This window comes from Canis lupus, chromosome 18 (genome assembly GCF_011100685.1).
Source record: "Canis lupus familiaris isolate Mischka breed German Shepherd chromosome 18, alternate assembly UU_Cfam_GSD_1.0, whole genome shotgun sequence".
In the NCBI taxonomy this organism is placed as follows: domain Eukaryota; kingdom Metazoa; phylum Chordata; class Mammalia; order Carnivora; family Canidae; genus Canis; species Canis lupus.
In genome coordinates, this window is record NC_049239.1 from 37,959,064 (window position 1) to 38,029,985 (window position 70,922).

The 70,922-nt window shown below is 48.3% G+C and overlaps 3 protein-coding genes and 1 long non-coding RNA gene across 6 annotated transcripts in view; 1 reads left to right on the top strand and 3 right to left on the bottom strand.

Moving 5' to 3' along the window:
- Window positions 1-1,559: 1,559 nt before the first annotated feature.
- Window positions 1,560-7,710, bottom strand: LOC102153348. Of its 2 annotated transcripts, none has more exons than XR_005372952.1 (3): window positions 7,634-7,710; window positions 3,636-3,877; window positions 1,560-1,772 (listed from the first exon to the last, which is right to left on the bottom strand). It is a non-coding gene; the product is annotated as an uncharacterized LOC102153348 (long non-coding RNA). The 2 variants fall into 2 exon arrangements; XR_005372951.1 differs by having other exon boundaries at window positions 3,524-3,877.
- A 7,054-nt stretch (window positions 7,711-14,764) lies between these two features.
- MPEG1 (macrophage expressed 1) lies at window positions 14,765-19,195 on the top strand. The gene has a single exon (XM_038563168.1). It carries the CDS (start codon window positions 14,896-14,898, stop codon window positions 17,041-17,043), a length of 2,148 nt encoding a protein of 715 aa, XP_038419096.1. The 5' UTR covers window positions 14,765-14,895; the 3' UTR covers window positions 17,044-19,195.
- Window positions 19,196-19,819: 624 nt separating this feature from the next.
- On the bottom strand, window positions 19,820-54,966 carry DTX4 (deltex E3 ubiquitin ligase 4). The gene is made up of 9 exons (XM_038563169.1): window positions 54,739-54,966; window positions 45,960-46,659; window positions 39,162-39,223; window positions 38,679-38,840; window positions 36,439-36,500; window positions 35,353-35,505; window positions 31,882-32,043; window positions 27,544-27,633; window positions 19,820-23,311 (listed from the first exon to the last, which is right to left on the bottom strand). Exons 1-9 carry the CDS (start codon window positions 54,947-54,949, stop codon window positions 23,078-23,080), a joined length of 1,836 nt encoding a protein of 611 aa, XP_038419097.1. The 5' UTR covers window positions 54,950-54,966; the 3' UTR covers window positions 19,820-23,077.
- A 12,745-nt stretch (window positions 54,967-67,711) lies between these two features.
- Window positions 67,712-70,922, bottom strand: part of FAM111A (FAM111 trypsin like peptidase A) — a 13,720-nt gene continuing 10,509 nt past the window's right edge. For both annotated transcript variants that reach the window (XM_038563170.1, XM_038563171.1), the window contains one exon: window positions 67,712-70,922. This exon is cut by the window's right edge and continues 2,580 nt beyond it. The gene's annotated coding sequence lies outside the window, so the exon portion shown is untranslated.

A 70,922-nucleotide genomic window follows, 5' to 3' on the forward strand; every position in this document is an offset into this window, starting at 1 on the left:
ACTTATTTTAGAGAGAGAGAGAGTAGGGGGAGGGGGGGAGAGAAATCCTCCCACTGAGCATGGAGCCTGACATGGGGCTTATCCCAGGTTCCTGAGACCATGATCTGAACTGAAATCAAGAATCCAGATGTTCAACTGACTGAGCCACCCAGGTGCTCCAAGATTCCATTTCAAGTCTATAGCATAGATTCCTTTCTGGGTTAGAATACTATAGTTAAGAAAATGTCCCCTTTGACCATAGTTCTCAGTTTCAATTCCTTCCTGCACTCCCCAGGAGGGAATGACTGTTATGTTAGTGTGCAAATTTACAGTTTTCCTTCATGCTAACATTCATAAGCATACTAATATATAATATTGCCTTATGTAGCTCTGTGTATATTTACATAAATGGTATCACACTGAGTGGTCCTTCCATACTCTGTTTTTTTTTTTTTTCCATTCAACATTATTTCTTGGAGCTCTTTCCATGCTATCCATATAAATCTACCTCAGTCTTTTAAATTATTTCACAAAATTGTCACACCAAAATTTATGTACCTATTCTGCATTGATGGACATTTAGGTACTTTCCAGTTTTGTTAGTTTATTACAAACAGCGTTGCAATATACGTGCTTGTACATAACTTTTCCTGCTAATACCAAATTTTTCTGGTAGAAACAGAGAAATTGAGAATCCCTGGGTGGTTCAGCAGTTTATCGCCCAGGGCATGATCCTGGGGTCCTGGAATCGAGTCTCACATCAGGCTCCCTGCATGGAGCCTGCTTCTCCCTCTGCCTGTGTCTCTGCCCCTCTCTCTCTCTCTCTCTCTTTCTCTCTCTGTCTCTCATGGATAAATAAATAATAAAAATCTTTTTTTAAAAAAAAGAAACAGAAGTTGAATTGCTATTTATAGGGTTTGTCTATTTTAAAATTTTAATAGACACTGCCAAATTCTCTCTAAAGTGGCTACCGATAGATATTGCTGCCAATAACATTCTAAGGCACCTATCTTCTCATATCCTTGATGAAGGATGATGTTAACAAAACTTAATTTTTTCCTACCTGATAACCTCTTTATATGTATTCTATTAATCCTTAAAATTATTCTGCTAGATAAGATTGTTTATTGTTTTCATTTACATACAATGTAATACCTATATATTCTATATACTTTCCTTTCCAGTTCTTACGACCACATATAAACACAGAATAGGGTTTTAACCATTTTTATCTAAGAAATGAAATATGTAAGTCTCAGAAGGTGGTCAAGTAAACACAAAGGCAAACACTAGCAAGTGAGGGAGATCCTAAGCACATATCTACACAACACTAAGACCATTAATTGAAAATGCACATTCTCCTGTGCATTGCAAACAATGTATGTTTGGCATTGTCCAGAAATGAAGAAAGAAAATATTAAAGCAAATTCTGTCAAAAACTTATACACAACTGATGAATTACTGAACACTACATCTGAAACTAATATTATTCTATATATTGGCTGATTGAATTTAAATAAAAAAGCAAATAAAATGATAAAATAAAACAGTATTATTCAAAAATGGATTTCTCAGTGAGACAGTTTTATAAATGGTTTTATTCCCAAGTGACCTTGAGACAAGGGAGATACAGAAATGTTAAAACAAAAGCAAAATGAAATTAATAATGAATTTGTAATGCTTTTAAAAGGTAACAGTAGTGATGATACTCCATCTCAACTTAGAGCATTTGCATTTGGGTTCAGATGAAGAAGTGTCCAGTTGTGCTGTAGTCTCTGGTGAAGGAGAACAGTCTGGAGGAGCAATATCATTGGGTCAATGGGACCATTAGGGAGGAAGATTGATGTTTTAAAGTCTACCCCTGGATTAAGCCAGGTAAGAGGCATTGTATCAGCATCCACAATGAACTGTTTATACTAGAGGACTCTAGAAGAAATATACTAACACCTGCCTTTATAGCAATAATTTTTCTGTATTCCCCCTATTAACACTTGTGAATTGTATCAGTGAACTTGGAAACATGAACTCTGTCTACACTGGCTACTGAAAAGTTCTGAGCAAAATCTGTGACCCATCTGTAGTAAGAATTTGGGTCACCTGGTGCGCACTCTTATTCATATTCCCGGTTCTCCTTTGCATCCCTGCTTTGTGTCTCTCACTATTCTTTGTTCTATGACCATATATATTTTATATATCTTTGCAAACTGCTTGCTCAAGTATTTGGGAGCAAAGTAGAATATAAAAATGTCTAAGAGTTTGCTTTATGCACAAGGTTGGTGCATTTAAAATTTTTTTTATTTAAATTCAATTTTGGTAACATATCCTATATTATTAGTTTCAGGGGTAGAATTTAGTGGGTTGTCAGTTGCATATAATGTCCAGGGCTCATTACATCAAGTGCCCTCCTTAATGCCCATCACCCCATTATGCAACCTCCCCTCCAGCGACCCTTTGTTTCCTATAGTTAAGAGTCTTTTATGGTTTTCCTCCCTCTATGTTTTTATCTTATTTTATTTTTCCTTTCCTTCCTCTATTGTCATCGGTTTTGTTTCTTAAATTCCATGTATAAATGAAATCATAGCATATTTGTCTCTCTCTCTGACTGACTTGTTTCACTGAGCATAATACACTCTAGTTCCATCCACGTTGTTACAAGTGGATCATTCTTTTTGATGACTCAGTAATATTCTGTTGTATATAGAGACCATATCTTCTTTATCCATTCATCTGTCGACGGACATCTGGGCTCTTTCCATAGTTTGGCTGTTGTGGACATTGCTGCTATGAACATTGGGGTGCAGGTGTCCTGGTATTTCACATCAGTATCTTTGTGGTAAATACCTAGTAGTGCAATTGCTGGGTCAGAGGGTAGCCTTATTTTTAACTTCTCGAAGAACGTCCATACTGTTTTCCAGAGTGGCTGCACCAGCTTGCATTCCCACCAGCAGTGCAAGAGTGTTCCCCTCTCTGTATGCTCGCCAGCATCTCTTGTTTCCTGAGTTGTTAATTTTAGCCATTCTCACTGATATGAGGTGGTATCTCATTGTGGTTTCGATTTGTATTTCCCTGATGCTGAGGGATGTGGGGCATTTTTACCTGTGCTGTTAGACCAACCAAGTCAAGAATTGGGTTGGTGCATTTGAAAGTGAATTAGTCATGGAGGTCACTGATGTCTCTGACCTCTGCTCCAATCTCACCCATGTTCCTACTCTGTAGTCTTTCTAGACTTCTTCCCCATAATTCCCCCTGTTCTCTCTCAGTCTCTGTCTCTGTCTCTCTCTGAGCTTCTGTGTTTCTCTCTCTCTCTATGTTGGAGGACCATCCTGACCCCCCAGTCAAAGTTGAGGACCTCCCAAATATTCTCTTAGCCCTCCATACTTCCCTTTCATACAGTTCCTCATTGTTTCATGTCTGCCTTCCCATTAAACTGCAATCACCATGGCAGCGTGGTGCCGGACATGCACTGTGTGCACAAAGAGTTTCTGTGAGTACATTAATCATATGACTGTATCTCAGGACGTTTTTAGAGCTGTAGGTGACCTACCATTGACTAAACTGTTCCACTCCCCTCTTTGCACAAATAAAGACTTGAAGCTCACAGTGGGGGTGGGGGTGAACTGATTTGCTAATGGTTCGCAGCTGATTCATGAACGCACCCCCTTTCCAGCCCAGCAGCCCTCCAAGCGCTCCAGGACAGCTGGCGCGGCCTGTGGAACAGCTTCTTCAGGAGGAGGTGAAACTGCTCCAGCCGGGGAACATGGTGTGGGCCAAGGATCTTTGCTTCAAGTCTGGCAACTCTGGCTTCCTGTTTTCAGGGAAATCATGCCACTCAGCTTTGTCGTGTGAATTTCATGGCGAGGGATACTTTACTCCTTCTGATCATAATTGTGATGCTTCCCTAGAAGAAATGGAAAAGTACATGTGGAGCGGCTGTTTTCATATCATGTTCTGGAGGTCACAGGGATCCGTACAGGCCTCTCCCATGCCGGGAGGGTGAGGGGAAGCCACTGGGCTTTGGGGCCCTGGCCTCTTGTTCAGCTAATCAAGGCAATTCCCCATTCCCCCCCTTTTACATGTTTTAAATATGAGTTTCTGTGTAAACTTGCATTTGAAAATAAAGGTCCCACTGCTAAAATTATGTTATAATCTGTGAATTTAATCTGGTCCTCTAATTTTGTAAACAAGGAAAAGACAGGCCAAGGAAAAGATGCAATTCGCGAGAGAACAAGACTAGGACTCAAGTGTATTTCTCCTGACTCCCAGTGCCTTGAGCATGCACTTTTCTCCATACACACACACACACACACACACACACACACACACTCAGTACTCTCATTCACAAACACATACACTCATACACAATCTTACAACATAGAAACACACACACACACAGAGTACTCTGACACACAAACACATACACTCATACACAATCACACATAGAAACACACACAGTCACACACACACACACCATGGACCTGAAGGGGAAAGAGGGAAGAGGTGGGTCTTGTTAACATCCCACTACCAATAAAGTTGGTCTCAGGCCTTCCTCCACCCAGGACCTTATCTTATTTCATCTTTCCCTCTCTCCATCCTACTGGTACAGTAACAGATGCTCTCCTTCCCTTCCCTGGCTCAGGAAATGTTCTGTTCTTGTCACTTTGTGAGAATAGCTATTCTCCATCTTTTTCTGGGGGTGCAGCAAGAGGGAAAGACTGGTCACATTGGAAGCCCGAGCTCTCCCAGTGGAAACAGAGTTGTTGCCTGTGGAGAAACAACTTCAGACTTCAGGGAAGGAGTTCTCTTAGCGGGAGGAGGAATGTGATAGCAGGAAAGTGTGCCTCCCAAAGCCCTGATACCACAGTGCATGTGTGGCCAGGCAGTATATCTAGGAGGAGTTCACCATACAAAATAACTACAACAAGGCAGAATGTGGCTGGTTGAGCTGACTCCACCTGTGGAGGACTCACCTCTGCCTTAGACACATAGGCAGAGACACATTTCTCCAAACACAAAGATTCAAGCTCAAAACCAAGGAGGGAAATATTTGGGTACCAGAGAGGAGAGAACTCAAAATCAGAGTGGAGCTGAAGCTCTGTGGCTAAGGGGATTTCTGAGTCACAGCGAGGTACTGGGCTGTGGGAGGTGATCCGGGCCACTGGGCCCATGTGCAAAATATAAGCGGGCTAGGAGTCAGGAGAGGCTGCTGTCCAACCCACCACCTGCAGATGAGAAAAACCCCACCCATGTGTTTGTAGAAAATGGTTGAGATGCTTTCCAACTTCTAAGAAATATCAGAACCCCAGGCCTGTGTTCATGCAGATGTGAGGTCTTCACACTGATGGCAAACAAAGAAATTAACATAAACACTGGTCCAGTAGGAGTATCAGGCAAGTTCAAAGCCACCTTGGAGGGACAACTACACAAACCAGAGCAAATCGGCCTCCCACAGCAAACCCTGGTGGAAAAGGAGCTCAAGAGTCATAAGTTATAAACCATACAAGGAAACAAGCCAGCAAGAGGAAGTAGCAGCAGGAACAACAAGTGGATAAAGGTACATACCATGACCCATATGGGACAAAATATCTTCAACATTGATTAGGAAAAGACCCCGGCTGTAGCTTTCAGCTGAAGCAAGTTAATTTGATGGTGGACTCATGGATCACACATCATGCAGATGCTGCAAAGGAGCTCAATAAACTTTTATTTTATAGATGAAGAAACAGAGATTCAGAGAGAAGTGACTTACTAAGGCCACCAACAGGTTAGTGGAGATGAGGAACAGAATCCATATCCCCAGACTTCTAGCCCTGTGCTACTTGTACTGCCCCACGATGCCCTAATTTCCCAGGTAGATGTGCAAAACCTAGCTTCAAAAGAGGACTAGGAGGAAAGAGGGAAAGAAAAACCTTCTCAAGACCTGGGAAACCCCAGAGCCAAGACCCTCACTCTCATTAGCCAAGCTCAGATTTGGCTGTGAAACAACCAGAAATTTTAAATAAGCCCTTCCTATTTTCTTCTGCATTATGCTGACCTGTTTCTCTTTCCAACTCTTCCTGTATTTTCCTTTGTCCTTGTCCTGACTGTCAGCATGATGGAACTGTCATCAGAATTGGGGCAGGTCAGTTCTGATAGTTTCCCCTTCCTACTCAACTTCTACCCTACCCTCCATGCAGGCCCTGCTTGCACACTGTGCATGAGAACCAGGGAGAGGAGAGAGGAAGGAAGGGTGCGGAGAGGCTAAGCCTGGTACCTTTGGGCCAGTCTCACTGGCTGCAGGTACTTGGCAGAGATAGAGATGAAGGTGGACTGAACCCATATCCCACATGGGAGTAGACATGGGTTCAGTACTGCATGGCCAGAGATTTAAACATATAAAGTTTAGTTCAGACATAAATAAGGCAAAAGCTCTTGGTACATAGGAGCACTCCCTCTGGGCTTTTATAATTCATTTGTTATGTAAGACACTAGGCTCACACAATCCCAAATTCACTGAGGATATAATTATAGATCAGAAAACCAAATTATTTTACAATAAGAAATACAAAGATCACACAGTAGGCCCAGAGCATGTGCTTAGAAATATTTGTGTATGTTGAAATAAAAATCCTATAATAATGTTGTCTTGGCTTGAATATTCATTCCCAACTGCTCAGGACCTGATTTTCCAGGGATGTGTTTTAGAATTATTGTCAGCTTTGTCTGCTTTACTCATTTATTTACACATTCAGTAATAACAAATATTGATTGGGCATCAGCTATGTACCAGGTACTGGTCTAGACCTTGTAATACAATGACGTGAAAGGACACAGTCTTTTCCCATAAGGAGCTCACAATTTACTAGAAGAGAAAGTCAAACAAAAATGGCCATTAAAATATGCAGTGAGAAATGCAAGGTATGCTGTGGAGCCCACAAGAGGGACATTATAATATTAACTAATGCTGTACATTAATTAGTGTTTCATTGGGAGGTACAGTCCCAGGGAGCAAAGGTAAAGGGGCAAAGGAGCTAAGGCAAGGAGGGACATAAAGCAAACTAAGAGGGTATATTACTGAGCTGATCACAGCTTCAGGAAGGACACAGTTTTGTAGTATCTTCAGACAGATCGCAGAAGCCACCAGTCCTCCAAACAGCCCATTGGAAGGAAGAGCAAATTATTTGCCAGATCCTGCCTATCTCTTGTCTCTAATTCTCTAATGTTCACTGATCCATGGAATTAAGTCCTCCTGTACTTCAGGGTTGTGTTATCCAGTTCCTCTGACCAACGACCAGAAAAACCATATTCTACATGGCCCAGTGCTACAGCTGAACTCAAAAGTGAGGCAAGAGCCAAAGTCTCGTTGGGTCCAGCAGTATTTATAGTCTCCAGATACAACATAGGATGCCAAAAGACGACTCTTCAGTTTGGGTTTGTCTCCACAACACTCACTAAAAAACACACATGGTCAAAATTTTCTTACATGTTCACACTCTTCATTTCTCCCTGCCCTAATCCTTGGTAAATGCTATTCTACTTTCTGTCTATGAATTTGCTTATTCTAGGAACCTCATATAAGCAGGATCCTACAGTATTTGTCCTTTTTGTCTGTCTAGTCCTAATTTTGACCAGTCTCAGAATGCTGGCATAAAATAATTTCTGGGATGTAGATTCTTACCAGCTTCAAACATAAATTGGATGACCCTCTCAAATGGAATGTCTTGCCCTATTTGTTTCATCACCTCGGGACCCATATGTCTATGTCATTGACTGTTCTAGAATCTCATTAATAGAGTTCCAAGAACAAATAAAGTTCCTTTATTCAGCTATTTTTTCCAACAAATATTTATTGACCACCTACTGTGTCAGATGCTCTTCTGTGGAAGACTGGTATTCATGCAGATAGATTTTGAAAATATTGAAACATATTCTTGTAGGTTAACAGGTGCTTTTCCAAGCCTACAAAGTACCCTATCTGCTCTGATCCCTGCCTTGGAAACCCTGAAATTCTCCATGATCCACCAGTAGAGGAATAGTTGGGCCAACAAGAGGCCTCTAGGATCCTCACACTATGGTCCTCATCCATTCTGATTAGTCATTAAACAAGAAAGACTTAATCATACTCCCACAGAACCCCCAGGATGGTGGGCATGTAAGGCAAACACCTTCTCTTACTTGGATCTGGTATACAGTATCATGTCAAGATGGCCAAGTCTGATCTTAGCCATCAGAGGATCAAATGGACAATTTGGGTTCAGTTGAATAAAGTGTTTTCTAAGAATCAGAATTTTCTGCAGACAGTAGGTATAAAACCACCTTGTCCTAGAGACATCTAAGCAGAGGTTGGATTATACCAGATTGTAAGACTGTATTGGAGGAGGCTCAAGCTTCGGCTGGGAGAGCAGGTCCATTCCAATTATGGGATTCTATAATTCTGTGATTCTAAATTGGGCATCAGTAAACTAAAGACCACAGCCAAAATCCAGCCCTGCTCCCACTCTGTTTTTATAAATAAAGATTTATTGGAACGTAGCACGTGCGTGTGTTTACATATCATCTACCTTTGACCTACCAGGGCAGAATTGAGTAGGTACCACAGAGATCATTTAGTTGCAAAGCCTAAATTTTTTCTTCACTGGCCGTTTACAGAAAACACTTGTCAACCCCATTCTAAAAGACTCCTAGGATGAATTCTTTGATAAAGCAACCAATTACTTCTACTCTACCTTTGTCATTAATCCAGGTGGTATTGCTACTAGATTGTCTTCCTTAAAGAGATGCCTGTCTTTGTTTTGGATATTAGTAAAAAATATTCAGGTGATCCCTCAGAGTCAATTACAGTTTCCCATGCTGTCAAATGGACAACCAGAGGAAAGTGAAGCTCCTGATGTGCTTTAACACACCTTTTCTCCCATTTCCACTGTGAAAGGACTGAACTTGAACATGACAGCAAAGTCAGCAAAGCTGAAAGCAGAGCTCCTATCTCGGTCATATAGGGATTTCCACAGATGATTGCTTTACATGGATGATTTACAACTTTACCTGTTACACACATGTAGATGCTACTGCTTGTGTTTCATAGTTGAGGTGACAGAGGTTTAGGGAGTTTCCAGAATGTGCCCAAAGTCACATATGGAGCTAGGATGTTGCCTACATTTTAATTCTTAAAACTCTGTTTCACATCCATGTTTATCAGTCCAGACTTGAGATATTTTGAGTGACTCCACTAAGCAGAATAAAGCCCAGAGACTGGATAGAACCACAACACAGCCCATGCTTTTTTTTTTTTAAGAGTTTATGTATTTATTCATGAGCGACATGAAGAGAGAGGCAGAGACACAGGTATGGGACTTGATCCCAGGACCCCAGGATCATGACGTGAGCCAAAGGCAGATTCTCAACCACTGAGCCACCCAGGCATCCCTCCAGCCCATGTCACATTTAGATCACCGAGAGAGAGAGAGAGAGAGAGAGAGAGAGAGAGAGAGATACAATAGGAATATCTCTTTTTTAAAAAAATATTTATTTATTTTAGACACAGAAAGTAAGTAGACAAGAGAATGCATGAACTGGGGGAGGGGCAGAAGGAGAGGGAGAGGGAGAGCCCCAAGCAGACTCCCCCCTGAGCAAAGAGCCTGATGTTGGTCTCTATCCCACGACCCTGAGATCATGACCCAAGCCAAAACCAAGAGCCAGACACTCAATGGACTGAGCCACTCAGGAGCCCTTAAGGCAACAAGAATATTTCAATGGAGGATCCGAAGCTCCCAATTCCACATAATTCTGGAAGAACCAGCTGACCTAATTTGCTTGTTTTACTTTAATCTATTCATGATTATTTCAGGTGGAAAGAAAAAAAGTTCCATCTGAAGATCCTGTGGTTAAAGAGGGAAAGATTGAACATTAGACTGGTCTTGTTACCCAATAACAAAACAAATGTAGAATACGAAATCTGTCAGCAGTGGACCCAGGGAGGTCAAATGCCACTCAGTTTACTTCTTTTGTTCAGTTGTTCCTCAAAGAGGAAGTTACACAATAGGAAAGACGTGGAGACTGAGAATTGAGGACATATGGGAATCCCACTGTCTTTCCGGTCCTATTGTGTGCAAAGCCCTTATGTGAAGCTGCTTTCAGCTGAAGGAGAATACAAGAAGCACTCTTCATATTAGACTGATGTCATTAGGCATCCTGAAGGTAGATAGGGAGGGGGAATGGGTGGGTCCTAACTGCTCTGTCTCCGCAGAACTTAGATTGGAAAGGAGGTAGAAAGGGAAGGGAATTTTTTTTAATAAAATAATTTTTATAGGTGTTCAATTTACCAACATACAGAATAACACCCAGTGCTCATCCCGTCAAGTGTCCCCCTCAGTGCCCGTCACCCACTCACCCCCACCCCCCGCCCTCCTCCCCTTCCACCACCCCTAGTTCGTTTAAGGGAAGGGAATTTTGAGGGCTCACTCGATCACCCAGACTTTTCAAAGAGCATTAAATTTGGTGTTGGCTACTCCAAATATGGCGTCTACAATGGGCCAAATAGAAGATACTCAGTAAGTATTTATTTAGGGAGGTGGTGGGGGATGGGGTAACTGGGTGACAGGCATTAAGGAGGGCACGTGATGTAATGAACAATGGGTGTTACAACTGATGAATCACTGACCTCTGCCTCTGAAACTAATGATGGCTAATTGAATTTAAATTTTAAAAAGCAAAAAATATATAAATAAATATAAACAAACAAACAAACAAACAAATAAATAAATAAATAAATAAAAAAGCACGTATTTATTTCATGGACGGATGAAACAAGCTTCTATTAGAACGTCCTGGAAGGGTACAGAGGCAGCCTCAGAGCTCAGCAGGAAAGGACGGTGTGTCCGATGAGTGATGTCTGCCATGGTGTGGAATAAGGAAGCGCAGCCTAAAGACGGGATCAGTATTTATTTCTTCTTTAGTGCAGTGGAAATGTCACCTTACATCACAGACTTGTGTCCCTCAAACCTATATATAGAAATGGCAAAGAGGAAAAAAAAGAGCAGAAAGGGACGAGTTGATGAAGAGAAAAAGCATTAGAAGAATGGGGAGGAAGAGAGGAGGGAAAAGTGTTAAATGGCTACCAATAGGCCACCAAATCCTGACCTTGCTTTCAGTGGGAATATGCAGAATTTCACATGGGCCTTCTGTTTTTACCAAGATTAAAAGGACACAAGGAACCACAGTGTTCTTATTTTTGGGGTCAGAATGCAAACAATCCTGGTGGGAAGAACAGTCTCAGAGGGGAAGGGCTTGACAAAGCAGCTCTCAAAACATGAGCTTAGCAATCAACTTTCCAGAAAAGAAAATGTTGTCACTTTGTTAACTGATACCTCCTGGGTTTTCCAGAACCAAGTTTATTCCAGAGTCTCTAGAAGACACTGTTTCCCAATGCATTTTGCCACCATTTGACTGGTTTCCTGGATCCCTGCTAAAAGAAAGAGATTGGTCCCCACAAACACAGCCAGGGCTTCCTGGCCATGTCAGACCACAGGTGAGAGGCAGAAGTAGGAAATACCTGAACCCGCTCCAAACCCCCACAGAACTGAACCTCAGACGTGAATCATGGTTTGGCTCAGAAGGTTGCACGTGCTCAAACTGAGAAAGAAAGCAGACATGGGACTTCCCTCTTGCCTCTTTCTGGAGGAAGTGAAATCAGCCTTCTGCAGCACTGATGTCTATCTTTTGCAGAAAAGTTGCCTTTTTCTTTTAGAGGCCAAAGTTTGGTGTTTAGGCCCTAGAGAGTAGCCACTGGGGGGGGTTTCTGCAATCGCATATGCATTTCAGCACAAGAAAAAGCAAAGGAAGTTGCTGGTGAGCAGAGTCAAGCAAGAAAGAAATGGGGCATAGTCAAGGTCTCAGGCCACTTCCTCACACCTGACAGCCACGAGCCACAATTCCTGCTTGTGGCACGCAAATTTAAGTCATGCTGGAATTCCCATCATTTTACACTTCTCTTTTCATTGTTTCTCCATGAATAGAAAATAGAACTTCCTTGAACACAGCATTCACAGACTCAGGCTTCGGATCATTTCAGGTACATGGAGATTCCAAAAATAATTATTTTCTTTTGGCTTTTTTTAAAATGCATATTCATTGCTTATTTTCCTGAGTACAAGAGCGATGATTATTCCATACCCAGCACTGTGTTTGGTACTTAGCAGATTCTCACTGAAAATGTGTCAGATGAGTAGAGATAAGCTCTTGTTAAAAATTAAAAAAAAAATACAGGAAAGTAAGAGGGAAAAATGTACATCATCTCTAAAACCTACCAGCTGGATATCATTGCTGTCGGTGGGTGGGTGTATATCCCTCTGGTGAAACACATGTGTACGTAGTGGAGGTCACGCTGAATGTCTATCGTGCTTTTATCACTTAACATTACGGCATAAGACTTTCTTATGTTACTAACATCTTTTGAAAGTATAATTATGATGGCTGAACAACATTTTGTCATATGGATGCAATATAATTTCCCTTCCTATCGGCTCTTTTAGCTATTTGCCACTTTTTCTATGGTACAAACGAAGAAGACTGTTCAAATAACGTGACTGGGTTTTCAGAGAAACAGCAACACCTGCATAAAGAATGATCTGTATTTGCCTTGCTCATATTCTCTTTGCAGAAGAGTGAGCACGCAATGGGATCGGTTAACAGGTAAACAAAAAGTAATAAATTATCAGCGTGTCTCCCAACCCAGGCAAATGTGAGGGTTTTCTCATGCTGACTAACTAGTCCTGCAAAGTCTGATGAGGAGTGTGTGGGGATTTGAATGACCATATTGGAAGTACTCGAGGGCACTCGGCTCTAATTTTTCTAGTGGTAGAATCACTCGACTGAGCTACAAGTTTATAACGAACCCATTTATAAATTAGCCAGACATCCCGAGCACAGACTTGCTTCTCTGGCCAAATATAAACTGGACACTGGCTCGTACATTAAACCCTCCTAGATATAAGTGAATTCCTCCAAGCATGATAACCTGGCCATGAATAAACCCAAGGTTTTAATAATGACTAGTGGAATTCAACCTGTGACAACTGGCCTCATTCTATCTAAAAACACCTGTCACTGCGTTAGCGACAATATGCCACCATTCAATTCCCTGAAGCCTTTTCCCCAGGTTGCCTACAGGGGATAGTGGAGTGATACCCGAAAACTGAAACATGCAGCCTCAGCGCTGCCTCTGGTTCATGGTAAGACTTGGGGGGCCAGTAGGGTGCCACTGGGGCCTGCATTAATTCCTTTGGCTTCTTTGGCTACCACTGAATATACTGAGATGCACCCTAGTGGTCTCAAGGAAGCGATGGAGCCGGGCTTCATTTAATCCTCATCCTAGGTCAGTGGGTCTGGAAACTGTTCCAAATTATGGGGTCTCATAGACACAGCACTGGCACGCAAAAGGAAATGCATGGAATCATGTCCTCCTAACGAAAGAACAAATGACCGGTGCTTTAAAAAAATGAGTAATAGCCATATTCTTCTTTATGCTTCTATGCTGAGTACATGAGCTTCACAGCAGAATGAAAAATTAAAGCTATAACAGCAGGTACCAACTTATTGCCAACTATACACACACACAGAGGAGGGGTAAGCGTGTATATATGTACGCAAGGGTTCTTTGGCCACCGCCTGCTTTTGATCAATCAAAACCTAGATTAGAGTGTGGGTTTTCTCTTTGCTTAAACATTTCTGCCTGAAAGGAAACAACACAGTGGGGGGAACCACTTGCTTTCGGGCTGAGCACTGAGGGCAGCACACTGGAGTTTCCAGCAAAACCGAGTCCCCTTCGGGTCCCTGCAGCTCCGCCTTAGGTAGCGGTACCTCCGAAGCCTGCATTATTACGCTTGCAGCAATGAAACCCCACGTGACTCGTGGCCAAGATTTTCACTCCTTTCTTGTGTGTGAACTGCCTTCACCCTCAGGTGAACGGGAACCGCAGGCCTTGGTCTGGGCCTGCAGCTCACCCCGGTGAGGTGGAGGCAGGGTATCTCAGCAGGGGCGATGATGCCCTTCACCTCTGCATTTATAAGAAAAGGAAACTGGTTTTGGAGTCCCAGGAGAGAACCGTCAAGGAAAATCTGACATCAAGAGGGTGAGAAAAAAAAAAAAAAAAAGAGGGTGAGCAAATAGGGAAACCAAAGCTTCCTCTCACAGCAGGAAACCTCCCGTGGAGGAAACCCTAAGACAGGTGGTAGTGCTTTTTCTGAGAGCCCTCTGCTGTTGCAGAGTCACCAGCCTGGGGCCGGGGAGGTGGGGGGGGCAGTTAGGGTAGTTAACTGGATAAGGGACATAGGAGTCTTGACTCCTAACTCTGGGAAACGAACTAGGGGTGATGGAAAGGGAGGAGGGCGGGGGGTGGGGGTGACTGGTTGGCGGGCACTGAGGGGGGCACTTGACGGGATGAGCACTGGGTGTTATTCTGTATGTTGGCAAATGGAACACCAATAAAAAATAAATTTATTATTTAAAAAATAAGGGACATAGGGCTGCCTTTATATATCTAGTACAACATGAGGTTTTCTTTTCTTTTTTTTTTAATTCATGAGAGACACACAGAGAGAGGTAGAGACACAGGCAGAGGGAGAAGCAGGCTCCTTGCAGGGAGCCTGATGTGGGACTAGATTCCGGATCCTGGGATCACACCCTGAGCCGAAGGTGGACCCTCAACCGCTGAGCCACCCAGGCGTCCCCAACATGAGGTTTTCAAAGTCCTGTTGGACCTTAGTTTTCCAATTGACTCTCATTTCTCTATTTTGCAATTAGCTCAGCCTAAAGAGGAACTGGTGGCTTTGGGAGAACTGTTGTAGGTGTTTGTTTCAGCAACTGCCTTCTTTCCCATCTGTTTAGTTTGCACCCAGCTCTCTGGCTGCTGCTTAGGGCTGGCGTGCAGCCAGGGCCATCTGAGCCATGAGCAGCGTCCGGGGTGCTATCCTCTTCTGGGTAGTGGTAGCGTGGGCTAAAACGGACAAGCCTTTGGAACAGACAAATGAGACTGGATTTCAGAAATGCAAGAACGCCTTAAAACTACCTGTTCTAGAAGTCTTACCCGGAGGAGGCTGGGATAACCTGCGGAATGTAGACATGGGACGGGTGATGGACTTGACCTACAGGAGCTGCAGGACCACGGAGGATGGACAGTACATCATCCCTGATGAAATCACCAGCATCGCCCAGAAACAGAGCAACCTGGAGATGAACTCCGAAATCCTGGAGTCCTGGGTGAATTACCAGAGCAGCACCTCCAGCTCCATCAACCTGGAGCTCTCCCTGTATTCCAAGGTCAATGGCAAATTCTCCTCTGATTTCCAGCAGATGAAGACCCTTCAAGTGAAGGACCAAGCCATAACTACCCGGGTTCAGATCCGAAACCTGATCTACACGGTCAAAATCAACTCGGCATCCAAACTAAGCTGGGGGTTCAAGAAGGACCTCATGGACATCTCCGACCGCCTGGAGAACAACCAGACGCGGATGGCCACCTACCTGGCAGAGCTTCTGGTCCTCAACTACGGCACCCATGTCGTCACCAGTGTGGATGCCGGAGCTGCCCTCCTCCAGGAGGACCACATCAGAGCCTCGTTCTTACAGGACAGCCAGAGCAGCCACACTGCCGTGACGGCATCTGCTGGTGTCGCCTTCATGAACGTCGTGAACTACAAATTCGAGGAGAACTACACCTCCCAGAACGCGCTCACCAAGAGCTACCTCGCGAACCGAACCCACTCCAGGGTCCGTAGCATCGGGGGGGTTCCTTTCTATCCGGGCATCACCCTCCAGGCCTGGCAGCAGAGCATCGCCAACCACCTGGTGGCCATAGACCGTGCTGGCCTGCCTCTGCCCTTCTTCATCAGCCCCGACACGCTGCCCGAGCTGCCGGGGCCGCTGGTGAAGAAGCTGTCCAAGACGGTGGAGGCGGCCGTGAGACACTATTACGCATTCAACACCTACCCTGGGTGCACAGACGCCAATTCGCCCAACTTCAACTTTCAGGCCAACACCGATGATGGCTCCTGCGAGGGGAAAATGACCAACTTCTCCTTCGGGGGGGTCTTTCAGGAATGCACCCAGCTCTCGGGGAAGGAGGCCGCCCAGCTGTGCCAAACCTTGGAGCAGAGGAACCCCCTCACTGGTGCTTTCTCCTGCCCCTCTGGCTACTCCCCCATCCACCTGCTATCCCAGGTCCACGAGGAGGGCTACAACCACCTGGAGTGCCGGCGCAAGTGCACCCTCCTCGTCTTCTGCAAGACGGTGTGCGAAGACGTGTTCCGGGTGGCGAAGGCTGAATTTAGGGCTTTTTGGTGTGTAGCCAGTGGCCAAATACCGGAAAACTCAGGACTACTCTTCGGGGGCCTCTTCAGTGGTAAGACCATAAACCCCTTGACGAATGCGCAGTCCTGCCCACCTGGCTACTTTCCGCTGAGACTTTTTGAAAACCTCAAGGTATGTGCCTCTCTGGACTATGAGTTGGGATTTAGGTTTTCGGTCCCCTTTGGTGGGTTCTTTAGCTGTGCAGTCGGGAACCCCTTGGTAAATTCTGCCTTTACAGAAGGGGCGCCTTCTCTAAAAAAGTGTCCTGGGGGCTTCAGCCAACACCTAGCCCTCATCAGTGATGGATGCCAAGTGTCCTACTGTGTCAAGTCCGGGCTTTTCACAGGAGGGTCTCTGCCCCCTGCCAGGCTCCCACCTTACACCCGGCCACCCCTCATGAGTCAGGCTGCCACCAATACTGTCATCGTGACTAATAGCGAGACAGCAAGCTCCTGGATTAAGGATTCCCAGACCCGCCAGTGGAGGCTGGGGGAGCCGCTGGAGCTGCGCAGGGCCATGAAGGTCATCCGTGGGGATGGCGGGGGTCTGTCGGGAGGGGCAGCGGCTGGAGTCACCATGGGGGTCACCACCGTCCTGGCGGCTGTCATTGCCCTGGCCATCTACGGCACCCGGAAGTACAAGAAGAGGGGGTACCAGGCACTGGAGGATGAGAGGCAGAGTTTGGCTGCGGGCACTGCAGAGAGCGGAGACGCCCCTGGCCAAGAGCAGGAGCAGAGTCCAGCCTAAGCGTCTCCTGGGAAATGTCCCTCTCGTCTCTGGCCAGAGCTGCAAGCACGCCTTTCGTCCCGTCTCGCTCTGTGTCTGTCTTCCTGAGGACTGGGGTGGCAGGTGCAAAAAAAGCAGGTATAACTTGATGACTTCCGTAGGGCTCCAGGCGACGAAGTGAACAGAGCTATGTGGACAGGGTTGGGGTGGGTAGGAGAGCAAATGTGACTTTCTATGCAAAAGCCAGCCTGGTGGCCAGAACACCAAGGGGGTGTCTTTTCTCTGTGTGCGTCATTGATTGTCTTCACCTGAATACATACGTGAAAACAGAGAGGAAGGAGCATGTTGGCCTTTGGCTTTGGAGACCATGCATTTATTTAATCTGAGACCGGCCACTGTTTCCAATTCTCGAGCTAGAAGAATTTCTGCCTGTGAGTGTTATCCTCTCACTGTTTTGTTTTTTAAAAGTCTCTCTGGATTTCATGCTTCTGGAGGCTGAAAGCTCCTCTAGAAGACACAGGGAGTCCCACGCCCCCTGGTTTTCAGCATTGAGGGCTCTGTACTGACAAACTGGGTCCTCTCAACCTCATCTCTGAGCGGAAAGATGCTGTCCCTACTAAGTCCACGTTTTCCAGCTTCCCAGCCACAGTCCAGACTCTTAGACTTCAGACTAGTGTCATAAAGTCCTCAAAAAAATATTTTAACTTACAATCTTCTATTAGGAGGTCAAGGGAGAAGGGACGGAGACGAGGTGTGAGGGAAGAGAGGGTGAAAACCGGACAAGATCCCGGTGCTCAGGGGAAACTGCCATTCTTCCCCTTTACCACCTACCTGGTTTGTGGAGCCGCAGGTAGACTTCTTCCCCTTAACCACCCCTCCTTTGTCCGTGAGTGACCTTTCCTCTTCCCACCCTTGCCTCACGGGTACACACCCCCGATCATACACGTGTGCACCCCCAAACACACCAACACACATTCCCCCAAATACACCCCCGAACATACACAGGCACACACCCCAAACACATGTGTGCAGATGTACCCCCACCTTCCTCCAAACCATACCGCCCCCCCCATACACATCACATTCCAACAAGAAGTCTGCATTTTTCTGGGGGTGGGAGACAAGGGAAAATGCAAGAAGTCAAAGTAAGCCCACACCCTATATATTATTTCCTCCCTAAAACCAAAACAGAGTAGAAACTACCAATTATGTGCCCTTTTTTTTTTCTTGCCCAGCAGAAAAGGGCCTGACGTGATCAAATGCATGAAACAAAAAAGGCATCCAACACCATTTGTGACACATTTATTTCAGTTCCAGGCTGACTTCCCTCAGGGATCAAGCGGGATATATGACTGTTACCCAGCATTTAGGGCTTTGCCCAATTTTATTTATTTATTTTTCTCTTTTTGTAGCGGGGAGTGGTAGGGGAGGCTTGCCCAATTTTAATACCAATCTCACTGAATTATAATGATTAGGGTGAGTCTATTAATACTCCCCTACTCAGAATTAAAAAAAAAATTTTTTTTAATTAACTACCGCCCCCCCCCACCCACCCTGCAAAGTGGGGCTGGAACTCATAATCCCGAGGTCAAGTGTCACATGCTCTACTGACAAAGCCAGCCAGGCATCCCTTCTCTGTGACCTTTTTAATAGTTCTATAGCTTTTCACCAAATTAGATGCCATGAGTTAATTCTTATGAAGGATAATCTGTCCTCACCTCACTGACATTCGCAATCATGAGTTTAGGCTGACATAAGTCCTCCTGAGGCGCTTGCAGCATCGCAGCCTGTGGGAAGATGGGAAGGAGGCTACTACTCCTTCATTTCCTGCTGTGAGAGAGAAGAGAAGGGACTCACAGAAGCAGAGCACGGCTCTCCCGGCTGCTTGGCCACCGACACTGATTTCTGCAGCCTCTTCTCTGGAGCCTGCCACTTAAAGCATTAAAATATTCTCTAAAACCTCTGGGTGTTTTGTGGGTAACTTTCAGCTGAGCTCATCACTTTTCTGCAAATTCCCCATGAATTCCTTGAGGATTACTGAGTTAGACAAAGTACAGCTAAAGGCTCTCAGACTTTCAATGCACTAACTGCCCTTTGAAATAAAACTTCTTCACGAGCTTAGCTTTCTAATAAAATTATGTCTAAATGTGCATTAAAATGTGTACTTAAGGAACATGCTGTACCGACCGTTCATCCACAGGAAACGAGAACTCGGGGTGGGGTGGGACGGTTTGCAGTTTACGGTCATCGAGTCATTTTGCAAAGTCAGAACCCAGAGCAAGGAGTTCACAGGCTCTGTAGTCCTGACCCAGGAGCTCAAGCTGGGCTCTGTGGAAAGTCCAAACCCCAGCTTGTGCAAAAACCGCACTCCCTAGACGCTCAGAAACAGAGACACATTTGGGTGACAAGGGCAACTTTGCATTTGCATTTGCGTTTCATGTTTGTGTTAGCAGCAGGAGGATTAATGCTAAACATGTGTTTGAGCAACAGCCTGCAAACTGTAGTCACGTGGAGGGAACCATAAGAAGCAAATGTTCGTATTTTTTAAGGCGCTCTTTCCCGCATAGATTCACTTACATTTTCCCCTGCCGTGTGGTCTATTTCTTCAGAGGAACAAGAAGTCAAGCCAGATCCCTTGGTGAAATGTGTGGGTGCGACAGATGTGGGGGAAAGTAAGAGAAAAGGGACTCCCCCACCCCCATTCAGGGTTTGTGGTTGCTCACAGACTTGGGGAGGTGGCCCGCAGGCCTCATATTCAGGTACCCTGATTTGCAAAAAAGCAGAAGGTTAACAGCAATTTGTGGTTGTTCACTTGCCATTTATTGTTCTGCACACACACCTCGTGAGCACCAGGTGGCGATGTCCTCTCACAGAGCAACACCAAGGACTTCAAAACACGGGTCACAATGATTTACATCAGGACATTCACCTTCCCTCTCCCAGGAATCCCCCACTCAAATGCCAGTGAGCACAGACAAGAAAAGGGCACAGGGCCCTCTCCTGTGCTACACGGGGACTGCCCCCTACCCTCTCATGCACACAATCGTGCAATACCAGGACGAGTACTTTCGACCAAGTATAAAACCACAGAGAAATCCAAGTTTTACAAAAAAGGGCCGGGGAGCGGGTATGAAACACAAAGGCACGCACAACCACATATACACAATTAACCTCAAAGGGACGGGCATCTGACAGTTTGTCCTCAATCCCATCTGTCATCCCTGGAGACTCAAGAGGGAGAAACTAGGCTGCTGGTGCATGAAAGGCAAGGCATGGGATTCCCCGCGCAGGCCAGGGGACACAGCGAGAACAGTGGTGGGAAAACATCCTATGTCGGGGGTGGTGGGTGCTCAGGACCTCTGCCGGCAGGGCTCTCGCTGAGCCCGACACTGTGCCTTTCCAGGCTGGCAGGGAGAAGGGGCAAAGGGACGCCCCCCTCTTTGCCAGGCACAGTGTTAGGAAGGAGATTCAAGATCCCTTCTGCCCGGAAAGCCCCACAAGAAGGGCAGCATGAGGATGTGGTCGCCCTTTCGGAGCATCCTCGGGGGTGGGAGGAAGGGAACTGGGGCACAAACACAGTCAGCATCCCAGGAGGGAAGGCTTGGAGGTATGAAGACTTACTCTCAACGTGGAACTGCCCCCGGCACGCTGCCCGCCTGGCCCCCTCTGAGTCCTCTCCCTTCTTCACCTGCTGTCCCCTTCCCCCTGCATCCCTTCTTCTGCCTCCTGTGGGGAAGCCAGCCTCTCCCCGCTGCCCACTGCCAGGTGTCACAGCGTGTTTTCTTTCTCTCCCCACCCGCTCCACAGCTGTGGGTTTCTACCCACCGACCCTCAGTCTGTTTCCTCATCCCTGTGGGTGAGAAGCTCAGCAGATGCTTGGCCCAGGCCTCCCGCTGGAGGCGGAGATGGTCTACGAGGAGGCCCTTCAGCGATGTCTGGTACACGGTAGCCTGGCCAAGGGCACGGGTGTGATATGAAACACCACGGTGACGTCCCTTCCACTGAGTTCAGGTGTTTCCTCCTGACTGTGGCAGGAAACTGTGCCCTGTGGTGCGGTGAACTCAGGCCCAATGTTCTGGTCCGCTGGTGCGATAAGATGGCGGCCAGCTGATGGGAGAAACTGGAACTAAGGTGTCAGGAACGGATCCTCCTACCAGGGCTCCCTCTGCTGGAGCCGGTAGCATCCAGACAGCAAATGGGGAGGATGAGGAAAGGCTCAGCACCAGCACATCCCAAGGAACTGAGAGACACTCAGGTGAACCCACCGGCCACACCAACATCAAAATGGCTGCGGATGAACAGCAAGCGGCTACGGAGCCAGTCTGCAGGAAAGCCTGGCTTCAGGTTCTAACTTAAGTACCATTTCTGAAGGTTCTTTTGTTTCAATTTTTCTAGCATCGAAAACCTTCTGAATATTATGAAATATATATGGAATATATATACGTCAAACCCCCAAAACATGAGGTATATAAATTCAAATTAGTATCCAGAGGAACTTCCCCCAAACACATAGTTCAAAGAACCCACTTTCAAAGGGGGAGTTGGGTTTCCCTTCTCGATTCCCCCTTCTCTCCTCCCTGACCTCCAATTCATTCCTTAAGGGGAGCAAAAAGCAAGAGGAATGCTGGGGAGGGGACAGACAGAGTCTTGGGACACAACCCAAATGCAGGGTGGACTGGACCATGATGTGGTCCCAATCCTGTTAGGAATGAGCTAAAAAGCCTCCCTCCACGCTCTAGGCCAATCTGTAGTAGATGAGGGGCCCAGCACCACCTCTGGGCTCTGATTAGCAAACGTGCATGGAGACAAATCAGAGCCCTCATAGAAACAAGACTGGATAGAATGGTTAGATCCAATTTCCAAAGAGATATAAAAAGGGGTCAGTCCAGCCCTCATCTTACACATCTCCCCAAACACAGTTCCCTGGGGCAACTGGCAAGATGCGTGATCACTACCATCCAGGTCCACGTTTACTATGGGACAGGTTGGCAAAGGGTGAGAAGAGTCAAGGAACCACAGCCTGGTTGTTTGATCCCTATCAGAACTGGAGTTTGACAGTTGCAAAACAGAATGGGAGAACAGGATGGGACCGTCCACCAGCCTGGCCCAGTGGTGCACACGCACACACACATATATCTGCACAGACACAGATGGCACAGAGCCCAGCGTGGACTCTACTCACAGTGACTGGATGAAACTCATGGAATCTTTGAGCTGGTCTGGGATGAGTTGGGAAGAAGGCTATGGGCTCCTCTCCCTGAGGACAGTTCAGATGCAAAGTGGGATGCAGACTCTGGTCTGATCAGAGAGGGGCTGGAAACATCATGGGATGCCACCCCTGAGAGGAATCCCAGAGTCCATCCATCCGCACAAGAGAACCGGATGCCTCTTTGGACAGGTCAAAAATTTGAGGAGGGAGGGCCCAGGGAAGCCAAGGACTATTATGGGAGCTGAATGTGCTCCCAGAAGCCTTTGCCTCCCTGACCCTCTTGGCGAGAAGTGCTTCCTCGCTGTACACCGAGGCATCGATTTCTGATGTCACAGCAGATTAGCGGTTCACCCCTTTGCCCCCCAATCTTGCACAGTGAGAGCTCCTCGCCTCCAGAGGAGGAGAGAAAAGCAGAAACTCCGCTCTTGAAGCAGAGTGGAAGCAGCAAGAAGCCAGCTGAGGTACTGAACCCCAGGCTTCACAAGGCCAGGGTATGGAGTGCTCACACACTGTCCATACCCTAAGTGTGCTGACCATGCCCCCTATTTAGGGGAGTGGGGGGGTTCTTGCCTACCCAGCACCGAAAACTCCATGGGAATAGACCGAGGATGGCCCTCATCCCATGTCCCCTTTGTGGTGGATGAGGTTTATGAATGACGTCACCTTACTCAATCTCGCTCCCCACCCGTGGCCGAGAGGGATGGGGGATGGGGACAGGACAGAAGGGGAGATGAGGGAGTTGGGAGGGCATGGCACCAACCTCCATCTTGACTCCCCCGCTTCCTGCCCTGTGGTCCCCACAGCCCTCCCTGGTCCAAAGACCACCCCACCCCACCCCCGCCCAGCTCAGTCCTTCTCCTGGGCAGTGCTGTCCTCAGAAATGCCCTGGGCAGCCAGTTCAGCCAGCACGTTATCCAGATAATTGGCATCTGGGTAGCCATGACCTGTGAGATTAGAGCCGAACTCCGTCTTGTGGTGGACCTCATTCCAGATGACCGTATCTGACTCGCCTGTGGTGCTGGAGGTACCGATGGCAAAGATGAGGCGGCGATCCCAGGCCACAAGCAGCAGCTTCAGCACCTAAGTGAGTCAAGGCAGGAGACCAAAGGTAGACATTTAGTGTTAGTAAAAGATGATGCCTTGGGTGGTAGAGTCTTGCCGAGGGTACACCTCTTCTTGCATCACGATGCCCCAAGTGGCACAGTGAAGAGAGAGTTTAGGTGTGGAGTCAGGGAGCCACAAGTTAAGTCTGGGCTCTGTCGCCAACAAACTGGGTGAATTTGGACAAATTATGTCATCTTTCTGAGCCTTGATTTCCTTACTTACAAAATGGCAATGCTATGACCTGCTAAACGTTACCAGTGCTTTCACAGTCCTGGCTGGCACACGCTACTCAACCAATGTTAGCTACCAACATCAAGGGTACAAGACAGAACCTAGGAATTCAAGGCACGTATGATCCGAGAGCTTCTAAAGTTGTGACCTCCCCTACCACAATGTGGTAGTAGTGCACACACAGCTAAAGACGTGCCATAGTTCCCCAGAGATGGGGCTGAAATGCTGTGACCTCGACCAGGCTATTTCATATTTATTTGCTCACCTAGCCCCTATAACCACACTTTGAGGCAGATGTGGCAGGGGCTATTATCATCTGTGTTTCATAGGTGAGGCTCAGAGAGGTGTTAGGGCTTGCAGAATGTTCTAATTCACCTAAATTTGTTAAAAAAAAAACAAAACAAAACAAAACAAAAAAACATTGTTGAGTAAGACAACTGCCTCACACCCTAACCAGCATGAAGAAAGCACCCGATGAAAATGCCCTGGATTCAAAAAAAGAACTACCATGGGACACCTGGGTGACTCAGCCGGTTGAACATCTGACTCTTGATTTTGGCTTGGGTCATGGGATTGAGCCCTGAGACAGGCTTCATGCTCAGCAGGGAGTCTGCTTCTCTCCCTCTCCTTGTTCTCTCCCTCTGTCTCTCTCTAAAAAAACACAAATATTAATAAATCTTTAAAAAACAAAAGAACTACCATCAGCGTGGTTGGAGGTGGGGAATTATAACAGTCACAGCAATAACAACAGCATAGGTTAGAAAGATGATCAACCTTCCCCTGAGTGTTCGTTTACAAGCACTGGGTCATTTAGTAGTTCCAACAATCAGATACAATAGGTATTCGCATGAACCCTCCTTCTGCAGATGACGCTCAATAGGATAAGACCTGCCCTGGTCATACAGCCAGTAAGTGCAGAGGGAGGCCTTGACTTTGGACCTGCCTGACTTTCCCGTCCATGGTCTGAATGACTACTCTGTTGACTCTTAGATGCGGATCCATATAGATTTCATGGAGAGAGATGCTTCTGAATTGAGTGTCAGAGGGAGAGGAAGGTGTGAATACGGTTGACGTCTGAGCAACATGGGATTGAACTGTGCAGGTCCACTTATATGCAGTCTTTTTTTTTTTTTTTTTTACAGTACTATAAAAACTTTTACAATACTTACAATTTCTTAATAACATTTTCTTTTGTCTAGCTTACTTTATGGTAAGAATACAGTATATCACATACATAACATACAAAAGATATGTTAATTGACTACCTATGTTATTGACAAGGTGTCTAGTCAACAGTAGGCCTTTAGTGGTTAAGTGTTGGACTTGATTTCAGCTCAGATAATGGTCTCAGGGTCCTGAGATGGAGCCTTGGGTAGGGCTCTGCGCTCAGAGGGGAGTCTGCTTGAAGATTCTTTCCCTCTGCCCCTACCCCCACTCCCTCCTTCTCTCTCTCTCTCAAATAAATAAATAGATCTTTTTTAAAAAAGTTACACGTAGATATCAACTTCAGGAGGATGGAGGTCAGCATCTCTAACGCCTGAGTTGTTTAAGGGTCAACTGTCTATCACGAAGACGCAGTAAATAAATATGAGCCAAAGCATGTATAATTACAACAACATCTGTCACCATGTTGGTCATTTTACAAATGCATCTTTCATTTAATTTTTATAACATCCTGTCCATACAGCTAGAAGCTATCACCACTGTTTCATGGATCTGGAAACCAAGACTTCAGAATGTTAATCTTTATGCCAGTCTCTGCATCTGATAAATTGCAAAACTAGGACTCGAACCAAGGCCAGTTTGGCTCCAAAACCCAGGCTCTTATTACCTTGCTGTGCAAGAGCCCAAGGTGAGGGCCCCAGAACAGCAGACAAATGAAAGATAAAGGTGAGGAATTAGTGCAAGGGAAGGCTTAGACCCACACTGTAGCAGGTTCTGTATGCCAAGCTGAGAAGACTGTACTCTGTAAAGAAGGAAGGGAAAGATATCAGAACAATTTTTTGGTTTTTTTTCTACTTTATTTCTTTTCAACAAAAAAGCTCGATGCTAGAAACCGCGCTTTAGGATACCTAACTTGGAGGGGGGTGAGGGGCGGGAGCAGCACCTGGGTGACTCAGTCTGTTCAGCATCTGACTCTTGATCTCAGCTCAGGTCTTGATCTCAAGGTCCTGAGTTCTAGCCCTGCAATGGGCCCCATGCTGGGCATGGAGCTTACTTTAAAAAAAGGATACTTAATCTGGTGGCAGGTGAAAGATGAAAGTATTTACTAGGTTAGTGGCGGCAGGATTAGAAAAGGAGTCAAGTGGTTTAGCAGGCAGTTCACAGGGAAACTGCCCCGAGTAGGGTGGTAGCTCAGAGCAAGAGTCCACTAATGTGTCCAGTCTGGGTCCCAGGGATCCTGGGTATGTCATTAATACGAGGAAGGAGGCCTGGAAGAGGAGCAGCTCTTGGCAAGAAGATTCAAGTTTGTTTGATTAATTAATTAATTTATGTATTTTTAAAAGATTTTCTTTATTTACTCATGAGAGACAGAGAGAGAGAGAGAGAGGCAGAGACACAGGCAGAGGGAGAAGCAGGCTCCCTGCAGGGAGTCTAATGTGGGACTCAATCCCAGGACCCCAGGATCACGACCTGTACCAAAGGCAGACGCTCAACCACTGAGCCACCCAGATGCCCCAGGATTCAAGTTTTAGCAGTCGGCCTTCACAGTGGACATGTTTAGCCAGCAGTCGGGACTGTCAATCTGGGGCTCAGGTACAGAAGTGTGGCTACTGAGAGCAAGGAGGTAGGACGACTAATCCTGACTCCTAATCTAAGGACCCTGCACTGGACCCATCTTTATGATGTGGGTGATTTTCTCATTGTTCCAAATTATCTGCTTCCTCCTCTGTAAGAGAACATTTCCATACCCTTTGCCATGTGACCCAAGGGGCCCCTTGTAGGCAGTTCACGCCCTCATTCCTTGCGTGATGCCCATGACTTGCTGGGCTCTGTGAAATGTGAGTAGGAGCATCAAGTTTTCAACGGCAACTCTATTAGCATTGCACCATTCCACTTGGATTCTCTCTTGGTTTGCAGCCCTGTTCCATGGGAAAGGCATAGATCACAGAAGGGCTGCTCCTTCAGCCTGGATTCCAGGACATGGAGTCACATGGAGCAGAGTGAGCAGACTCATAGCAGCTCACGAGATATAAACATTTGTTGAAATCGGCCTCGGAGACTGAGGCTGTTTGTTATACAGCATGACCTGGAGAAAGCTAGCTAAAATCCACCTCTTACCCAGCATTGCCCCTAGCACCCCACGAGAAGGGACCCAACACCCCCCTAGACTAGTAGTTCTTATCCTTTCTGAGATTAGGGAAGGTTTTTGAAAATCCAATGATTTTCTGCCCTTAGCCACAGAAAAATGAACATAAAAACTTTATTCTAATTTTACAATTTACAGAACTACTGAAATGTGACCATGAATCACTGGGAATCCAGAAAGCCAGTGAGTTTTCCCTCTGCCTTTTGGGACAGTTATAGAATACAAAAATACACTAAAAAATTACTCTCCTGCAAATTAAGATCCCTGCCCTAGAGCCATGCCTCTGAAGCTTTAACCTGCTGTCAGATCACCAGGATCTTGTTAAAATGAAGTAGGTTCTAAGGGTCTGCATTTCTACCAAGCTTCTAGGTGTTGCTACTGGTGCTGGTCCCAGGACCAGCTGCTAAGCAGCAAAGCCCAATAGAAGGGATCCTAAAATAGATGAATTATTGCCAGTAATATCCAGGTGAGGAAAACACCCTGCCCCCATCACCCTACAAGAGAAAAGAATTCTAATCATAGCCCCCCTAACCTAGGGTTACTCAAATACAATCCTGTTACCATGTGCATCTAGAATAAAAAAAGACCCAGCACGGCAGGAAGCAAAACTTGGGGCCCTGTCAGAGCTGTAAATCCTCCCCCACCCCACCCAGATTCCGGCTCTTACTTTTCTTCCTTTCTCGCTGTCCGGGAGGTAACAGTGTCGTGGGAAGCCACGGGCGCTGAAACTCTTCCCAGGATTCGGGTGCTCTGGCCCCTGAAAGCAAAAAGACAGACAGCGAGGGGCATTTTTAAATATATTTTTAACAAAGGGGTGCAGACCATGAGCAACTCAAATAATGATGACAATAATAATGGTCACAGTGTCTAGACACAGAACAGATCCCAAAACTGTGGGAGTGGCGGTTTCACGTATGCGCTGTGGAGTGCATGCCCTGGGCTTGGATTCCGAGCTGCCCCCTCCCAGACATGTTGGCTGGAGCCCTCTCCTGGGGCGTGGGTCCCCATGCCTTAAACAGGGAGGGTATGAATGTTAAGTGTGCTTGGCCCCGGTGCACAGTATGAGCACATCATCACCCGTCAGCTATGCTGGCTCTTTTGTTTTACAACGACAGCGACAGCAGTTCCAGGGCTTCTCCAAAGGCTTGGCCGAAACTTAAGCCTAGATTTCCTGGGGCACATGGTGAACTGCTTACCTCTGAACTACTCAGAATAACAAAAGTGCTTCTGAGCCAGGAGCCCTGCAATCACCTTTATCTGTCTGTCCATCCACTAATGGACATTTAGATTTCCTCCCAGCCTCGGCTCTTGGGAATAACGCTGCACTGGATGTGCCTCGGCTCTTGTGAATAATGCGAATAATGCTGCACTGAGCGTGACTGTGCAGCAATCCCCCAAGCAGGCAAGCAGTCCCAGGCTGCTTGGGTGGGAAAGAAACTGAAGCAGAACTCGGCCGGGAGCCAGGCATCCTGATCAGGGTCCAGAAAGGGTCCACAGGCCCCCTAAGAAACTCGGGGAAAAGGGAGGGACTTTCTCCCAGTACCACGGCACTTCCATCCCCCCAACCCCTCCCCGTCCCCACCCAAATATTTGTGATTTCTGAGCATCTCTGATCAGGGATGGGTCTGTGGAACCCTTTGGAAAACCCCTTCTAGGCGAAACCAATATAATAATGATAAAATCACAAACTCCCTGATCGCAGTTTCTCCCCCAGGGAACCACTCTCAGAAGTGAAGGCAGAGCTTCAAGTTCTCCACCTGTCGGGGAAGCCTGAGCTCCTGCGGTCCCTAGGCTCTCTGAGGACAGGGAGGGACGTGGCACTGGGTATCCACCTGCCGACCATCGGGGCCGAGTGCACAGAGTGGCTGTACTGACCCACAGAGCTGCATTTCCCTTGACACAGCTTGGGTTTTCAAACTGGAGGTGCAATGGGCACCTCTACCCCCAGTACCCCGGTCCTTCCTCAATCCCGGAGGCAAAGAGCCTCCTGCCAAATAGCTGCCTCTCCCCAAGCCCCATCCTCTTGGACTTCAGTCTGTTGTACTTGCCTCCTTGGCCACTGGCTTTCTCCCAACTCCCTTATGGTCAGTCGTGTCCCTACCATCCCAACTGGCTGCCTCCAATCATCCCAGGAGTCTCAGAGGCCCCCACATCCAACCAGATCTCCGCTCTCCCTTGTCACCAGCGCCTCCCGTGTTCAGGCCCCATGACCGGAGTGGTCTCCTAACTGGCCTATCAGGTCACCCCTCGTTCTTCTCCCGGGCTGACCTTCCTGAAGCACATTCCCAACCACACCTTTCCATGATGCTAGTCATGCCCAGCAGCTTCCCAGAACTCCCCACAGCCTGACAAAGTTACAGCCCTCTGAGGGTTGGCGTCCTTTCAGGGCCTGGCCACAGTCCTCCTTCACTGTCAAGTCTTCTATAACCTTCATGTGCCCTCTTTCCTCCCATCCTCCACTTTTGCAAGTTGCAAACCCCAAATTAAACCCTTCCTCATGGGCCTCCAACACCCCCACTTCCTCTCTGCTATAGTTCCACTGTGACCTCCCACTAAAAATGCTCTCCTCCATTTCTTCACGGCTCTCCAGGCTCTCCTACCATGTGCCCTGTACCAGAAAGGCTCCTCCAATCCTCCCAGACAGACAGACAGACAGACAGACATAAGCCCTCTTCCTTATCCTGACAGGTAGCAAACTCAAGGACTACCAGTGACCAGCTACTGAGCACCTGAGCACGTTGCCCAGTACCAGTCTCCACATACAAATGTGGTCTCTGATCCTTACAAAACTCCTGCACAGGAGGCCCCCAGCTGTACCGATAAAGAAACTGAGCTCAGCCAGGTCAAGTGGTTGTCCAAAGTCCCAGCCAATAAAGAGTCAGCCAGCAGTCAGAACCCAGGTCTATCACCCTTTGGAGACCTTGTGTGGCCTCCCACCATATTTATCAGTGGTGCACACCACACCTTGCTCTATAGTTTAATTGATGTGTATTTATTTTCCCTGACTGGCTGGTAAGACCGTCCAGGAAAAACCATGTTTTTTATTGAACTCTTTTACAGATTCTCACACCCTCTTGTTTTCTTTCTTCCACATGACTTACCACTAGGTGGAAGTACCTTGGTTGTGCATTATGTATTGGCTTCCTTATCCCACTACAATAGGGACTTCAGGGGAGCATCATTGTTTCTCCAGCACCTAGAAAATGCCCGGCCCATAATCCATCTTCCAGTGTATAAGGTGTGCCTGGGTGGCTCAGTCAGTTAAGCATCTGACTTCAGCTCAGGTCATGATCTAGGGGTCCTGGGATCAGGCCCTGCATGGGGGGCTACCTACTTAGTGGTAGGTAAGGGCCCAGGGCCCCCCTTTCCCCCGTCCCTACTCTCAGTCTCTCTCTCTCCCAAATAAATAAATCTTTTTAAAAAAAGAATAAAAGACAAAATGGAAGAAGGCAAGGAGGAGGGAGGAAGGAAGGGTGAACTAATAAATATTTGCCAAATAAATGAAGCCAGTAAGTACCCTAGATCATTTAGGAAAAGCTGCAATGTGTGCACATTTGTATTTACTGGTAGGAATGTTGCTCCATTGGTTCCCTAGGACTGTCTTTCAAAGAATCAAAAGAGGAGAGAAATGCCTCCAAAAATCAAAGCCAAGGAACATTTATCAAATTGTAAAATGCAAATATGACTTGACAAAGAAATTCTACTTCTGGAAAATTATTCTACAGATGTACTCACATGCATTCAAGTGTATTCATTACAGCATTATTTGTTGTGGCAAAGGATTGGAAACAATCCATGTATATGCCCATCAAATGGAGACTGCAGAATATAAATCACGGTACATTTATACGACGGGTTATCACCCAGAGCTGAGCAAGAATGAGGAAGATACACAGACATGAGAAGATCTACGAACTATATTGTTAATTGAAAAATGCAGGATGCAGAACGGTATGTCTAACATGTCATCCTTTGTGCACAAAGGGGCGGAAACGATCTTCGCTGCACAGGCAAAGACAATCCTGGGGGACACATATGACAGTGAGAACAATGGCAGAGGCTGGGCACAGGAGGTGAGGCCGTGTAGATGCGAGAAAGGAAACTTTTCATAGCACAAAATTCTCTTAGCCCTTTCAGGTTGCTGTAACCAAATACCACAGACGGGGTGGCTCAAACAACAGAAATGTGTTTCTCACAAGTTCCAGAGGCTGGGCCATCCACGGTGTCAGCGGAGCCGGTGTCCAGTGGGCACCCACTTCCTGGTTCACAGACAGCTGTCTTTTCCTGTGGCCTCAATGCAGGGAGCAGAGAGGGGGGGCCCTGGGAGGTGGGGGTGCTCTGGGACAAGGGCACCAATCCCATTCCTGAGGGCTCCACCACACAACTTGTGCAATTTCATTGGTTTCCCACCTGGAAAGGAGCTACTTGTGCTTGGGGTTTCGCTCACCTCTGATGTACATGGTACGTAGGCGAGACCTTGGATTTAGGCTTTATAGAGTTAGTAATGCTGGAATGAGGTGAGACTTTGGGCACTATCAGAATAGAATGTATCTTACACGCAAGAAGGACAGGAAGGGATGGAATGCTAGAAACTGAAAGTCTGTGTCCCTCTGAAACGAATGGGTTGAAATCTAACCTCCGAGGTAATGGTATTTGGAGGTGAGGCCTTGGGTGGGTGACAAGGTGAGCCCTCACGAATGGGGTTAGTGCCCGCATGAAAGAGACCCCCTGAGAGCTCCCTCACCCTTTCTGCCATGAGGACACAGCCAAAAGACATTTATGAACTGGGAAGCAGACCCTTACCAGTGAATCTGCCACCACCCGGACCTTAGACTCCTCAGCCAGCAGAACAGTGAGAAATAAATTTCTGTTGTTTCAAAGCCACCCAGTCTGTGGTATTTGGTTACAGCAGCCCAAACGGATTAAGACACACATATCACCTGCAAACATTTAAACTATAAAAACAAAACAAAACAAAGTAGCCAGTGGCTGAGAGTGAGCTCACCTGAATGCCGGGAGGGATGCTGTAGATGATCCGGATGGTTTTGCAGTCAGGGTGGCCAGGCAGGGAGTGAGGGATGAGGTGGTACTCCATCTTTCCCGGGGGCTGGGTGCCTGTCTTCACTCCATAAATGGTCTTACACGTGGGACACTGCAGACTCCCATCCTGACGGGACAAGGCAGGAACAGCCAGGTTGAGAAACAGTTTTGGAAAGTACCTCCCCACCCAACGCTGGAAGGAAACACAGGTAAAGGGACCAGAGGAATAAAACACACCCAAATAAGTAAATTCCACAACTCAGCTCCACGCTGGGGGATGTGTTAGACAGATCCCACCCTGGAAAGGGAGACCAGCTCATTCGGGCAGGTTAAATCATTATTTAACTGCTGAGTATCAATGAGTGAGATGGACAACAAAGCACTAGGGAGAAGCCCCTGTCGAAATGCCAAGCATCACAACCCCTGAGGAGCTTGAAATAAAGACACCTGGACCCCACCCCAGGCCACTGCTTTGGGTTGTGGAGGGGAAGCTGGGGGGAGTGGCTACAGAACAAAGTGGTTAAGAGTAAGAACTCTGAAGTCCAACTGCCTGGATTTGATTCTCTGCACTGCCATGCACTTGCTGTGTGACCTTGGGCAAATTAACCTCTCTGGGTCCTTTTTTGTCATTTTTTTTTGACATAACAAGAAAAATAATAGTATCTATCTTACTGGGTTATTGGAAGGATTAAATTACATAACCCACAGAAAGTGTCAAGCGCTACATGATTTATCTAAACGTCATTTGTACTTTAACAATTTCTAAAAAAAAAAAAAAAAAAAAAAAATTTCTGTGGTAAGTCTAGTGTCCATACAGGTTTGGAAACCACTGCTCAGAAAAGAGAAAGTAGGTGGCATGTGTTGGAGTAGATGAAGCTGACTTTTAAGAAAATGATCCCTAAAGAAGAGCTGTGAATTGGCTTCCAAGGAGGGAGGATAAGTTCTGCACACACAGTGAAGGAGGGAGTGAGCGCTCGTTATAGCATCTTAATAAACCTTACAGCAGCGTTTACATCTTGTTTATTTAGGTCTTACCTGATAATGGCTAAAATGGAACATTAGCCTTATTATTATTATTTGTCAAAGATTTTATTTATTTATTCATAAGAGACACACAGAGAGAGGCAGAGACATAAGCAGAGCGAGAAACAGTTTCCCTTGCAGGGAGCCCAATGCGGGACTCGATCCCAGGACCTCGGGGTCATGACCTGAGCCCAAGGCAGACACTCAACCGCTGAGCCACCCAGGTGCCCCAGCCTTATTATTAGCCTTAAAAACGATTCCCTTCTATGGTAAGGAGAACCGAGGCACAGCACAGTTAATGGACTGGCCACTCGTTTAGGCGAGGGGCCCAGTACGTATAAACCCCGCAGCTCCGCACTGCACCAAGGTGGCTGTGTTGGGGGTGGGGGAGAGAGACATAAGAGGCGGTAGCTTCACAGTGGGGGCTCAGTGAGTCGCAGCCTGACTGGGTGGGAGGAGACCTTGTTCCCAGGCTTTCCAGAAGACAGTGGGTGAGAAGGAAGGCGTGGGTGGGGAGTAACGTGTGCAGACACCTCTGTCGCACAGCCCGGACAGGAGCTCTCCAGGACATCTGCCCCATCTCAGGAGGACAGACATCCTCTGCGAAGCTGTCTAAGGACTTGTCAACGAGTCTCTATGAATTTAAAAGACTAACTTGTATCCAGGGCAATAGAGACGGTAACTTCATGTGGTCAATGAACGGGAACCCAAGGCTGGAGTCAAGAACTAGGGTCCTGCTCACTGCTCTAGCTTTAACTTGTTTCATGACCTTGCGTGTGAATCACTTCATTTCTCTCTGGGCACTTTTGTTCCCCACTCTGTGCAAAGAAAATTTAAAATGCATGCTTCAAAGTATTGGTGTAAAAAGAATAAAGGATAGCATCTTGAGAAATATCTCTGAAGCCCCATGGAAATAAATGCAAAGAGGTGCTAGATTATTCCCGAAAACAGTCATCAAAAAGGGAATGAATGGCCTCAAAACCCCTCTCAGTCCAAAATAACCTCTTAAAATGCAAAGCCCCAGTGAAACCTTTTAACCTAGGGTTGGGAAAGTGAGCACCAGATGCAGACAGGCAGCATCCGTCAACAACTAAGCATGAACTCTCTAAGTCAGAGAAAGATCCCAAGGTCAGCGCTATGGGAACTGAAATCACAGGGCAATATAAAGATGAAGGGGGAAAAATTACAGCTCTAATATCAAGGAGATAGTAATTTGAATAATAATGGTGATCATACCCTGTAAAGTAGGTATTGTTTTATTTCCATTTCCAGATGGAAAATGAAATCTCAGACAGATTGAAAACCTTGCCCAAGGTCATTCCATGACCAAGCCAGGGTTCAAGCTTGGGTCTGCTGCCTCTCCTGCCTCTACTTTTTCCTACAGCAGAAGTACGGAGCAGCCTTCGAAAGCCAGACTTTTATGGCAGCAGGGATCAGTAAGAAGCTGGGGACAGCAGGGAAATCTCAGACTCTGATGCAATCCAAGGTGGGTCTGGAGAAGCAAGCAGGATTTGAATTCATGGAGATAGGTGAATGATGGTTATTCCAGGCACAGCAAAGAACAGGAGAAAAGTGGCTTTTTAGTGAAAGCTTGGACAGTGTCAGGAGACAGTTATCATCTAAGGAGGCTCCCCGGGTTCCTCGGAACCAGCCCAATGGAGGAATACCAATCCACCATCAGTAATGGATAAGACGAGCATCACAAACAGCCTTCTCTCCTCCAACAGTGGGCTTCGAAAGGGCTACCAGGGGTATTTTGGCAACAGTCTCTAATGCCTCTGAAGGGGCAGGTAAGGGCGTTTTGAAATTGTTCAAAGAAAATGAATTATAACTAAAAATCACTAGCCCTGGATAAGGAAGGCTGATTTGGGAAATCTACCTACACAGGTAGTAATGAATGCCACCGTGGACCCATGTCATGGACCCAGGCATGGACCCAAAGACCCATTCCAGACCCTTTGGAGACTGGAAGGCTACACCTCTCAGACCATCACACCCAGTGTAGAGATTGGGGGCAGTTGGCTAACACTGGTTTGGCCAACATTATAATTTTGTGGAGGCCTGATCTTGCTGAGAACAGTCAAGATCATCAGTCCTGGGGCACCTGGGTGGCTCAGTGGTTGAGCATCTGCCTTTGACTCAGGGCATGATCCCGGAATACCAGGATCGAGTCCCGCATCGGGCTCCCTGCAGGGAGCCTGCTTCTCCCTTTGCCCATGTCTCTGCCTCTCTTTCTGTGTCCCTCGTGAATAAATAAATAAAATCTTTTAAAAAAAATAATCAGTCCACCTACCCTGGGGAGCCTCTAAGGCTCCCCAAATCACCTGGGCTTAACCCCAAGAGGGTCTTTACACTCTTCCTCCTGCAGGGCCCTGCATGGGCGGTGGCAGCAGCCCCACAGGCTGGCACTAACCTTGTTGCCGTTGTTGTACATGGCAACCAGGCAGTATATGTGGTAGATGTGGCCGCATCTGGACAGCTTTCCCACCAGGTCAGGCTTGACCGTTGGCTGCAGGCCCTTGTAACCCGAGGGGGCCGTGAGACGCTCCATACAGATGGTGCAGTCCTGGGGGTGGGAGAGGACAGAGCAGAGAGGCCGTCAGCTCTCAACCCAGCCTGGGAGGCCAGAGCATCTTCATGGTGATTCCTATATGATCGGAGGTCAGGTGCGCGGTCACTGCTACTCTTCTAGAAAGCCCACAAACCGAGGGATGGAGATATATATATATATATATATATACATACCTGCCTTTGGGAATCTAAATATAGCTTCATCTCACTTTACACAACAGAACAATTGTGAAAATAATTGCTGGGGCTGATGCGTGCTATGTGGGGCTCACCAACAAAGCTGTAGTGTCCTCTAGGGCTATGATGATGCATGATCCTTTGTGTTCTCCAGTGACTTGTGTAGGAAACGGACTCTGGCTGACAGACCCTTTAAGCTGAACGTTTGCAAAGGAATTTTATCTCAAGTGTACCAGAGGGGCTGCTATTTCTGCTATTTAAGTAAGTCTACAAGGGGATTTTTCAACCTTGGCATTGCTGGCATTTGGGGTTGGAGAATTCTTCGCTGAAGGGGCTTTCCTGGGCCCAGGTGGGCCAGTGCTTGTGAGCATTCCCTCTCCCATCCAGACATGCAAAAATCCCCTCTGGCTGAGAACCACTGTTCTACACTGATCCCATTTAAAAAGTCAGTTCCCATAGCTTATCATACTTTCTTCTGAAATTCAGACTGTTGACGGTAAGGTAGTTGAGAATCAATCAGCTCTTTCCTGAACAGTGGCTTGAGGGTGAGGGCTGGTGCCAAGGGGTGTCTGCAGCTCCAGACCACCAAACCTCGGACCAGGGCCCTGGGTCGGCTCTGACCGGCTCTGTACCAGTCAGGACACACACAGCTGCTCCCGCTGCATCCTCCGGAAAAGCCCATCAGAGGAAATGCCTGTGGGTGAAAACCCCCCCCCCCCCCCCCCCGCCCGCTGCTTCCCCTGTGACTCACCTCATCTGGTGGGTGCCGGACTTTCTGCAGATACTTCTTCAGCACTTCTTCTGGGGTTTTACCTGTGGGGGGGGACAGGATGGTTGGTGGGCCACCCAGACAGAGATGAGGGATCAAACAGCCCTGTCAAGCCGGGCATGCCAGACAGGAGAGTTATCACCCAGGCTCCAAGCAGGAAAGAAGAGGAATCCATTCTGCAATCGGATTTAAGAATCCAAAAGGGACTCAGCAGATGGAGAGAGAGAGAGAGAGAGAGACAGAGAGGTGTCCGGGGAGGTGGGAGGTGTCTGGGCCGACATCCCCTGGGGGCCTATTTTCAACAAACCCACTTTCCGAGTGAGATAGGCTGAGTGAGTTTCTCTTCCACAGAATCAGAGCCTGGGCATGCTCAAACGAGGTGCTGGGGTGACAGCTAAAGGCACCATGTAAACTGTTACATGTTTAAAAAAAAAAAAACCCATGAGGTAGGCTTATTATCACTTCCCTTTGCAAAGTGCTAAGTACCGTCTCGATCGATACTGTGGTGCCTGAGCGATATTATCTTCACGGGAAACTGGGAAGTGAGGCCCACACGTTCAGGATGGCGTTCCCTGGCCGGGGATGAGGCTGCCTCAGCCAGCAGACAGCCCGGCAGCGGGGAAGCATCCATCAGGCTGCAGCGATGCTGGAGTTTCTCTGGGGCCTGGCCCGGGGGAGGCAGCCAGTCTGAAGGCTGGAGGCAGGATGACACAGCCTTGAAAAGGGTCAGCGCCTCCCTGGGCACCTCTCTCAGCGGCTCTGAGCATCTGTTTTTCACTTATAAAATAGGGAAGAGCCCTAGCAGCTGCTCAGAGGGCTGCTCAGACAAGTCAATGAGCTAACGGACGCACAGTCCTTTAGCGCTTCTCCAAGTAAGGGCCCAACGTGTGCTATTAATAATCACAGGAAGAGCGGGAAAGTGTGAAATGCTGTCATTTCCCATCAGATGATGAACAAGGCCTTCGAGTTCATTTAAGCAGATAACTTTCGATGGAGTGGGAAAGCGGGGCCAGGGTTTGAGGAAGCCAAAAGCCGGGACGCAGGCCCTTCCTTCCTACTGTCCTGCTTCTAAGAATTAAGCTTCTATTTTTTTTTAAAGATTTATTTATTTATGATAGACACAGAGAGAGAGAGAGAGGCAGAGACACAGGCAGAGGGAGAAGCAGGCTCCATGCAGGGAACCCAACGTGGGACTCGATCTCGGGTCTCCAGGATCGCACCCTGGGCCAAAAGCAGGCGCTAAACCGCTGAGCCACCCAGGGATCCCCGAATTAAGCTTCTATTAACTGAGAGCCTATTCCTTGCTAGGCCCTGGGCCAAGTTACAATATGCCTGCGACCCCACTGACACTTCAAAACAAGTTTGCAAGGTGGGGTTTGGGGTGACTGGCAAAACATTTAACAACCCACATCCTCAGCTGGAAGGACCAGCCACAGAGCTGAGGTGGGGTCCTTCAGTGCAGTGTAGACACAGGGACTGACAGTGGTGGTGTGCACTGGCTGGGAAGGAGCCCTGGAGGAAGGTTCATGTGACCAGTGTCTAGGGGTCTAGAGGGACACAGGATGACGTTATCCCCCTAATGGCTGTGGATGCATTCCAGCAGGATGTACACCTGCCCAGTACTGGTCGTGAGCTTTTTACCCCCTCAGAAAGCCATGAAAACAGGCTCTCTGTGGTCATGTGACTTGCCAGCAGCAAAGTCGGGATTTTTATTTTCTTTTTAAAGATTTTATTTACTTATTCACAAAAGACACACAGAGAGAGGCAGAGACATTGGCAGAAGGAGAAGCAGGCTCCCTGCGGGAAGCCTGTTGTGGGACTTGATCCCAGGATCCCGGGATCACGACCTGAGCCAAAGGCAGATGCTCATCCACTGAGCCACCCAGGTGCCCCAAAGATGGGATTTGAATCCAGTCTGCTTTGGCTCTAATGCTGTAGTCATCTTCCTCCTCTGTATCATATTTTATTTGCATCACATCTCATGGGTTTGTGTTCCTCTATTTCTGTACTACGTTTTTATACTTCCTAAACTGTCTCCATCGGATTCAGACACCATCGATCCACTTGGGTACAATTATCAGAACAGGTAGTTGGGCCCCACTTAGTAGATGCAGAAATGAAGGCACAGAGGGTGAAGCCATGGGTATGCCCTTCAGTGATGGCAGCAGAGCCAAGGCCAGGCCCTTTGACACCCATACCCCTTAAGATAGGGAGGCCCATACCTTTCTTGGCTTGTTTCTTGGTAGTTTTGCGGCTCGTATTGGAAACCCCTGGGATGGATTTGATTTCACTCTTGCTGACAGGGGGCGGGTGGAGGACCAGCTTCGGGGGCCTGGTAAGACACACGGGCAGGCCCGCTGCACTCATGAGAATCCCAGTGATTCCTGGAAGGGCAGGGCATGAGGAAGGACTGCAGAGTTCGCTCCCAGCATCCCACAACATACCCTCCCGCTTCCCAGCAGAGCTCCCGTAACTCACTTACTTTCCACTGACCTGCAGCTTTGCCCAGAAATAGATGCATTCACACACTTCAACAGCATGCTCTGCTCTTAGCTATCAGTCCTCCCCACCTTCTTCCTGCACTTCCAACCCCACTCCTAAAGTCCTCATGTACTTTCATTCTTTCTCTTTTATAAATGCTCACTACCTACTTTACTGCTTCCATTTCTCTGCCCTGAGCCAGGGCAGCCCAGGGTTTCTCTTACCTGCCAAGGCAGGATTAACAGGGCTGGACCCATTGAGGTTCTTCACTGGCACGGTGGGGACCCTGCGGAAGGCAAGAGCACATACATTATGGTTTTGACAAGTGGGAACAAATGGATCAGTGTTGGAACCTCAAAAAAATTCACCTGCGGAGGGGTTCCCCTTTCATACAGAAACTACTTACCCCTACTAAAGGCAGGGTCAGTTCTTAGCACCGCAATCAAAAGGGTTACCTCTATTTATTTTTTTTTAATATTTTACTTATTTATTCATGAGCGACACAAAGAGGCAGAGACACAGGCAGAGGGAGAAGCAGGCTCCCTGTGGGGAGCCCGATGGGGGACTCGAATCATGACCTGAGCCCAAGGCAGACGCTCAACCACTGAGCCACGCAGATATCCCAAGATTTCATTTATTTATTTTAGAGAGAGAGCAGGGGTCAGGGGCAAGAAGAGGGAGAGAGAGAATCTCAAGCAGACTCTTCACTGAGTTGGGGAGACCAAACCGAGGCTTAATCCCATAACCCTGAGATCATGACCTGAGCCAAAATCAAGAGTCAGATGCTCATCTGACTGAGCCACCCAGGGTGCCAGAAGCGTTACCTTTAAAATCTAAGACCAGGTCACCCCTCCACTCAAAACCTCAAACTCAGGATGGCTCCTCAGTTCACTCAAGGTCTCAGCGAGGCCTACACAGCCCTGCATGGCCTGCCCATATGCTCAAGCCTTCACCTCCCTTTTCTCTCCACATGTCACATACCATTTTACTCTGCTCCAGCTGTTCTTCCCAAATGCCAGCCACACTCCCTCCTCAGAGCCTTTGCATATGCTGCTCCTTCTACCTGAAATGCTCTACCAGCAGGCATCTGCTTAGCCTCCTCCTCCAGGTCCTTCAGTTGTGGCTTAACTTTTCATGAGGTTCCTAAGACCATCTGATTTTATACAACTCATCCCTCCCATCCCACCTCAATTCTTCTTACCTCACTCTATTGTTTTTTCATGGAACTTTACGATTTTAAAAAAAAGTAATAAGTTGTTTCTTTATTATCTCCCCTTCCAGAATCAAAGCTCTATAAGGGCAAATATCTGTATTTCATTCAGAGCCTGACACTAGCAGGCATTCAGTGAGTATTAGCTCACCGGATGATAAATGAAGAAGCAAGTTTAAACTTGGGCGTACAGAAGAGTCCCCTGAGAAGCTTTTAAAAAGACAAGCACCCTGAATCAGAATTCCCACCGGTGGGGCACAAGAACTTGCATTTTCCCATGCTTTCGTGGAGAGGATGCAGATCCAGCCAGTCCCAGCCCAACACTGGGAAACCATTGCTCCAACAGCTGTCACCCCTCCTTTTCCCGGAGAAATCTAAATATCAGGCAAAGCCTCCTCCTCTTTCGGTCCTTCTCCCCAGAAACCCGAGCCAGGCTGGAGAGGAGTCTGCACAGCTGCTTGGGAAAGGCGAGGCCTCCCACGATGCCGAAGAGAAAAACAAGGGACACGTGGGGCTGAGTCTTGTGCCATCGCCCCTGCCACCCAGGCTTCCATGGCTGGGCTTGGAAGGAAAAGTGGGTCTGGAGACACACGGACGGGGTCACAGGTGGCTCCAGGAGCCCGAGAGCCTGAGAAGCCAGCAGGTCTGCCGTGGGGGCAGGGTGGTGCTGGGGAGACAGGAGGGGGCAGGGCACATTCGGTTGTTCCTTTACATTGTGCATTATTTGATTTCCCCGTTCATACTGAGCCCTACTTCGTGTGCGGTGTCCCGCCAGAGCCTGGGACGCAGCAGTGAACAGGGCAGCCGGGGCCTTCCTCCACATGAGGTCATGGCGAAGACGCACAGAGCCCACCTGGTACCGGGCCCAGGTGTAACCGCTCCGGACGTGTAAGTCCATCTGAGACTTCCAACAACCCACGCAGGACGTGCTATCACTATTAACAATCATTTTAACAGGCAAGGAGGTGGAGGCACAGAGAGGTTGGGCAAACTTGAGGGAGGCCACGCAGCTAAGGATTCAAACCCAGGAAATCTGGTTCCAGATCCCTACCGTTGCAGCCACTGGCAAGCTGCGCTCTCGGGTCTGCGCGGATCTTCTATCACCCCCACTGTGGACAGAGAAGGTGAGAGCTCAGAAAGCAGATGGGATAAACCCACGACTAAGAAACAGGAGTCAGAAGGGGCCTCAAGGCTGCAGGAGGGCCTGTCTGTCCCCCAACAAGCCCGCGGGGGTGGGGGCTTCCCTGGCTACGCTTAGTCTTCCCAGGGCCTGTGTCCCTTCCCGGGACGAGGACATGTACTGGGAGGATAGGAAGCATGTGGAAGAACAGATGTGGGAGTAGCCCCCACAGGCTACTTTCCTCCCCAGGATAAATCCAACTCAGATGGGGGATCAAGGAAAAGCCAAAGTCAACACAAAAGAAAGTTGGCCAAGAAAAGAGGTCCAGCCTTGCTTCTGGACTCATGGGGCCAGGAGTCAGGAAAACCAGGGTCGAGACCCAGCCCTGCCAGTTACTCCTCACAACCTCCCTCAACTTTTTCTGGGCCTCAGTCTCCTTACCTGTGAGCCTGTGAGGGTCCGGAGTTACAGATGCCAGGAGCAAGGCAGCCTAAGCAATGCCTAAGAGCAAGGCGGCCGCCTAAGCCCTGGGTCTCCCACCCCGGCTGGTCTGGAGCCTGGGAGGGAAGGGTCCTGGGCCTGTGCCTATTTCCGGGCCCCCCACCAGGGGGCAGCGCTCGCAGCCCAGCCACGCATCTGCCTTCCCCCAGCCAGCTCCAAGGGCCCCTCTCCAGCTGATAAGTAGCTGTGATCTGGGGGACAAAAGGCACCTTTGTTCCCACAAACTGGACTGGCAGGTTTCCACACCCAATCTGGTGAACCAGGAAAGAGTTCCATCCCCAGAGCACAGCCCAAGAACTGGGGGAGGGGGCTGGGTGGGGTCCACATGAGGACCCCAGACTTCGGTGAATACCGGGAGGGGGGCAGGGTCCCCGCCTTTCCAGGAAATGGACCACGTGTCCAGTATGGTCTGGAGGTGGCAGGGAACTTGAGGAGGAGGGGGACGTTTGCTTATGGGACACAGAAGGGTACGGGGGCAGGGGCCCTCCGGGGTCAGGACACCTGCCTTCCAAGTCCAGCCTGGCACTGGATTCTGTGCCTTTGGGGGAGTCACACTGCCTCCGTGAACTTCAATGACCACATCCTGAGTTACCACATCCGTAACAGGGCACCCTACATCTCTGCCCTTGGGTCCCTGTGAGGAGTTAGGATCTGGGTCAAATACTCAGTAAACAGGCAAGCCCTATGTAAATGGGGTGGTTGTTTACATTTTTGTTTCCCAACTGTAAGAGGAAGTTGGGCTTGATAAAGCCTTTTCTCAGACTCTTGAAGACATGGAGGGTGAAGTGTAAAGCTGGGTGGTGGGGCAGTACTTAGGATTGTTGGTTGCAACACCCGATCCGCCCTCCCCCAAGGTGACGGGTTCTAATGGGAACCATGCAGGTGGCCCAGGAGTCCGCACCGGTCGCACACAGCTGCAGTCCCAGCTGTGCGTGCCTGAGGCCTCCTTCCAGAAACCAGCACCCCAGTGACTGGTATGCATCTCACGACTCGGCTCAGCCAAAGCCGTCTTGGCCTAACCAGGGGAAGACACCCTCCCCCATTCTGCCGGGCTGTTCTCAGTTTCCATTTCTGCTTCCATTTCTGTGCCTCAAACACAAAACTAAGAAAAGAGAGGAGCTGGCAAAAGGAGAAGACGGGGGCCGTCGGCAGGAGAAAAGCTCCGCAGATACCATGGTGAGAAGTGGTGTCTTTTTGCGAGTCCGTGAGCCGAGGCAGGAATCCTCGGGCCGGACAATGGTCTTGTCTCTCCAGCAACCGAAGTCGCGCCGGAGATCGAGAAGCCTCGATTCTGGAGGCGAGGGCCAGAGGGGCGACTCCTGCCCCCCACCACACAGCCCCCCTCTATTCTCTTTAGAAACCCCCTGCTTGTGTCTCTGAATAATTCACAGGGTCTTTTGTTCCCCCACAAACCCTGCTCTTCAGCCCACCTCTCCCGCCCTCCCTGGTCTTCCTTTTTTCCGTGGGAAAGTTGCTTGAAGAGCTCACGGACAGGCAGAGGAGGGGACGGGGCCATTCCACGACAGAAGGTCGATGGCAGCGCCAGACAAAGGCAGTGAGCACGCTAATTAAATGGCCAAGAAAGACTGGAGGAGAAGATGGTGGTGGGGGAGAGGGTGCTGGTAAGAGGTAGAAAAAGGAAAGGGCTGGAAGATAGAGGGGTAGGGCGGGGCCTCCCCTTTCAGGAAAACTGCAGAAATAAAGCTTGTTTCTATAGTCCTTTTGAAATGGCCATGCCCGGACCTCCGCCCCATTCTCTTGCTCGGGTCCCACCGGCAGGCGGGGGAAGAAAGCAGACATAAAGAGGCTGCCGGCCCCCTTGGTGAGATTTAAAGTGATCTGGGGGTCCCTTCCCTCAGTTTGGGCATGGGGGTCACTCGGCCTTTGCCAAGAGTGCCAGAAATGAGGCAGGGGCGTTAGACTCTGCTCAGCTTTGACTTCAATTCAACAAGGACCTCCAACAGATGACATGTGAATGACAGCTAATGCTGACTGGACTCCTCCTATGTGCCATGCCCTGGGCTAAGGCTATACTCTGAGGATCTCACTGAATCCTCCTGACAACCCTGATTAGGAAGGTACTATTGGGGATCCCTGGGTGGCTCAGCGGTTTAGCGCCTGCCTTCAGCCCAGGGCATGATCCTGAAGTCCCAGGATCGAGTCCCACATCGGGCTCCCTGCAAGGAGCCTGCTTCTCCCTCTGCCTGTGTCTCTGCCTCTCTCTCTCTCTCTGTGTCTCTCATGAATAAATAAATAAAATCTTAAAAAAAAAAAAAAAAAAAAAAAGGAAGGTACTATCACCCTCCCATTTCACAGACGAGCAACCTGAATGCCGAAGATGCAAAATCTGCCCCCAAGTTACGCACCAAGAAACTTGATTTCCAGCCTGGGCAGTCAGGCTCTGGAGGCTGTGTTTCTTGTCCACTAGGTGAACCTCCCTCTGCCACACAAATATTTACCCTGGAACTCTGGCAGGGGCCCCAGGATGCTACCGGGTGACCTTGGAAACGGAGTGAGCAGTGGTGCAACTCAGGTGCCCTTCCCCTCTCCCAAACATTCTGCAAAGCTCAGAAGTAGTCATAGGAAAATCCCATGCACTTGACCTGCACTTGGCCATTTATAAACCGCCCTCGCACACAATGAGGAGCTGAGCTTTAGCCCCAAGGGCAGAAGACTAGGGGACTAAACCCTGGGCTCCAGCCCCCACTCTATGACACAGGAGAGCCATGTGGCCCTTCTTGGAAAGTCAACTCTGAGGGGCAGGGAATAAGAGAACACTGGCAAGTGTGGCTGGTAAGTTCTCAAGGGATGAACCTCCTTAGTGGAGGACTCCACAAGGACTCCATGGGGCAGGCCAGGCAAGCCTGAGGATCCCCAATTCATGCACGATGAAGCTGGACCTTGCAGAGACTCTGTGGCTTCGGTTAGTGGCAGAGGCTGGAGTGAAGGCTGGGCCTCCCCTTCTGCGGTACACCCCCGGCCTCTTTCTTCCTGGCACTGAACCTCTATGTACTGACAGCCTCCTCTGGGCAGCCTGAATGTCACATTTAGGAGTCCAACCTCACTGCAGACTACCCTGACTGTCTGGGGCTCAGGGGTCACAGGCAGGGCCAGGCCTCTCCAGGGAAAGGGAAGAGTGGGCTCGTGTGAGAGGCCAATCTCACAGGAAATCAGGAGCTTGCAGGCAAAGGCTGTGGGTACCACATGGACTTGGGTCTCTCCCAATGGAAGATTAGGAAGACCAAGAAGATCATAAAAAGCCGTAACCACAGAACCTACAACACCACCAGGCTGTCACAGGAAGTAACGAGACAAGGCACACAAAGCACCTGGCACACATAGCTAAGTACTTGCAAAATATGCTCTATTATTCCCAGTCTGGAGTTACCCCCTCCAGTTTCAGAGAGACCAGAGGAAAGGGGCTAACCTCATTTGGCACCTACTGTATGCTAAGCACTGTGGTATGTGCTTCACAGAGAAGCAGCAGGACAGTTAGACATGTGTCTGACTCTGCCGTCGGACTTCCTAAAGTTTCAATCTTGGTCTCAGCCAATGATTGCCCTATGTCTTTGAGCAAAAGAACCTCTTGGTGTCTTCCAGGGTAAAATGGGACCAAAATGTCTACTTCAAAGAGTTGCTGTAAAGATTAAACGAGGTGACAAAGCCCCCAAACTGGATTCTGGTTAATATTGTCTGTTATGGCCTGGGGTGCATAACCTTGAACCCTGACAGGTAGCCTCACACAGGTATCATTACCGGCATTTACAGGGAAGGAAGTCAGGACTCTGGGATGTTAGGGATCTGCCTCGAATCACATAGCTATGGCAAAGTCTCAATTAGAAGCCAGATATGATGGGGGCACCTGGGTGGCTCGGTGGTTGAGCTTCTGCCTTCAGCTCAGGTCATGATTCCGGGGTCCTGGGATCGAGTCCCACATCTGGCTCCCTGCAGAGAGCCTGCTCCTCCCTCTGTGTCTCTCATGAATAAATAAATAAAATCTTAAAAAAAAAAAAAAAGAAGCCAGATATGATGGACCCCAGAGGCCAGGTCCACCCTTACCCACCACACCATGCTGCCTTCCACCTGCAGCCAGAGGGACAAGCAGCCTAAATCTTGGCAGCCCCTCTTTCATCTCCGACCCAGATCGGTACGGGTGAGTAAACGTTCAGAGGCACCCAGAGAAGTACCTACCCGGAGGCGATCAGCACCCGGGACTGGGCAATGGCCAGTCGCTGCAGGTTGGTCCGATTTAAAGTCGCCAGGGCCACCCTTCCGGTCTTGCCGTTGGCTCCAGGGGGACTGGCAGGAGAGCCCACGGTCCCCCCTGCCGGTGTGCTGGAGGCCTGTCGCCGGATCGCCTGCGACGGGACGGTCCTCACCGGGGCCCGGATGGTGCCCAGGCCATCTGGAGACTTGGCCCCAGGGCCCGGCGCGGGGGGCAGGTTCTTGCGGGCCGCGGGGGGCTGCAGCGGTGCGGTGCTCCCGTGGGCCACGGCCGCCTTGACGCTCATCACCAGGACGCACTGCGGGCAGGAGCAGGCCGGGGCGGCGGGCGCGGGGGCCGACGCGGGGCTGGCGGGCCAGGACTGGGCCTTGGCCAGGGTGCCGGTGACCATGGGGTAGACGAGGTCCAGGCGCCGGCGCACGCGGCGCTGGCGCTGGGTCTGCCGGTTGATCTGGCCCATGGTGCTGAAGTCGATGACGTAGCTGAAGCCGATGGGAGTGAGGTCGATCCAGGGGTGCTGCTTCTCATAGGCGTGCTGGATGGTGATGCCCACCTCCATGTCGTAGGGCGTCCAGGAACCGTTGTCATTCTCCCACTCCCACACCACACCCTTCCCGGGGGCCGAGGACGGGTCGTAGTAGTTGCGGCGAACTGGGCGGAGGGTCCCTGCGGAGTGGGACAGAGGACAGGGTCAGGGTCAGCAAGGAACGAACCTGGACTGTGTTGGTTCATTGGCAAACTGGAGCCAGTCCCACTGCGGGGTGGCCTGCTGCTGCCTACTGAGGTACGCACCCCAAATGGGGCCCCTTCCCGCCTTGGGGAGCATGCACTCGCTGGGAGCAGTGAAGGCTGTGGGGCAGTGCCATGGACCAGAAAGAGCACCTGTCCACCTGCAGTCGGGAGACCTTGGCTGCAGCCCAATCAGTCACTCCTGAGTTTATATAAAACTCCCCAACTTCCTTTCCTTCCCTGACATATAGTGAGTCCTTTGTAGAATGTTTGTGGAAATTAATTGAGACCCACTTACTTATGCAACAAATATGTATCTGTATGTGCCAGGTTCTGGATCTCTCGTAACCCCATAATTTGCATAAGGCCCTTAAGGCTCTTGACACCTAGTAGGTGCTCATAAATATCATATCACTTCTCCCCTAAGTGGCCCTGCCTGGAGGGATATGAAGGAAAAGAACAAAGCCTAGAGGGAAGAGGAAGAAGACACGGCCTCCAGGAAGGCACCCCAGCCTTGGTGGAGCTAGAGCTCACCCTCTGTCCTTTTAAGGGTGCAGTAAAAACAAAAATAGAAAATCAGGGTGAGAGAACTCTTAGCTTTCGAGCATGAAATCTGGTATCAAAACAATGATAATGATCATAATGATCTTCTATTTCTCTAACAATTTTCTTTCAAAAAGCTCAAACCCTCCTAAAGATACGATTGTCTCCCTGGGGGAGGGGGGAGCACAGGGAAGGGGCCAGGGTTAGTGCAGGGGGGAAGCAGCATAGGGGAAAGAATTTGCAGGTCTGGAGGGAAAGGAAAGCCTATAACTGTTGCCTCTTTCTCATCCCCCAGCACTCCCCCCCCCCCCGCCCCCCAACCCCAAACTCGCATTCAGACTCACGCCCAATCAGGGCTCATTTCATGGCTATCAACATCAAGGCTGAAGATGCCTGGGTCAGGGCAGGGTGAGGGGGCCTGAGAGGGCTCCAAGGGTGTTCGAATCTCGCATCTGTCAGCTTAAGCCCTATCCATCAAAGCGGTGGGAAAAGGCTCCCCTTTGCAGGCCTCTGACCCACCCCCTCCTCCAACCCAGAGGGAGACACCAAGACCCAGGACAGAATTCCATTCAAGGGGGGAAGAAAAGGAACAATGGCTATTCAGGCCTTTGCCAGGGTCATCACCCGCCCCCCACCCAACTCTGAGCCCCTTAATGACCCAAAACATCAACATTCAGAGGCAGGAGGGAGAAGCAAAACAATCCCCTATTCAGCACCAGGAGCTCTGGTGGGGGACCAGAGTGTGGGGGGGAGATGGGAGGAAGAGAGGAGGAAGAAGGGGGGGTGGGCTCTAGTTCCTGGTTTGCCTCCATTTCCTTCCTAAGTAGCTGGGGGAAACAAAGAGCACAGGCTTCGGGGCCAACAGCGGACGCTCTGTCCCTTCCAGCTGTGTGATTAAGCCTCAGTTTCCTCCTCTGCTTGGGTCCCCCCCAGTCGCTACTTCAAAGGGTGGATTTGAGGATTAAAGGAAGGAAGGATTATAAAGCATGAAAATAACACCTGCCACGGGACAAGAGCTCAATAAAAGTTGGTTGATCATCACTGTCATTTATTTTCTATTATATGTCTAAGCAGGATGGAGAAGTCAGAGGAAAAGTTTAGTTCAGAGGATGTGTGGGGTGTGTGTGTGCGTGAAAGAGAGAGAGATTATATATAACTCCTTCTACTATCTTTATCATTTAGGAGGTGCCTAGCTCAGCCCATATGATCTTCATGGCAACCCTGGGATACACCTTTTAGAAACTAGGGGATTGACTTGAGAGAGCTTAAAGGACCCTATTCTCTATTCTCTCCAGGGAAGCAGGGGCAATGCACTTGTCCAATGCTCACAAATGTGCTTAAGAGGCATTCTTGACAACAGTGCTATCGATCCCAGAGATGCTGGAGAGCTGCCCCAGAACTTTGGGAAGCTAGCTGAGGCTGTTCCACACCCTTCCAGGTTTAGCTCCCCCAAGCCGGTCTTCTCCTCTAGGGTGAACAGACAAATGCTCTTCTATCCTCCTGCGTCCCTCACCTACTACTCGCCAGCTCTCGCCCCCTGAAATGCCCTCCTTTGCTATTTGTATCTATTGAAACCGTCCTCATTCGGATCCTGTGACCCGTTTCCTGATGTGTTCTCCCAATCCAAGCCCTCCCTCAGCAGGTGTGCACGTCTGCCCCTGCCTGCCTGCTGTGTACCCGAGACACCTGGAGTGGAGGTGGAGACACCACCATCCAGCTCTGTGCTCTGGCGCCGAGCGCGGGGCAGGGCAGTAACCAGAACTCCATGAACCTGCTGTGATTGATTGAAGACTTCTGGCTACTTCGGCATTTAATCACTTATCCCATATCGCTGAGTCCCCACTGGCTGCTATGAGGAATTCAGGCACTACTCAAAGAGCTTCCAGTCGAAAACTAGACAAGTGTGCAAATGACTATTTATGAAGAATATGCCAGAAGAAGGGTGCCAACAAAACGCAAGTGGGCCGAGAAAATCCGCCCATGTCCCCTCCATGCTTAAACTTTTTCCTTGACCTTCCCCTTGGGTCAGGACCTGACCCCCGTCCCAGCCCCCAATCTCTGCATCCATCTCACACCCCAATACGTTCTACCTGCATTTGTGCCACTCTGGCTTCTTCGAGTCTCAGCTCTCTGACATGCTTCTCCTCTCTGGGCCTTGTCACAATGCTGGGCCCTCCCCCACTCTGGCATCCTCACTGCTGCTCATCCTTCAGGGTTCATTCAGCTCATTTCCTCAAGGAAACATCTCCCGTCTGCCCTGACCAGATCAGATTCCCACTCCTACTTTTTTTTTTTTTAATGGCATTTATCTTGATGTGCAGTTACACGCTTATTGGTGTGATTCAATTTGGGGAACGTCTGTCTCTCTTCACTGGACTCCCGGTCCCATGAGAGGAGGCATCCAGGGGTTTGCTCATGCTTGTGCCCCCATGCCTGACATGTCCTAGGAGCTCCATAAATACTGATTGACTGGGATGCCTGCGTGGCTCAGCGGTTAATCATCTGCCTTCGGCTCAGGGCCTGATCCCGGGATCTGGGATCAAGTCCCACATCGGGCTCCCTGTGAGAAGCCTGCTTCTCTGCCTCTCTTTCTCTCTGTCTCTCATGAATAAATACATAAATCTTTAAAAAAAATATTGACTAAATGATGTAATGATGGTTGGGAGAACATTTCAAGAAATGGATGACAAGTACCGTAAGGCTTGAATAAGAAGGAGAATTTCAAGAGGCGAAAAGGGCATTTCAGGAGAAGGGGCTCTGTGAATAGCTAGAGGAGGGGGTGTCAGAGAATTCTAAGAGAATTCTAAGGGAATGTATGAGGATAAAAGGGACATCTGTTTGTCAGGAGTAGGGGAAAATAGAAGGCAGAGAGGAAGATAAACCTGGAAAGTCATGCTAGAGCCAAGGCATAGACAGTCTGGAATGCCAGGTTGTGATGCGTTTTATTTGTAGGCAATGAGGAGCCAGTGAAGTCTGTGACACACAGAAGTGACGTGACCAGAGCTGCTCGGTTAATTAGTTCCAGGTGAGAAATAATGAGGGTGTTGGCATTGAAAATGAGAGGGAGGTGACAGACTGGAGGGACCCCACCGAGAAGAAGTGGATAGGACTTGACCTTGAGTGGCTGAATGCTTTCCAAGGGAGGTTCCAGGATCATCTGCTTCCGGATCTCCGGGGGTACAGGTTAGCACCACCTTCTAGAGCACTCCCTGGCCACTATGAGGAGTCATCAGCATCTCTGGGGCCTGGGCCTGGGAATCTGCCTGTGAACACCCCCCCGTGGATTTTCACCACACACACTAATTTCAACAGCTGGGTCACATGGTCTATGCACTGGGCACCCCAACAAGCCTCTGAACCACAGAGTCAAAGAATCCTAAGTTCTTGCCTGAGGGCAGGTGGTAAAAAGTTGGCACTGTTTGCAGGTAGAGGGGTGTCATGAAGAAGAGTTGGTTTTTGGAGGGAAAGTTGCTGAGTTCGGTTCAGCCCCAGCAGGCCAAGAGAGATGGAAGGCCGACTTTAGAATCAAACTTGTGGGATGAAAAGAATTTCGTTGTGGGATTTCACTTCTCTGATTGTTTTCAGAGACCACTGTAGCTGGAATGTGCCAGCTAGTCTGGCCTCTATAATCAGGACCATGAACTAGATGATCCGAGGAATCCATTTAGTCCTTTGGGTGCAGTGACCCAAAGAAAAGGCCTCTAATGGGATAGGAATGAAGACTGTTCATATACTAAGCAGGGAGAAAGAGAAAGAAAATCAGTTTTTCCTGGCAACTCTTACACCTGTACTCCAAAGCACCTGAGATGTTTTGGCTCCTGGGAAATACAAAAGAAACACCTTCCACGCACGACCCAGTCTCGAGGGCACTTTACCTACATCTGTGCATCGCTGTGTCCCACTCCAGGCCTCTCCAAAGCCCCCCTCGGCCCCACTGGAATGTCTTACGAGGGCAAAGCCCTGGATCTTTCCTTATTGGGATATTCCACATGCCTGGAACAGCGCCTGCATGAAGTGGGTGCTCCAGGAGTGTTCACCAATGACAGAGCCGAGCATGGGACACTTGATTTGGCATCTCAGCTCTGCCATCGACTAGCTGTAAAACTCTGAGCAATTCACCTCTTCCAAGTTGTTTCCCTTCCTATAAAATGGGGACAGTAGGTTCTTCTTAAGATCGAGGATTGAGCAAGACAATGTGTGCAATGGTCTTGGAGTGTCCCCCACACTGTATCGACCATGTGGTCCTCGTGACACTTGCATGCTCCACTCCTGTGCTCACACAGGGCAGAGAGTATCGTATCACACAGAGTCCCTGTGTGTTGCACCACCGCCACTGCTAAGCAGTATCCTTGCCCTCACAGGGGCCAAACCCATCCACCTGCCCATCTGCATGATGACAGGATAGGAGCCAGAGCAATCTTAAGGCTGCTCTTCATCCTCCAGAGAAAAATGAGGCCTGAGCAGCTAAGGGATTTGCTCAAGGTCACCCAGGAAGCCAGTGAGTGTGGGGTGAGAGCCTGGGTCATGTCTTCCCACTCCCAGCCTGGGGCTCCCTCCCCATGTCCTGCTGCTGGAGCCTGGAGGTGCTGGTGATCAGATGTGCTGGAAGATACAAGAGACAGGGATGCTGAAGGACAACCCTCCAATCACTGCCGTACGACAGAAAAGGTGAGCCCAGTCAAGGCAAATGACCCGTAGATGGACCCAAACAAGACTCTGGAAGCAGCCAAGACCATCCCCTCGAGTGCCCTGTCTCCTCCCTCCTTCCAGATTCCCAAAACACTGGCGGAGACCAGCATAGAGTGCAAATAACCTCAAACCCAGAGGCCTCGTGGGGAGGAAGGGCCCAGGGCAAACAAAGGCGGCAGAGGGTATCTGTACCCTCCCAGCCATCTCCCTGGAGACAGGGTGGGCGAGACTGGAGCCCCGGGGAGCCCAGAGTCTGAGGCCTCACTCCCAGCAGGGCAGGCAACTTCTGGAGAGACAAAGCGCCCGTGTCAGGAAATGTCCCCACACAGAGGAGGCAACAAAAAAAGAGAGGACTCGCCTCTAGGCAGGGGACTTCCAGCTCTCCTTTGTTTATGGGGATGTTTCTGGTTCCCAGCTTCAAACTGCGGCTTGGGGATGGCGGGTAATTTAATTAAACATTGCCAGGGCTTGGCCGAGGTTGCCTGGGCGCCGGCAGTATAAAGTTCCTACCCTGTCGTGGTCTCATCAATGAGCTATATTGAGAGGAACTGTGTGTCTGCTGGCAGAGAAGGGAGAGGAGGGGGCTCCGAGCCAGAAACCCAGAGATTCTATTCTGCTTTGACAAGCTCCTTGACAGCCCGGCATTCCTGGGAATGCAGCCCAGTGCCTTCGGCACCCAGCGCAGGGCCTGGCACTGGGAGAAAGGCACGCAGCACCCGCTCACCCACTGACCACTAGCATGAGTGCACGAAACCTAAGCTGTCGGAGTCGTGGCCTCTAAGACGGAAAGGAATGCACGACAGACCCTGAGGCCCTCTGTAAAATGAGGCAGGGTCTAGCAAGCTCCCTGGCTCTGGTCTAAAATCTGAGAAGCCATCAGGCCCTGGCCAGCCTGGCCTCTGGGAAGGGTGGTCAGACCTGGGGACCATAGCTTCTGTCCCTCAACCCCATTTTCTCTGTCACTTCACATCTGTCGAGAGGATGCCCTTCATTCCCGTCTTAGATACCCCTAAACACTGATTAAACTTCACCCCCTCCCCAAATGTCGAACAGGGGCTGGGACATTTGTGTCACCAGGGTGTTTCTCTTCATGCTGCAGAGATTTAGTCTGAAAGGAAAAGCTAAAATCCGCCTGTCTGTTCTGAGCAGGGTTGGAATGTCCCGTCAGGTGCCTCCCTGGTCCCACCTCCAAGGGCTCAGCAGCCACCCTCCTCCTCCCCCAAGCTGCCGCCTCCCCCTTTTCACCTCCACAACCTTTACCCCAATTGCCCAATTACATTCTCTCCCTCCTCCGTGGCCACACTTAATCCTCTTTCTCAATCTCCCCACATTCCTCCTCATTCCCTCCTCTGCCCAGTCTCTCTCAGCTCCACCTCCCTCCCTTTCTCACCAGGGTTTAAGCCCCTCCAGATGCTAACACTTCTGGAATCCTTTCCCCCAGAAAGCTTTACTCAGTTGGCCAGGAGCTGCAAAGTCCCTGGCAAAGAGGCTGCTGGGAGTTATGCCTAAAGATGGGGACAAGAGAGTGGAGAGACACCCTTTTCCCATGACAATCCTAATTAGCACACAGGATGTGGGGGCTTTCCAAGGAGGCCGGGATGCCCTGTTCAAGCAGCTGTTCACTGATCCTCTGGGACTCCCGGGTCATCCTCTCTAGCCTCACCCCACCACACCTGCTCCTCCAGGCTCTTGGGCCACACTCTTGGGAAAGCCCACCCAGATTCCAGAAGTAACCTCCCCGCCCCCAACCCGCAGTGAAGAGACTACTGGAGAGGCAGGCCCATCCCAGGTCCTTAATTAAGCCTGGACACCCTGAGCTGAGCCAAGACAAGTCCGACTGCCCTGCGGGTGACCCACCATCCTGACCTTCTCCATGCAGGCTTTCTGCCTTGCTCTGACCTGGAAAGGCTGGTCAGCAGGGAAGTGGGATCGTGGTGGCCCCCCGGTGGCAACTTGATTCTCATGAGAAGACAAGGGCTTGTGCTCTGGGAGACCAGAGTGTCCCTGCTAGGGGATGGTTTCAGGAGGAAGCTTGGGGACCCTTTCTCCTTAGGAATCCACCTCCTCCCCCTCCTCCCCAGACAAAGGGAGCGGCTGCCCTGCCAGGCATTCCGAGCCGGCCCTCCGCCTCCCCCTCCATCTGCTCTGGCCTGTTGCTTCAGCACTTGGAGGGCACAGGCGGCGGCCCCAATGCCACAGCAGCACCCAGGGCCTTTCGTGCCCCGGGATCCCCCAGCTGCAGGCACCTTCCCGGGTGCCTGCCGTTCCCAGACCAGAGCACAGCGCACACCTTCAGGGAACCCCTGCTGCCCTCCTCGGGTTCCCACCCCAGGACCCCGCCGTGGGAAGGCATCCCACGCAGAAGGGGTTGGAGGCCGTAAGGTGTGTGCCGGGGGGAGGGGGGTGCGAGGCAAAGCGGGGTCAGCCGAGGCGTGAGGAGGGCAGCAGGACGGCTCTCCCCGCGGCCGGAGCGGGGGGCTGCGCCGGCCCTCGGATCTATTTCCACGCGGGAGTACTTGGGGCCACCGAGCGCTTAAAGGCGGGCGCGGAGGGGGGGCTTCTCCGCTGGAAGCTCGATTTGCACCACCAGAACGCCCGTGCCCCTTGCACCGACATTTACTGGCCGAGGAGCGCGGGGATCTTAATCCAGAGGACCAGGGAGCAAAGCGCCCCCTTCCACCACCACCTCCCGGCGGCACGGAGCCCCGAGCTGCGGGCGGGTGCGTCCCGGTGGGCTCGGGCGCGAGGTCCAGGGCGGGGGGGGGGGGGGGGGCGCCGGCTCACCCGTGTCCTGGCGGAACTGGTTCATGGACTGCAGGTCGATGATGTAGGGCGCGAGCCGGCTGTCCACCTGGCCCAGCACCACGCTGCCCCCGGCGCGGGGCCCGGCGCGCACCACCGCCTCGATGTGGTGGCTCACGGCCGGGCTGTAGGGGCGCCAGCGGCCGTGCTCGTTCAGCCATTCCCAGACCACCACGGCCGAGGCCAGGAGCATGGCGAGCCCGGGGCGGCTGCGGCGGCGGCGGCGGCGGCGGGGGCGGGGGCGGCGGCGGCGGGGCGGGGGCGGGGGCGGCGGGGGCGCGCTGCCCGCCCCCGGGGCCCCGCGCGCCGGTCCTCCTCCGCTTCCTCCCGCGCCGCCGCCCGCGGGCCTCGGCCGCGCCCCCCGCCCCGCGCCCCGCCGCCCCGGGCAGCCTCAGCTCCGGCCCATGGGCCGCCCCCGGGCCGCGCATCCACCGGGGCGCCGACACCCGGGCCGCCCGGCCCCGACCGCGCGCCGCCGCCGCCGCCGCCGCCGCTGCCGCTGCTCCGCGGGGTCGGGCGGCTTCATGCAAATGCACGCGGGCCCCCGCCTCGCAGAGCCGCGGCGGGCCGGGCGGGCGGGCGGCGAGCCCCGAGCACCAGTTGCGCCCCGGACTCCGCAGACGCCCGGGGCGGGGGGCGCGCGCTCGCGCTCGCTGCGAGAGGCACGCCGGGCTCGCTGCCCGCGCCCCTCCCCTCCCCGCCGCCGCCTCGCCGAGAGCTCCCCCTCCCTGCGGCCTGCTCCGTGGCCACCGGAGGGCGGCGCCCCTCCCGAGCCTGCCGAGCGCCTGCGGGGCTTCCCCCCGGGCCCCGGGCCCCAGGCCCCGAGGGCGAGCGCGCAGGACGCGCCCCGGGGCCGCAGCCTCCCGCCCAGAGACGGAAGCCTCTTTCTTTCTTTCTTTCTTTCTGGGATTCGGCGTGACCACACCGGCTCGCGCACGCACCCGCACTTGCACCCCCGCAGCCGCTCGCCCCCCGCGCTCGGGCCCCCATGACCTCATCGGCCCCGCGTCCCCAGCTGTCCGTCAAGGATGCGGAGCCACGCCCCCTGCCGGCCCGCGGCCCCGCCGCTCCGGCGCCCCCTGCCGGCCGCGGCACGCACTACGGCCCGGCTCGCAGCGACTCGGTGCCCGCGGCTTCGTGTCCCTGCGGAGGGCGAGGGGGTTCTCTCTGCTTCTCCACGTGGATGGACCTGGAGGGTATTACGCTGAGTGAAATAAGTCAATCGGAGAAGGACAAACATTATATGGTCTCATTCATTTGGGGAATATAAGAAATAGTGAAAGGGAATAAAGGGGAAAGGAGAGAAAATGAGTGGGAAATATCAGAAAGGGAGACAGAACATGAAGACTCCTAACTCTGGGAAACTAACAAGGGGTGGTAGAAAGGGAGGTGGGTGGGGGGTGGGGGTGACTGGGTGATGGGCACTGGGGGGCATTTGATTGGATGAGCCCTGGGTGTTATTCTGTATGTTGGCAAATTGAACACCAATAAAAAATAAATTTATTATTAAAAAAAAAAAAGCCACCGTGGTCCAGCCGAATCGATTTATCCTGCAGGGTTTCTAGGAACGAAGTCAGGGGACCCCAGCGAGGCTTGGTTGTTTGCACCGTCACTAGTTAGTATGGAAAATGCTCTAGAAGGGCAAGATTCCGTGTGAATTTTGCCAGAGAACACGGACTTCGTTGTGCTGAGGTCGCAACCAACATCGAATTCAGATGATGAAGAAGAGCCAGGGTAGGGTGTGGAAACATAAAAGCACTGTATGTGTTAGGGGCTGGCACCATGAATCTCTTTGAAATAATTGTCTTCTTTCATAATATCGACTTTTTTGGTGCAGAAGATTTGCTTTCTCACAGCCCTCCTTTCTTCTAGGATCATATTACCCGTATCATCTTCATCCCTCTGCCCTCACCTCCTCCCCCAGGGGTTCTCAATACAAAGAAAAGGAAAAATATCAGATAGGCCCCTCTTCCAGCCTCCTAAAAGCAATAGAGTGGAGGCTGCCTCCCAGTGTTGTTCCTAGTGGTGCCCTCACCCCAAAGTGGCACCATGTTGGGCAAGGGCACTTGCACTAGATCTGACTTGTGGTGTGACTTCTAGAGATTCCAGTTAGTCTCTCCCTAAGGCCAGCCCCTCCATCGGACCCAATCAACATCTTCATCAAAACATCAAATTTCAGAGTTTGAAGGACAGAAGAAGAAAAAGTAAAGGAGATCTTAATTTATCCTACTAAAAGCCAGTATTATTCTTATTTTACAAACAACGAGGCTCAAGGAATTTAAGCAGTTTGCTTTAGACATATTTAGCCAGCCAGAGGGGAAACTGGCATTCAAAACTAGTCTGACTCTCCTCCAAAAAATGCCTACTCCATCATACATGTTCTATGATAAGAAGGTAGTGCAGTTAGAAACAAAATATGTGGCCATGTAAAAGTTTCCGTGTGAAGAACAGAAGGGGGAACACGAGAATAGGGTGTTCTGGAAGAACAAAAGTAAAAGAAAGGGTAATCTAAAGCTTTATTGAGCTATTTTTCTTTCCAGTCACATGACCAAGAGTATGAAGACTGGAAACTTTTCTTGTGGCCTGCGTCAGTATAGATCCAGAACTGTCAGTAATGATTTAAGGGGATGCTGGAAGTAGTTGGGGGAAAACAGCACCTGACCGGCTCCACCAGAAATTCTCAAGTGGAAAACACCTAAACCGGATCAGAGGGCTATGAACAAATGTTAGGCTGGCCACTCGAAAGATGAATGGTTGTTTGAAAGGTGGATAGGAAGTAGAAAGAAACTGGCTCTTACCTATGTCCAGCTTGATCCTGTGCCTGGTGTTCTTGTCTCTGCCACGTTAAAGATGGCAGTGTGTTACAACAGAACAAAAATGCCAGATGACACAAGAGAGGGTTTGTATATAACCCGATTCATTTGTAAAAGGAGGTGAATATATAGATGACTTGGCATTAGTCATCAGTTACCATTGTAAGATGTGTGTTTTTTTCATAAGCTAGGATGCCAAGATCTATAAAGAACTTATTAAACTCAACAGTAAAGAAACAAACAATCCAATCATGAAATGGGCAAAAGACATGAACAGAAATTTCACAAAGGGGGATCCCTGGGTGGCGCAGTGGTTTGGCGCCTGCCTTTGGCCCAGGGCGCGATCCTGGAGACCCAGGATCGAATCCCATATCGGGCTCCTGGTGCATGGAGCCTGCTTCTCCCTCTGCCTATGTCTCTGTGCCTCTCTCTCTCTCTCTCTCTGTGTGTGTGTGTGTGTGACTATCATAAATAAATTTAAAAAAAAAAGAAAGAAATTTCACAAAGGAAGACATAGACATGGCCAACATGCATATGAGAAAATGCTCCGCATCACTTGCCATCAGGGAAATACAAATCAAATCCACAATGAGATATCACCTCACACCAGTGAGAATGGGGAAAATTAACAAGATGTGGAGAGGATGTGGAGAAAGGGGAACCCTCTTGCTCTGTTGGTGGAAATGTGAACAGGGACAGCCACTCTGGAAAACTGTGTGGAGGTTCCTCAAAGAGTTAAAAATAGATCTGCCCTAGACCCAGCAATTGTACTGCTGGGGATTTACCCCCAAAGATACAGATGCAGTGAAACCCCGGGACACCTGCACCCCGATGTTTCTAGCAGCAATGTCCACAATAGCCAAACTGTGGAAGGAGCCTCGGTGTCCATCGAAAGATGAATGGATAAAGAAGATGTGGTTTATGTATACAATGGAATATTGCTCACCCATTAGAAATGACAAATACCCACCATTTGCTTCAACGTGGATGGACCTGGAGGGTATTATGCTGAGTGAAATAAGTCAACCGGAGAAGGACAAACATTATATGGTCTCATTCATTTGGGGAATATAAAAAATAGTGAAAGGGAATAAAAGGGAAAGGAGAAAAAATGAGTGGGAAATATCAGAGAGGGAGACAGAACATAAAGACTCCTAACTCTGGGAAACGAACGGCGGGGTGGTGGAAGGGAAAGTGGGCAGGGTGGCTGGGTGGCGGGCACTGAAGGGGGCACTTGATGGGATGAGCACTGGGTGTTATGCTATATGTTGGCAAATTGAACTCCAATAAAAAAATAAGCTAGGATAATTTGTAATTTATAACAACCCATCTGGCCATCATAATTTATAATTGTATCAACAATGATAGTAATGTATTTGTTTACATTTCTCAGATCTCCCAAGACAATCTAATTTCAACTCATCTGTACCATAAACCCCTGAAAACCTCAGACATTTTATTTTAGTATCCAAACTATGTCTCCCTAGTTGCCTCCTGTTCCAAGTGGTGTACTCATCTTTAAACCAAGTGAGGTGCCCAATCTGTAATTTGAAATACAGCAACTATGATTAAACCTCACTAACTGGGGGCACCTGGGTGGCTCAGTGGTTGAGCATCTGCGTTTGGTTCAGGTCATGACCTTGGGGTCCTGAGATTGAGTCCCGCATTGGGCTCCCTACGTGGAACCTGCTTCTCCCTCTGCCTGTGTCTCTGATTCTCTTTCTGTGTCTCTCATAAACAAATAAAAATCTTAAAAAAAAAAAAAAACCTCACTGATACTGATTGGAATGAAGCCAATCTAAATTGTTCAAAGGTATAATCTGATAATAGTTCAAAAAGTGTTGTCATCACTTAACACTAAGTTTCAATGAAGAAAGCATTCTCCTTCCTGTGGAATGTTCATAGGCAAAAGCCATTCTTTTTTCCAGTTACCCATTGCTCTGTATCAAACACCCTAAAATTAGTGGCTGAAAACAGCAGCAAGCATTTACTCTGCTCCACACGGAGGGGTGGCAGGGGGCTGGGATCATGGGCAGGCTTGCTCATTCACTTCTAGTGCTTGATGCTGGCTGTCATCCGGGAATTCAGGTGCCCAACCACCTACAGATGGCCTACGTTGCGGATTGGCTTCTTCGTAGCGCAGAGGTTGAGTTCCAAATGAGTATGACCCAACACAAAGAGCCAGACAGAAGCTGCATTGCCTTCTCTATAAATTAAGTTTTTAATTTTAATTTTATTTTTTAAAAGATTTTATTTATTCATGAGAGAGACAGAGAATGAGGCAGAGACACAGGCAGAGGGAGAAGCAGGCTCCATGCAGGGAGCCTGATGTGGGACTCGATCTGGGGACCCCGGGGTCATGCCCTGAGCCAAAGGCAGGTGCTAAACCGCTGAACCGCTGAGCCACCCAGGCGTCCCAAGTTTTTTTATTTTTAAATACTTGTAGATTCACAGGTGCTTGTATGAATTCAGAGTTCACATGTACTTCCCCCCCCTCCATGTTACCCAACGGTAACATCTTATAAAACTATATTTAGAAAAGTATCATACCTGGGGGCCTGGCTGTCTCAGTAGATAGGTTTGACTTGATCTTGGGTTTTTTGTTTGCTTTTTTAAGGATTTCACTTATTTATTCATGAGAGACACACAGAGTGAGACAGAGACAGAGGGAGAAGCAGGCTCCCTGTGGGGAGCCCGATGGGGGACTTGATCCCTGGAACCCTGGGATCACGCCCTGAGCCAAAGGCAGATGCTCAACCACTGAGCCAACCAAGGGTCCCTTATCTTGTGGTTTTATTTTTTTTTTTAAATCTTATTTTTTTTCCCCCCTCTTACATTTGAATTTTTTTTTAATTTTTTTAATTTATTTATGATAGTCACAGAGAGAGAGAGAGAGAGAGGCAGAGACACAGGCAGAGGGAGAAGCAGGCTCCATGAACCGGGAGCCCGATGTGGGACTCGATCCCGGGTCTCCAGGATCGCGCCCTGGGCCAAAGGCAGGCGCCAAACCGCTGAGCCACTCAGGGATCCCTCTTGTGGTTTTAAATTCGAGGCCCACGTTGGATATAGAGATCACTCAAAAATAATAAAATCTTTTTTTAAAAAAGTGTTATAACGTATCCTACTGATATTGACACAGTCAAGATACAGAACACTCAGAATCCTGTCCCTTTATTGATACAATTTTCACTGTACCGTATATTATACAAGGTATACAAAATACATACTTTGTAACCAAGTGTATACAATACACACTTCTACTACCACAAAGATTCCCTATGTGGCCCTTTGTAGCTACAAGCAATCCTCCCCTGCCATGCTGTCCTTCACCCCTGGCAATCCCTAATATATTCCTGTATCTATAATTTTGTCATTTCAGAAATGTTATATAAATGGAACCATAGACTACATGACCTCTTGGGACTAGTTTTTCCTACTCAGCATAATTCTCTAAAGATCCATCCAGATTGTTGTGTATATAAAGAGTATGTTTCTTTTTTTTTTTTAAGATTTTATTTTATTTATTTATTCATGAGAGACACACAGAGAGAGGCAGAGACATAGGCAGAGGGAGAAGCAGGATCCTCGCCCGGAGCCCGATGTGGGATTCGATCCCTGGACTGGGATCACACCCTGAGCAGAAGGCAGACATTCAGCCGCTGAGTATCCTGAGTTTGTTCCTTTTTATTGCTAAATAGCGTCCCATAGTACCAATGTGCCATATTGTTCACCCACTGCAGGACATGGAATTATTTCTAGTTTGGGCTATTATGAATAAACTTCTATGAACATTCACATACCAATGTTTGCAAGAACATAAAGTTTCCATTTCTTTGCAATAAATGCTCAGGAGTACAATTACAAGGTCATTTGTTTAGTTTTTTTGGCATCTATGTATCCTTTTTAAGGACACAGTTGCTCATATCTTTTACATTAATTTTCTCTTCTTTTTCTTTTTCTCTTTTTTACTGTCAAAGTTTGAGAGTTCTTTATACATCTAGCTAATAACCCTAATAACCCGCTGGTGGATATGTGGTTTGTAAATATTTCCATCAATCTATAGCTTGTGTTTTCATCCTTTTTGTGAGGTCTTTCACAAAGCAAACCTTTTTAATTTTGATGAAGTCCAACTTATCGAACTTTCCTTCTGTGGTTTCCCTTTTCCATATCAATTCTAGGAATTCTTTGACTAGCCCTACTATTTGAATATTTTCTCCTGGAGGTTTTTATAGTTTTACAATTTATGTTTAAAATCTATTATCCAGGGACGCCTGTGTGGCTCAGTGGTTGAGCGTCTGCCTTCAGCTCAGAGTGTGATCCTGGGGTCCCGGGATCAAGTCCTGCATCGGGCTCCCCACAGGGAGCCTGCTTCTCCATCTGCCTACATCTCTGCCTCTCTGTGTGTGTCTCATAAATAAATAAAATCTCTTAAAAAATAAAATCTATGATCCATTTTTAGTTAATTTTTGTATGAGAATGAGATTTAGGTAGAATTTCTTCTCTTTTTTTTTTCCTCTCCTCCCTTCCTTCCTCCCTCACTTTCTTCCTTTTATTTATTTTTTGCCTATGGATGTTCGATTGTTTCAGCACCATTTGGTGAAAAGGCTACCTTCCCTTCTTTGAATTGCTTTTACATCTTTGTCAAAAACCAGTTGGGCATATGTATGTGGCTCTGTTTCTGGTTTCTCTGTTCTGTTCCACAGATCTGAGTTTTCATCAGTGCCACATAGTGTTGGTGAATAAACTTTATGATGTCTTGTTATCAGTTGAGTAGACTGGTTCCTCCCACTTCATTCTTCTCTTTCAAAATTGTTGTAGCTATTCCAGTTCTTTTGATTCCCATATAAATATTGGGATAATCTTGTCTGAATGTGCAAAAAAATACATGCTGGGATTCCTTAAGGAATTGTCCCAAAGCTGTATGTCAGTCGGGGGAGAACTGACATACAGCTATTGCTATTGCTGAGTCTTCAAATCTGGGGATGCAATATGCTTCTCCAGTTAGGTCTTTGATTTGTTTTATTAGTGTTTTGTAGCTTTCAGCATCTGTGTTTTGTTAAACTTATGCCAAAGTATTTTGGTTTTGGGGGAAGTACATGTAAGTGGCGTTGTATTTGTCATTTTATTGACCTCATGTTTGTTGCTATGAAGAAACGCAATGGATTTTTGTATGCTTACCTGGTATCTTGTGACCTTACATGAGTCCAAGTGTAAGTCTAGGAATTCTTTTGCTGATTCCTTGGAGTTTTCCACATTGTCTGAAAATGGGACTATTTTATTTCCTCCTACCTGATCTTTATGTTTTTTGTTTCCCTTTCTGACCATATTATAATTCTTAGAATTTCCAGGGCTATGTTGAATATAGTGGTGGGAATGGGCATTCTTGTGCCTTGATCCTGATCGTAGAGAGGTAACATTTAGTGTTTCACTGTCAAAAATGGTATCACCTGTAGTTGTTTCCTTCCTTTTTATTTATTTATTTATTTATTTTTTTTAAGGAGAGGGAGGAGGGAGGGGCACTTGGGTGGCTCAGTGGCTGAGCATCTGCCTTTGGCTTAGGTCATGATCCTGGGGTCCCTGGATGGAGTCCTGCATCAGGCTCCCGGCAGGGAACCTGCTTCTCCCTCTGCCTATGTCTCTGCTTTCTCTCAGTGTCTCTCAAGAATAAATAAATAAAATCTTAAAAGAGAGAGAAAGGGGGAGGGAGGGAGGAGGGGCAGAGGGAGAGAAAGAATCTTAAGCAGACTCCACATCCAGTGTGGAGCCTAACACCAGGCTTGATCTCACGACCATAAGATCACAAACTACACCAAAATCAAGAGTCCAATGCTTAACCAACTGAGCCACCGAGGCACCCCAGTACTTGTTTATTTCAAATGTTCCTTATCAAGTTGAAGATGTTCTCTTCTATTCCTATTTTTCTGAGAGATTTTTGTCATGAATATTTATTGATTTTTATCAAATCTTTTTTCTGCATCAATTGATAACGATCATGTGATTTTTCTTCCTTAGATTGTTAATATGGTAGATTGCATTGATTGGTTTTCAATTTTTTTTTTTTTTTTTGGTTTTCAAATTTATACCCTTGAAATAAACTCTACTTAGTCGTGGGTGACAAATGGTTTTAGTAGATTGCTGGATTCTGTTAATATTTTGAGGTTTTTGGTGTATAAAATTGTGAAAGATAGTTGGTTTGTGGTTCTCGCTCTTTCTCTCCCATTCTTTGTAAACTATCTTTGTATGGTTTTGGTATCAGGAAAATAGCAGCTTCATAAAATGAAGCATTCTATCCTCTTCTACTTTCCAGAAAAGATTGTACGATATTGGTGTTATTTCTTCTTTTAAAAATTTGGTAGAATTCTCTAGTTTATTAGTAAACTGTATTATGTTTTAAATTTCTGATTTCAATTGTTCATTGCTGATGTGTAAGACAGTCTCTGACTTCCGTATGGTAACTGTGTGTCCTGGAACCTTCTTATCATTGCTTATTAGCTCCAGGAGGCTTTGTTGTCATTGATTCTTTGGGATTTCATACATAGTGCAATCAGGTCATCTGTGAATAAAGATAATTTTATTTCTTTCTTTCCAATTAGTATCACTTTTACATCTTTTTCTTGTCAAATTGCATTAGGTAAGACTTCCGGTATGATACTGAAGAGGTGAAAGCAGACATCTTTCGTTGTTTCTGATCTTAGCAGGAAAGCATCAAATTTCTCACCATGAAACACATTAGCTGTAGGCTTTTGTAGATGTTCTTTATCAACCTGAGGAAGTTCCCACTATTCCTAGTTTGCTGAGAGTTTTCACAAATGGGCATTGGAATTTGTCAAATGCTTTTTAGGCATCTATTGATATGATAATATAATTTTTTTTCTTTTTTGCCATACTGGTGCTATTACATCAATAAATTATATCAATTAATTCTTAAGGTTGAGCCTTGCATGTCTTATATAAGTCTCACTCCTCTGCTGATTATCAATCTGTATATTTTCACTGTAATAAACCATAACCATGAACATAGCAGTTTTCTGACTTCTATGGATCTTTTATAAAATTACTGAACCAAGAGGTCTTTGGAACCTCCCGAACTTGTGCCTTGTAACAGCACTGCCTTTGTTTGTTTTTGTTTTACCATAGCCAGAGTCTGTAGACCTTTTTCCTAATCTTAGCTTCATTTAAAGCCAGCAGCCTATTCTGTTGCCCTGTAAGTGGGCTAAAATAGTAGACCCAGAAACTAAAGAGACAGCACACCTCCTTCTTCATAGTGAGGCACAGAAGATTCAATAATTTTTCTCTTGCTTTGGATCGGATGTCCTGGTTTAGTGGGCTGCTGACTCTTCATTGAGTTGACCTACCATGTGAAATGTGTGTCTACCATGACTTCTAATGTCATGGTTACTTCTTGCTCACCTGGCCTGATTAGCATACCACTGACAGCGTGGATTAACATGATGGTCTGTAGGAAGTACAAATAGACCAGACTTTTTCTATCTGTATTTTATCAAAAGAAGAGAGTGTTAATACATTCTTGGGCAAAACTAAAAATACATATATATACTATCATCTATTCCATGTGAGTTGAACTGCTTATGATCCCCTTTTCTGATCATGATCAGATATGATCCCCTTTGCTGTCACAGTGGCAGCAAAGGACACATCAATCCAGTCATTGCCCACATACCATGTACCCGGGGCAGTGCTAATTTGCTCTAGCAGAGATATCTCACTGTGATATCGGAAGTGGCACACAGGCTGCAGTTGGGTCTACCACTTGGTTTGACTTTGCGGAAGTCAACAGCTGTTCTTCAGGCTTACTAGCTTCTGCAGGGGTCAACTGATAAATTAAATGCATATATGACAGAGACCATTTTTCCTATATTCTTTAGATCCTTAATGATTGTACTAAATTATATTTGTGCTCCCTCACTTAAATCAATGAAAAGTGGGAGCAGAGTTCTCTGAAGACTTACAGCGCTGAGGAGATAAAAACTGGACCTCAGGATTTGAAAGGGGACATGGCACCAGTCAACATCCCTAGCTTTCAGTTGGGACTAAATTCTGAAAGTGGAGCAGACCAGAGGTAGACAGAGCCTCCTGTGGCTCAATCTCAAGTGAGTTTTGTCCCTGACTGACTTAAGATGATTTGATTGCACTCTATCAAAAAAAAAGGGAACCCCTCTCCCTGGAGGGAAACAACAAAATCCAGATGTTGATGTAGGGGATAAAGCAATCACCACTTTTTCATGTAAAATGCAAGAATGATGCCTAAGCCAGGCCGCCCCTCTGAGCACCTGAACATACAAACCATTTGTATTTGACTTCCAAGGCCTTTGGATCCTCCCTCTGTTAGTAAATGAGTCCCAGTCGAACTGCCCTACAAGGGAGACACCAGGTGGAAGGGACTTCCTGAGGCCTGAAGGTCAGCTCCAGCCCAGCCAGGCTTAGCAACAGGTCAACCTTGGCTTTTGCTTGGAAGGGCTGCGTTAGTGGCTGCATCCGGCAGGCGGCGACGTTGTACCAGGAAATGGCCCCTCTGGGCGCTGCACCTGCCTTTCTGTCTTTAACCAAAACTGGGATTTTCCTTTACTCTTTGGAAATTCTATATTGTTTTTGCTGGAATCGTCAGAGGGGGCAGGGAAATGGTTTGGAGACAAGCTACATGTCCCACGTGAAGCAGTTCACACGAGAATCCTCTGTGGCACTCAGGAGATGGGAAGAGCAGGGATACATCCCATCAACTCCCCAACACCAATACCTTGAATCCATCCAAAGCGGCCATCCACAGGATTACTTCAGTTTTCCTCCCCAACCTCAATCTTTTTTTTTTTTTTTTTTTTAAGATTTATTTATTCACGAGAAACACACAGAGAGAGGCAGAGGGAGAAGCAGGCTTCCTGTGGGGAGCCCCATGTAGGACTGGATCCCAGGGCTCCGGGATCACGCCCTGAGCCAAAAGCAGATGCTGAACCCCTGAGCCACCCAGGTGCCCGCCCCTAACCACAATCTTGCCTAACCCTCATTACTTTAATTAAACTGCCTTTCTTCCCATTCAAGGGCAATGCAAATCAAGGGCTCCATCCAGGAGCCCAAGAGATTTAGGGTGGTGGGGTAAGGTTACAGAGAGTGGGAAGGGAGGGCAGAGGAGGAGAGAACACAGAGTTGTCACTGTTCCCTCCTTCGTCCTCTCACTCCAGGGTCAGCACCTAAGCCCCAGAGTTGTCGGGTATATCTCTCAGTGTCTGGGAAGCATCAGGGCCCAGGGACCCTCTCCTGCCCTTACACAAGATGCCTCAGCTCCACCCCTCAGTCCTTGGAACCTTCCCATGCTCCTGGGCCCAGAACCTTTTTCCTCTTCTGGGACAAGGTAGTTTGGTGATTTGGGTGCCTGACTTCAGCAGGGCCGTAAGTCTGAGTCCTCCCTCTTGTATTCACATAAGTGTATATGGCCTTTGGTCCCTCCGGGGGACAGGGTGATCTCAGCTTCATCTCTAATTATCTTTCTAGTGGTTCTCAGCAGCTGAGGTTTTGGTAGAGAGGACTCAGGGCATCAGGGGTGAGGATGGAGAGAGAGGTCACAACACGCTTTTATTTTGGTTTTGAGTAGTTGGTGGTAGTTTGTGGTCGGCCATGTGACTTTTTGTGTTTTAGCTGTCCCAAAGGTAGTTGCAGTGAGCACCCTGGACAGAATCCCGAGGTTTAGTGGAATCACGGGACTGGACAGACCTCGGGGCTTTTCAGATCTGCACATCTTCCTCTTCTTCTTCTTCTCCCCCACCCCCAAGGCCTTCTTTCTAGTATGTGTTAAACCTCTCTCTTCTTTCCCTGGTAAGGAAAGGTATGGCCTCAGTCTTTGGATTTAGGGACCACCCTAAACCCAGGATGGTCTCACCTAGAGATCTTCAACTTAACTACATCTTGCAGATTCTATTTCCAAAACAGTCACATCCATGTTCACAGGTACTGGTGGTTACCATTTGGACATACCTTTTCGGGAAACCAGTTCAAGCCACTACAATCTTTAACTTTTTCTGTTATGTTACCCAAATATCAATCTATTTCCTCCTATAAGGGAGTTCTGCCTAATATTTCCCTGTGTTTCTAGTCTCCTCTCTTAATTTCAGAAGTTCCAAGACCACAAGTACTATAAAGATAATTCAGTAGCTTTATTCTTCTGACAGAATCCAGACTGATATCTGATATATCCAAGGCAGCTCAAATTTCATGAATAAATCCCATTAATCCCCTAAAGAATACGAGGTGTTCCAACACTATTAGTAGGCCTACAATCCAAAAAACTGACAACACAAAACACTAGTGAGGATGTGAAGAGACAAGAACCCTCATTCACTGCTGCTGGGCAGGCACAATGACATGGCCACTCTGGAAGACAGTTTGGCAGATTCCTACAGAGTTAAAAACAATCTCACCATACAGTCTAGTAATCATACTGTGAGGTATTTACCCAATTGAGTCAAGAACTAGGTTCACACAAATATTTGTATGCAGATGCTTATAGCAGCTTTATTCACAATCACTTAACACTGAATGAAGCAAGTAAGATATCTTCCAAAAGGTGAATGAATGCACAAACTGCAGTGTGTCCATACAGCAGAATGTTACTCAGTGGCAAAAAAAAATGTGAGCTCTCAAGCCATCAAAAGAAGCAGAGCAACCTTAGTTAAATATTGCTAAGTGAAAGAAGTCAAACTGAAAAGGCTCCATATGATTCCGCTTCATTGACATTCTGGGAAAAGGCAAAACTATAAAGATAGTAAAAGGATCCGTGGTCCCCAGGGACTCAGGGCGGGGAGGGAGGGATAAGCAGATGAAACCCAGGGGACTCTGAGGCTGGAGAAACAATTCTATACAATATTGTAATGGTGGAGACATGACATGCACTTGTTAATGCCTGCTGAACTCCCAGCATGGGCAGAGAACCTTGATACATGCAAATTTAAAAAGAAGTACTCATTTATTTACTTTTAGAGAGAAATTGTGAGCAGGGGGAGGGGCAGAGGAAGAAGGAGAGGATCCTCAAGCTGACTCTGCACTGAGTGTGGAGGCCGAAGCAGGGCTCGATCCCAGGACCCCCGACACTATGACCTGAGCCAAAATCAAGAGTCAGTCACTTAGCCAACTGAGCCACCTAGGTGCCCCAATGTATGCAAATTTTAAATATCACTTAGGTTTGAGAAGTGAAAGGAAAGAGGACAGACTATGACAAGAGAACCCTACTGCATTGTAAATGTACAAAACTCCTCACATGATGGTGAGGAAGGATAGGTGCTGACCCCAGTGACTCTGGGAGAGAGTCTGCAAGACTAAAGGCAAGAGAGACGACACCCATACATTGTATTGTAGTTGATAACGTTATTTCCCACCCCAATGCAGGTGAACAACTCTGATGCCACTTTGTATGAATACTGAATTAAGCAATTAAGTGGATGGGAGATGGTAGGAGCCACGTTTCTCACTGTTGGCCTAGGAGTTCACGGATAAGGTCAACGGCGGAGGCAAAAAATGATCCATGTGGTACTGGACTGGAGTGGGAGACATCAGTAAGAATGTTCAATTTATTATCATATAGATAGTTACATACAGGAATGTTTGTAGACATATATATCTATATAGGTATCTATCTAGATATATCTGTAGTCCTCCCCTTTATCTGTTTCAAGACCGCTAGGGGATGCCTGAAACTATAGATGGTACCAAACCCTATATATGCTCTGTTTTTCCTATATGCACATACTTGTGATAAAGTTTAATTTGTAAATGAGGCACAGTGAGAGATTAACAATAAGAACAACTATAACAATGTACTGGAATAAAAATTATGTAAATGCCCCCCCCCTCAAAATACCTTACTGTACCATATAGTCTTCTTCTTATTATGATGATGTGAGATGGTAACATGCCTCCCTGATAGGATGAAGTGAGGCGGATGACATAGGCACTGTGACCCAATGTTAGGCTGCCATTGACCTTCTGGCAATAAGTCAGAAGGAAGATCATCTGCTTCCGGACTGCATTTGACCACAGACAGGTAACTGAAGCCCCAGAAAGCAAAGCCAAGACTGTACTGGGGAGGATGACTGTACATGAGTTAATACACACACACACACACACACACACACATATTTCTTTTCTCTGTCTGCTGAGTGAGCATAAAAGAAATAACACCCAAATGCAACAAGCATACCTAGTGCCCAGACTTGGTTTCTTTTTTTTTTTAAGATTTTATTTATTTGAGAGAGAGAGAGCACAAGAGAGAGCACAAGTGGGGAGAAGAGCAGAGGGAGAGGCAGAAGCAGACTCCTCCCCGAGGAAGGAGCCTGAGGAGGTGCTCAGTACTGGGACCCTGGGATCATGACTTGAGCTGAAGGCAGACAGACGCCCAACTGAATGAGACACCCAGGTGCCTCCAGATCTTGGTTTCTAACACTGTTCTCCATTAAAAGCAACCAGGGTTCCTTGGAGAAATGGTTGGGGTGGGAAATATATAGGAGGAGCCTGGAGCATCTTATAGGACTGCAACTTAAAAGTGCTAAAAAAACTAGGAGACAAACAATACTCCAATAAAATATGTCAAAGGGGGCACAAGAACCCACCCAAGGGCTCCCAATGACCAAAGCTGGAACAATTTGGCCAACACAATAAGGTAGTATTGGATTACAACTCAGGTAGATCTATGAGTTCATATGGTACAAATAAGTGGGTGAGAAGAGGCAAATCTCCCATGCAGAAGGACTCCATATAGAATGTGTAGATACCACAGGAGTTTCCGACATAAGGAAGGGGAACACAACTCCCCACTCCTTAGGTGTGGGTTGTGCATAAAACTTCCTTCCAATGAGTACATAATAGAAAGGATGGAGAAAGAGCAACTTTACTGCAGAGATCAACACCACTTTGGCCAGCATTTCAAAGCCAACACCAAGTCATGAATCATGTGGATAATATGTGCCGTTGAAATGATATGGTGAGAAGGCACTTTGCCCCCCTGGCTTTACTCTCCAAACCCCACAACCCCAGTCTAGTTATCAGACAAATTCCTACAGAAGGACCTGACCAAGTCTCTTCCTAACTGTCAAAGTCATCTAGTCAAAGTCTGAGAAACTTCAACAGGCAAGAGGAGCCTCAGGAGGCATAACAAGTAAATGTAATGTGCTGTGCTGCATGCAATCCTAGGACAAAAAAGGTAAAAAACAAGGACATAAGATCATAATCCTATGATCTTTAAGATATTCTCTTTGCCCTAATAGCCTATAAATACAGGAAGAGCAATGTTACCCTCTGAATTGTAGAACACATATGTCCTGAGTTTTAGTAATATGAGGATTTTGGAAATGC

Coding starts and splice junctions, on each gene's coding strand:
- MPEG1 (XM_038563168.1), top strand. CDS start 14,896: ATGAGCAGCGTCCGGGGTGCTATCCTCTTCTGGGTAGTGGTAGCGTGG.
- DTX4 (XM_038563169.1), bottom strand. CDS start 54,949: ATGCTCCTGGCCTCGGCCGTGGTGGTCTGGGAATGGCTGAACGAGCAC. Junction 32,044..35,352: donor TGTACAACAACGGCAACAAG/GTTAGTGCCAGC, acceptor TTGTCCCGTCAG/GATGGGAGTCTGCAGTGTCC. Junction 23,312..27,543: donor ACAGCGAGAAAGGAAGAAAA/GTAAGAGCCGGA, acceptor TGACTCACTTAG/GTGCTGAAGCTGCTGCTTGT.